This window comes from Pteronotus mesoamericanus, unplaced genomic scaffold, assembly GCF_021234165.1.
Source record: "Pteronotus mesoamericanus isolate MK-2021 breed Mesoamerican mustached bat unplaced genomic scaffold, CSHL_Meso_final contig_75, whole genome shotgun sequence".
Taxonomy (NCBI): domain Eukaryota; kingdom Metazoa; phylum Chordata; class Mammalia; order Chiroptera; family Mormoopidae; genus Pteronotus; species Pteronotus mesoamericanus.
In genome coordinates, this window is record NW_026555249.1 from 3,480,188 (window position 1) to 3,552,276 (window position 72,089).

Here is a 72,089-nt window from a genome sequence, read left to right on the forward strand (position 1 = left end):
TACTTTTTGCTGGTATATTTTTAAGATTTAATTTTATGCAGAACCACACGGTCGTCTAAGTAACTAATGGGATTCATGGCAAGAGCCAAAAAAAAAAAAAAAAATCAAGTCAATTACATAAGATATGTTTCTGTTTTCACCAAAATTAACCATTTATTGCCCCAAAATATACTATTAAGGATTAGTCAATATCTTCAGTCTATGTTTTACTTTCTAAAATATTTTATTGCATATATTAATAGGGCATAATAAACACCAATGGCAAAGGTTTTTTAGCTACAAGGAGAAAGAAATCAAATCTCCTACAGTGGGTTGAATGGCAGCCTCCCATTTCCCCCTTAAAATGATATGTTCAGGTGCTAGTTCCAGAATTTATTAATGCTAACAATTTTGGGAAACAGGTTTTTTCAGATGTAATTGAATTAAGAATCTTGAGACGAGGAGATCTTTCTGGATTATCCAGGTAAGCCTTAAACACAAGGACATGTGTCCTTATGAGAAACACACAGACATGAAGGAGAAGACATGGGCACACAGAGGAAAGGCGATGTGAAGACAGAGGCGAAGGTGCTGGAGGGATGTGGTCCCGGGCCAGGGAAGCCAAGAAATATCTAAAGTCGTGAATGAGCCATGACAAGCTGAAGAGGCAAGAAAGTCTTCTCCCATAGAGTCCCAGAGAAAGTGGGGTCCCACTGATACCTTGGTTTCGGATTTATGTCCTCCAGAATTGTGAGAGAATAAATTGTGTTGTTTTAAGCCACCCAGTTGTGGTACTTTGTCAAGGCAGTCATAACATAATAATACATCTTCTTTATTTATATATATATATATGTGTGTGTGTGTGTGTGTGTGTGTGTGTTTAGAAATATATATCTATTTCTCTCCAAATATAAATACATATGTATCTCAAAACCCTCTGAATGAATATTTAAGAGGTACTTATATAGGGTGATCCTTTTATATATGGAAGTAAGCATTTCCATTTTGTAGTTATTTATAGCTTTTTCTTGAAGCACATTTGCATTCACATCATTTCCTTTGATTCCATACCCAAATCTTCTTCAAGTTCTATTTGTGATTGTCTAGCTTTATAGCAATGGGTAAAATAGGGAAGCAAGTCTCTGTGTGAGCGAGAAATTTCCCAGAGAAAATTGTTAACAATTCTCTCTCTTTGGAATATTGGAATGAAATGGTACTGAAAATACTTGAGTTCATTTTGAGTTTAAAATTTTTAGATGTCAGAAAAGAATTAAACTTTGATTTTGAGGTAATATATGATTCTGAATCACTAGTTATTTTTTTAATTGACTCAAGAAGGAAAATAACACATTGCAACTTTGTCCTTGAGGCCTAAGCCAACCCCAGCCTTCCTGACTTTCCTTACTGTTTACATTTTCTGACCCATCTATAATCTATTATTACTAATAGGTTTCTGTTAATGTTGCTAATTGTTATTTCCTTTGTTACCTGTCTGCCAGCCCTGCTAGAACACACGCTCCACATGGGTAAATAGAGATCTTGGTATGTTCTGTTCCCTCCCATGTCACCTGGCACAACTCACGGTCAGTGTTCAACATGTTCTGAATAAACCAATACGCAATTAGCCCTCTTCTCTCAAGGTTTAGGGAGAAATAAGCTCCAACAAACATGCTTGGAGAGATTGAAAAATGTGAACAACTGCTTCTGAAGATGAAGAACATGTGACAGGGCAGAAGGAAGGGAAATTAAATTTTGAGATTGGTCACAGCCAGCAACAACTGTGATATCTACTTTGATGGCAATGATTCTATTCTTATGATAGCCCCTTAAAGATCAGAGGATTACAATATTAGGGGCTAGAGTAAATCATGAACCAAAAATAGTGACTAACTCTGTATTCAAAATCATCCACACCATCCTGGAAGATTCTAGAAAACCAAGAGTGGAAAAGGTGACTGTGTACCGGCTGCTTTGCCTTTTGCTACTGTTCTTCACCACCGCACACCCTCTCCCTGCAAGGCTTTCTCTATTTTTCCGAGTGCCTGCTTGAGTTCAATGATGAGCAAAATATAAAGCAGATAGAGTTGGTCCTTATTCTTTCATTCCATTCTTAAAGCCATTCTGAAGTTTGTTCTTATAAAACTTCAACAGAGGGGACAGATATGATTCCTATGATACACAAATAATGAAGTTAGGTGAGTGAGATACGTTAAGGGACTTCTGCAAGTCTATAGTTAGGCAGTTGGGCGGTGGGTGTACAAATATTGAATCCTGACTTTTTAACTCTTTCCTGTATTCATTTCTCAGGTCTCTCTTTTAACTTAATAATTCCTTGAAATTAATTCTACCCATTCAGTCTTTATTATTTCACTGAGAAAAGCAGTTGAACAAGGATCCAATCAGTATTGCTGGGTTCCAAATTTAGGTCTGCCACTTCATAGATATAGGGTATTGACAAAAACGACTCAAGTTTTTTGTCAGTCCCTCCCACATTGTCAAATTATGGAAAATAATAGACCACTGACATTATTATTGTTTCCCAAGTCATGTGTTGTTTTCAAATGTAGTAATGTACTAATCATTTTCTGTCCTTTTTATTTCTTCTTGAATATCAAATCTTCCATCTGAGATCACTTTCCTTCTGTCTGAAAGGAAAACTTAAAATTTATTTTGTAATGGATGTGCTGATGGCAAACTCTTACTTTTTGTCTGCTCTTATTCATGAAAGAAATTCTCACTGCTCATAGATTACTGGTTTGAGAAATGTCTCCTTTCAGCACATTGAAGATATGTCAGCATCTTCCGGTTCCCACTATCACATATGTGAAGACAGCTGTCGTCCATCCACGGCGCCATTGGAGCCAGTCCGCTTCACTCTGGCTACTCCTCAGATCTCTCTTTCTTGGGCAGCCTGTAGTTTCATTATTTGTACGCAGGGGTGGATATATTTTGTATGCTTATTTTGCTTGAGCTTTGTTGGGCTTCTTGAATTAGTTTTGTAGTTTCATCAGTTCCAGATCTCTTTTTTACATTATATCTTCAAATAATTTATCTGTCATACTCTTTTCTGTACACCTAGAACTGAAATTACACATTTGTTAAACCTTTTTAAGGCACTACCCCAGACAGAAAGATACCATGTTACTGATGCACAAGATTATATGTTATTGATGTTTTTCTGTGTTCATAACTTTAGCCTTTTAACTAAGTAACTTCCTCTTTCTGTCTTTGTAAAATGTTCTTGAAATGTATCCATTTTCCCTGTGTATTATTCTGCTTAGGCTACCATAACAAGGTGCCATAGAGGGTGACTTAAACAATATAAATTTATTTTCTCACAGTTCCGGAGGCTGGAAACCCAAGATCAGGGTGCCAGCATGCACAGTTTACGGTGTGAGACCTCTCCCTGGTTTGTAGATAGTCATACTCTCATTATGTCCTAACACGACAATGAGTAGTGAGACAGAAAGACCTTCTCATTATAAGATGGTCCAATCAAATTAGGGCCCTACTTTATGACCTCATTTAACTTTAATTACCTCCCAGTGATTATATCCAGGGTCAGTCACCATAGGGGATAGGGTTTAAACACATGATTTTGGGGGAAACAATTCAGTCCAAAGCATTGTGCTCCTTTCTACCAAGTATAAAGATTCTTGGAAATGTATAAGATATTAGTAAGCATCATTGGATTTTACTAATTTGGTATATTCATCTATTTGACACAATATGCTATTACAAATGTTTGCCTTTAACCCACTAAGTTAATTATTCCATAATTCTTAGTTTACTATTCCCCAACTCCTTTTCTGGAACTGTGTATCAGTGATAACTGTCACATGAGTTCCTAAATGAAGCTATAGGTGAAATAACTCATAATAAAAAATGTCGGTATAAAAAGTAAGCCCTTCTTGAGAGAAATGGAAAGTTAGTGATATCGGATAGAAATAAGTTCTTCAAAAAGATTAAAATTAAGCTACTTACATGTGTGGAATATGTGATAATAGAGGATACTCATAGAAGTATGACCAATGCATATTCAGAGGAATGGGGTGCCTATTCCAGGAAGATTTCTTAAGTGAAGACATGTATAACAGAGTAATCTATTTTAAAGGAAGATGTTATAAAGGACTGAACATAAATTTTAGATTTGAACCACCTGAATTTGTATCCTGGACCAACTATAAAATCTGGCTATGAATCATTGGATAACTTAACCATTCATGATTTTTTGTCTGAAATATTGCAACTAACTGCTAGGGATAACAACATCTAAGTCTGAGATTCTTGAATGAATTGAATTAAGAAAACACAAAAGCAGGTATATAAAAAATGCTGTTAAAATATATTTAAGTCATATTCAGTGGTAGTTTTTTTATCTGTAAAGTGTGGACAATATACCTGGTTTTGTTTTTTCTGAATAAATAAAATTATTTATGTAAAGTATTTAGAGCAATGTCTAGCAGATAGTAAGTATACAAGTGGAATATTTTTCCTTTCTTATTTTTCCTTCAATTGAAGTAGTTAACTAAAATTGGTCACTAATAAAGAGATTACAGAAGGAAAAGAAAGCAAAAGACAAAGCATTTTGGAAGGTTTTACACTAAAATATGAAAATTAAAGAGAAATCAGCAAGAGCATTGGATTCACAAAGTAAAGAGGAGAAAATGTATGGGAAGTTGAATGCACAGAGTGTATATAAATGAGAGGCATTAGACAACGTTAAAGCCAAGAGAGAAATACAAGTTTTAAGTGCTAATAAAAGAGTATTGACTTTGCTATTTAAAATTTGTTGGTTTCTTTGAAGAGCAGTTTTCACAAAATGGCAGTAGAGGAAAATATATTGTGTTAAATTGATGAAAAAATAGGAAGTAAAGATATAGTGATTTAAAAAATCACTATATAAAAGGAGTATATGATTGTCGGAGGGCTACAGAAATCAAAATAAAGTGAATTTTTTTCTGTTTAATCTGAAAACATGTTTTACATGTTTATGGAAGATAGCTACTGAAAGTGATTAATTTGAGTGAAAGAAGACAATAAGAAAGAGAGGGCTCAAGAACATAGGTGAAGGCGTTTAGAAAAAGAAAAAAAAAAAAACAACGGTGCGTACTTTCCTTTAAAATAGCCAGAAATGAAGAGAGAAAAAAATGGCAGAAGGATATGGTGAAGTTTTAAAGAGTCAAGGATGTGGTCGCAAGAAGAAACTTTCTAAGAAAGAGGCAGGCTGTGGAAGTGCCTCCCCTGCGAGGAGCAGTTTCGGTAAGGTAGGAGGTGAGCTCGCCGCCAGCGACAGCCAAGTGATGCTGGCACCGCGGAGCCTAGGACGGGTTGCGGGCCTGCATCCCAAAATGATGGCTGAGCTGAAATGTGCGTTTCTGCCTCGACGAGAATGGAACTGGTTTGAAAGAGTCAAAATGGGAAAGCAATAAACTACAAAAAGAAAAATGAATTAAAGACCTATACACACAACTGAAAAGTTTCAGTGACAGCTCAATTGAAGTTAGAGAACATAAATTTGGAGTGAACCCAGTCCTGGAAGATAAGTCCTATTTTAAATCCTAAGGGAAGCTTGGTAATGAAATACATTAAGAATACACTGCCCAATTGAAAGTTGAAAAGGAGATTAGGGAAGACAAATGTAATTACCCATATTGTAATTTGGTCAAGACACCAAGGTTAATAACATTCCTCCTTTTTTTAAAAGTTGCCATGAATTTTTTAATACCTTATAATGGCCAGTGTCACAGTTTTTACTCTTTATACAAGAGATGAACTTTTCGATATGCAATTTTAAATGTTAAGCATGTGTATTAAGGATATGTATTCACCATTACACATGCACATACATTTGCACCTATAGAAATATTAGAGAATCAACATTTTTTAATTACATAAAGTGCTTGGATGGAAAATCGATTCCTCTTTCTCTTCCAAATTTGACAAGAAGATGTGATTGAAACTGGGATCTGTCATGATAATTAAAGGCAGAGATAATGTTGGCGTACAATATTGTTTAGGCGTTGAGTAGGGTCATTAGAGGGAGTTTGGTGCAAGCCAGACTGACCCTGTCAAGTTACATGTCCTCTATATACTCATCTTCGAACTGGGAAGCAGAGGTATATTATATCACAAGGGTTTTGAAGAATAAATGAGATAAAGCACATAGAATGCTTAACACAGTAAATTCTCGAAGAATTCAATTATTATATTACCCATTAAGAGTTTTAACTTGATACTTCCTTGATCCCGAGTATTGATATGAGAATCAGCAATTATGGACAGCAAGGTTTAGCATATACCCTCAGTCTTTGGTAGTATCAGAATATGAAAGAACCATCTACTTTATACTTACTATGCTAAACTTTTGTGGTATATATGTATCTTTGTTGATATAAATTTTGACCTATGTGCATTTGTACAGTGACTCATTTTATACAGGAATTCTATCATTTGTTTAATTTGAAGACACTGTTGAAGTGGTAATAAACATTAAATCTAAATAATAATACAGTGACTCTTCAATATCTCCAGAGATTGTCTCTTTTGAGTAGAGTATACTTGTGTATGGCAATACACAGTCATTAAATATGATAAAGCTTAAAAAGCTAAACAAAATTACATTTCTAAAATATATATATCATAATATTTGAATTGAAATTGCACTTATATATACTAACTATTCTTTACTATAATAATATAATAGTTTGCTTCTATAATCATATGTTACACTTTGATTTAACAGTGAATAAAATAACAAAAACTCACTTTGTGGCATTATTTTTGAAAACTTACTAGGTGAAATAGGTATAAACTATATTACACAATAAACTTAATAATGCCATTATACTTTCCTCCTAAAGTACCTTTAAAAGAAAAGTGTTAGGAAGTGTTTAAGAAACAAGCAAAGTGCATTATTTGTCATTATCAAATTAAAGCTCATATCCAAATACCCTAGTCACAACTCTTTTATTCAAATTACTTTAAACAAAATGCATTTCATTACCCCAGTAAATGGGAAATTCAGCGCATGGAGTTATCTTAGAGATTATTGAATCTGTGTATGTGTGTTTCTTTTATCTTTTAGCCTCTCCTTCTTTTCAGCACTGTTTATCTCTGTGTGCTAATCTTATTCCCTTCTCTTGAAGAGTTGAAGAAAATTACTGAAAACAGCTTCAAACTTACACCAAATCAGTTTGAAAACTACTGAATACAGGGAGAAACTATAGTTCATGGTACTCTTATATAAAACCTTTGGAATTTATTGTCTTGGGTTTTTTGACCGTTTCTGAGCTAATAACTATGGCTAGAATAGTGGAGTTTTGACTGGCCATGTATGGTATATGTTTACCTGTATATTGGCACTGAACAACTATGGTTAGTAACCATAGTTCAGAATCCCACTGACAGACAAGACATGGTCTCCACAGTAGAAGGAAGGCTGTGTGCAGAAAAACAGAAAGAGAAACACTGTGCATATAAAATTAGCAGCTCAATCAACTTTGTAATAATATTCCATTACATGACCAAAGAGAATGGAATTACAGAAAATGTTACACAAAATAAATGTTTTGCCAATATGTTTTACACTGGAGTATAAGCCTTTCATTGTGTAGGACTTTGTTCCAGTCATTGACATTCTCTATCACTTAGTTCAGTATCCTCAAGTAGAGAACCAGGAGTCTAAGCTTACCTTTATGGTGCCCACTAGATGCAAAATACTTCAGTTTTTAATAAGTTAAGAGGGATAGCTCTTAGATACTATTACTTTAAAGGGAAGCTGTATAAGAAAGTGGATAGATAACTGGTTTGGGGTCACATGGATCTTTCTTAGGTCTGCCACTTAGCAGCTGTATAAACTTGCACAAAGAAGTGGTTTTCTCTTCTGTACAGTGGTGTTGGGGAGATAGAAACATTATCTACCTCATAAGAGTTTTTGTGATGGGCATAAAAGATAACTACACTGTTGTGGATGAGTCAAAAGTGGTGTAATTTTAAATAATCTCCAGCATCATTTGGAATTTATAAAAAGTCAACGTTCAGTTTTATCTAGAACCTTTGGTATTAAATGTGTTCCATTCACACTATTTACGGGGTCATAGAAATCAAGTGTGCAGTTGTTTATTTGTCTCTGTTCCCCTGACCCAATAGATGGGGACATAGGAAATGTGGAGCAATCATTATAAACACTTCTAATGATGTCACTACCTTTTTTTAAATCAGAAAATGATACTAAACTGACATGAAAAGTTAAATATTGCTTTATGTTAAGTGGTCATCACCAGCATCTTGAAGAGCTAATTAAAGACATTCTTTTTTAAAAAGCACTTGTTAAACACAATAAATTCAAAATGATCTTTATGTAACTGCACAAAGAGGAATGGAGAATTGTCCACAATTTCTATGATATCTCCTGAAGCAAGGTTCTCTTTTGTTTGTTATCAGATAAGATATGATTGTCATTGAATTCAAAAGAGAGACCAAGGGGAAAAATTGAATAAATGAATGAATGAATGAATGAATAAATACCAGATCACGATTGCCTATTTTTCTCAATTATCAGTGAGTAGTATTGAGAGTTACCTTCAAAGCGTCACTTTTTACTTATTTTTAATGCACATATTTATATGTAAAAATATTAATTTAAGCCAATACACAGCAGATACACCATAGAAATGTTTTGATTGAATTCCTAAAGGCTAAATTTTGATTATCAACATTTATCCACAACCAAGACCAAAGCCAAGTATCTCCATCCTAAAACAAACTGTATGAATTCTGTGATATGAGTAAATCTAAATGAAAATCAAGAAAACAAGGAAATGGGGACAATTCAGAAAGTCTGCAATATATCAAGTGTTAGTGAAGTGAGCACAAGAAAACGGGGACACTTTTTCTGCTTGTGAAATTATAAATTGTTAAATCCACTTTGGAGGGCAACCTGGTACATCTGTGGAATGCCCTATCATCCAGGAATCTCATGCTTGTGCATGGACTCTAAAGAAATGCCTGTGTACTAGATAGTGTGTGCTAAGATGTTTACTACAACAATGTTTACAGTAAACAATTGGAAAAATATAATTATCCATATAATGGATTAATCTACAACAATATAGCCCACTGGAAAATCTCAGAAATATTAATATTGTGTGGAAAATAGAATGTTAATATTATATAATCATATTTACAAGTATTTTATGGAACACATGCAAGGCATAGTTCACAAAAACATATGCAGTCAGATTAAATTGAAATATTGTTACCTCAGGAAAGTAAGAGAGGTTCACGGGACTGGAAAAAGGATAAAAAATTCAACTTTACTTTCAATAATTATAAAAATTTGAAACAAAGAAAGCAGGGTGATGAGTAAACAGGTAAACAATATACTGTCTTAGTTGTTTTGTATATGTTTAAAATATTCAACTAAAAAGCAAGTAATTTCATATTAAGTTTACCTCTCCAATTTTGAATAAAAACAATGTGATATTACTGTTCAAAGGTTCTCTACTAATCCCTATTTCCACTATTTTCAAACTTTGGAGCTTCCAAAGTGATGAGTAACAAATATCAATTATAAGACAAATGATGCTGCTGTTTCTTTCTCTGAGGTTTGAGGAAAATTCTTAATTTAAAAATAAACCTAGACCTCTTATGACTCAAAAGATTCATATCTTTTGATACTAGACTATATCTGAGTGTGTGTGATGAAGGGAAAAATAGGAGCCAAAGATGTAAGTGTAGCAAAGAAATGACTTTATAATTTTTGAATTCTGAAGTCACTAATCATTAAAGATGAAAATACTTGTAGATAACATGACTACATTGTATCTTTTCTTGTTTTTCTGAAAAACAATGAGCATATTGATGATTTGTGAACATTTTATTTAACAATACTGACTGATGTGGTACAGCAATTCTATGTATTGAGATTTACTCTGCCATTAAGGTGCACACATGTTGTTTGATGATTCTTCAACTCCATGCATTACACAGTTAGTGAACTGGACAAACACAAAGGCCAGAGTACCTTGGGATTCCTACAAGTTCTTAGAGAGAATCTGTCTTTTTTTATACTTTATTCATGTGTATTCAAAACAAAACCGACAAGTTTATAAGAAACTGTCAATTTTTTCTTAAATGTGTTATGTTATAAAAAATTTTATGCTCTGTAACTATTTTGAAAAGTAGTATTTAGAAAGCATGAAGTGTGTTCTGGACCATCCTGTTATCTCTCAACTAATGAAGAGATAAACAAAGAAATACTCCACATATGTGTAGCTATCCTTAACAATAACAACTCTTTCCCGCCCTCATATTCATATCCCCAAATACATCACATATTTGTAAATGCTCTTTAGTCTATTATTGTTGACTCCCCACTTTTACTATAAGGACAAGTACCTTTATCTTGATTTTGAGTCTTAAGATCTTGGAAATTCCAGATGTGATATTCTGAGGGGAAAAAAAGCAACAGATTTTATCACTGTAAACTAACTTAATATTTTCATGGTTATAAAAACACATGTTAAGCTGGATTGGGTACATATTACTGCCTAATCAATGACTCCCAAGCTTGCTTGTAATGCTTTGGATTTTTTATTAAACAATAACCCTTCTCCATTGTTGTACACTTTAGTAAAAACTGCAGCCCATTAGTGTCAGTTCTACGGAATGATTGGATGGTATGCAGCAAGGTGATCCACTGTGGAAACAGAATAGAATGTGTATTCCGTGACTAACATTCGGGAGGTCAGTTTAGTGGGAAGTGGTATTGGAGCCAGAGAAGTCTAGGGTATATTTAAGCACCTACCAAAAAAAAGTCCCTGGATATGCGAGAAGGTAAGCTGAGCTTCTATGTTGGGGGATGCAGCATTTAAGACAATTCTGAGTATAGTTTGTAGGTTCTATCTACTCAAGCAAGTTAAGGATTTGGAGAGCATCCAGTGGCTGTCTCAGCTGTAACATTTTATACATGTAAAATGTCTTTGTCTTAAAATTATAAGTATTTTTACATACTTTACTATACAGGGAAAATTTTGCCCCAATATTCACTATTTTCCAATTAAACAGCAACTCTTCAGAGAGATATAACCAGTTTAAAAACATAGGTGCTTTCTCCCTATGCTGCCATATTGCCTTTTGCTACAAAAACTATTAGGAATAATGTCATACATGGACTATATATATATATATATATATATATACACATTTTCCCAATGTGTTACTTGGAATCCTCCAAAAAAAAAGTCCCACTGGGGAAATGCAATTCTTTCCATCTAAGTGGCAAAGTGCTTAAGAATAAAGACCTATTTATTTGAGGTCATCATAGTCCTCTATAGGGAACCCAAGTTAAACTGCAAAAATCATAGGAAGAAAAAAGAAAAGAAAAGGCACAAGTATGAAATAGTCAAGTAGTCATAGCCCTACACTATAAACACCTAGGCCATCCAGTAGATGAAGGTTGGTCACGTTCAGGAGTTCACATGATGAGGAAATCTAGATAGGGATGATGTGTTCTAATGGTTTAAGTTCCCCTTGTCCCATTGCAAATCTGAAGAAGATAAAATGAAAACACAGAATAGAATCGATAGTTAAATATAAGGATTAAGGCAACTCAAATAATTGCAAGAATGGGTTACTGTGGACTTTGATTTGAAGGCAAATAACTGGATTCTTAAAAGTGAAGAAGGACCATATTAAACACTATGTAAATTTTTGTATTACTGTTTAAGGGAATTCTATTTTCCTTCATCAAATACCAAAACAGAAGTAGAAGGCAGAGTTCCCTAGAATTAGAATCAGGGAGAATTAAGATAAAAAGAAAAAGATTTATTACCATAAGAAAGAGGTGTAGTCAGAAATACAAATGAATACCAAATAAATAAGGCAAATTGACAAAAGTTTGAATGATAAATTGTGGTAAATATACTGACCCTTTGAGACACTACAGGTTCCTCTGGAAAGGCCAGGGTTTGGGGGTAATTTAGAAATCATTTTGACAAGAAATCTATGGAGAAGGTTAATATTAACACATATATCAATTCCCATGCCTCTCTAGTCAACAAACTTAAAATTCCTCCTTTTATGAAAAACTTAGCTCATTTAGAAAAGGGAAATCAAAATCTTGTTGAAAGTTCTCATAGAGTATACTCTATAGCCTCAGTGATACCAATACTGCTAAAGCATTCAATATTTTCCAACACTCTAAATATTTACTGAGCATATGAAATGTATTAATTCTGTATCAAGTACAGTGAGCAAGACACAATTGATTTTTGTAGTCACTGAGTTTATGGTGTGTGAGAAAGATAATCAAGAAGAAATTGCAATACCCATGTTTATTATATTGCTTTAGTAGCAATTCTGCTTTAAAAGAACAACACATCATGCCATAGGACTGAAGATCAGGAACCAAAGCACCAGGGAGGTGGGAATGGTGCAGCATGGATCTGGGTTGGCTTCCTGGTTCAAAAAATTTCACTGAAATATAAACAATAGTAAATAATAATCTGACAGATAAAAATAATGTGTTTATGTTCCAAATTAAATATGAGGTTTAAAAAGTAGACAAAGTTTACTATAACTGGGGTTTATTATTGTAATGAGGACTTAGTAAAAATTAAGGTAAGAGAGGTATGGTATAAATTGGGACCTTTTAAATCATGCTAATGAATGCCTTTTTTTAAAACCCTCCAGGGGCAGTTAAAAAAAAGGGGAAGATATTTCACTAGTGGTGTTAGTTTAGATTTTTTAAAACAAATTCACTCAGCAGAAAAAATAGAGAGAATTAAAACTGGAGATTGGGAAAGCAGTTGGCATGCATTAGTAGAGTCCAAGTCTAAAACAGTAATTGTTCCCTGATGCTTGGTGGTGGTGAAGCAGGGAAGGATTAGAAAAATAGGACCTTGTAGCCTGACTTGTGTGGCTCAATTGGTTGAGTGTCGTCCCACAAAGCAAAAGGTCGCTGGTTCTACTCCCTGTTCAGGGCCCATTCCTGGGTTACGACCCATCCCAGGTCAAGAGGCAACCTACCCATACGTCTCTCTTTCTCTCTCTTTTCCCTAGGAATTAAGAAATAAAATAGAAAGATAGGACAGTGTGGCTCATTAAGAAATAAATGGGGAGAGAAAGGAATTAAGAAGGACTCCCAGAGCATTCATTTGGGCAACCAGGTGACTGGGGCGCCATGATGGCGATTAGAAGGCACGCTGACGAAGCAGGTTCCGCCTCTCACCCCCTGGAAGGAGGAGAAGGGGTGGGAGATGAGAGTAGTTTGAGAAGGTGATACATTTAGTTTAGGAAATTATGAGTTCCACGTAACAGAGAAACCTCCAATTAAAAATGTTCTCTAGAGCGATTTGGTACAAGGGCTTAATGAACAGAATGAAGACTGAAGATGTGTCAGCTGGTCAGGAAATAGATTTTTACTGACAGCCTACTATGTGTAGTGTTGTGCAGAAACAGCCAAGAATCTTGTTCCCATGAGTTTACAGTCTGGCTCAAGGGACATATTTTGGGGCCATTAACTGAAGCTAGAGAGGGAATAAACTTCATAAACATGAAGTTTCAGATTCAGAAAGAATCTAGGAGAACCTACACACTTATGAGAAATATGAAAAAATAATGAAAAAAAGAAAGGCTTTTTTCTTTACAAAATACTAGCACCTGGTAAAAGAGAGCTATATTAGATATTGACTGTATGTTTACATTTGACTTAGTTCATGGAAGTCGCTAGTGACTTTGGTGTGAGCCGAGCAGGGAAAGGCCGTGAAGAAGGCAGATTGCAGTGAACTGAAGAGAAGGTTAGAGGTAAGAAGGTGCAGCTAGGCTTTCCTGTTTGCTGGAGGATGATACAGAGAGCAACAGCCACTATGGTGGAGCCTGCAAGAGGGGCATTCGATGGAGGGGTTCTTTTCTTTTTTTTATTTTTCCTTCTTTCTTCTTCTTTTTATTATGATATAAGCTGTTTAAATGTTACTAGGAAGGAGCCAATTCAGAGAAAATCTATTAAAAACTGGCATTTTTCTACTGTCTGAAATAAGACAGAAAGCACACTATTCCCTGAAACAAGATGCTGAGGGTCAGCTCTTCTTAGCTGAAATATATATATATATATATATATATATATATATGAAAAGGAGAATGTTCTCATAAACCCCAGTCAATGCATAGCCTCTGAGATACCAAATGTAATTTATTGAAGGCCATTAAAGGCTAATAAAGTTCAGCCACTGTCAAATGCAAACGGAACCTGTGAAAGGTCTTAACAATTACTTAAATCACCCAGCATAACTTGTGTATTAGCACTGTCATTTTTTTGTCCTCTAAACGTCAGGCCTTTCTTGTTTATACTTTATCACAATTCCTATCCCTCTAAAAATTATTTTCTCCAGTTATATTAATTACTTGAATTTCAAATGAAGTCCAAAAAGCCTCATACTGGCACTTAATGACACTAAAGTTAGGAGAAAAATGGGGAAGATAAACTGTTTTGGCATTCCGTCTTTCTTTAAAGTCTGGCTTTGGGCCTCATTTTAAAACACGTCACCGAAGGTCTCCTCGTATTTCTTCCTGTATTCAATAAACTGTCATGCATTCATTATGTCGTAAGCTGCGCACAGATGCAAATGGATACCATTTATAATATTTTACAGTGTTTTGAAGTCCCAAGCCCATCTAGAATGATAAAGACCTGGAAATTGTTAACCCACCTCAAAGTCTTTTTTTATTGCATTCTTTAATAGATTGGTGCAATTTCTTTGCATGCTATAAAAGTCAAGAAAGTATTTCCATGGTACTAAATGGAAACACATGGAGACCATTTCGTTTTTAAGAAGAATGTTCTCTACTTTGTGATTTGTGTTTTTTAATGCCATTTCCCTTCCTCTTGTTCTTTCAGGGACAGTTTGGTTCAGAGTAATGGAGCGGTGGAAATTAAATGAGTGCGCATAAGTCCAATGAACTCAGTATACTGCTTATCTTGTAACTATACTTAATCTAAATAACCTTTTTTATGCTCTGCTGGAATGGCATTTTCAAAAGGCTATATAGTGGCAAATGAGAGTATATGTCAGTAAGGATTTGCTAGACAAATCAGATCTCACAGGGAAGTATATCTATCCATTACTATTTAATACGCACTTCAGTTTGAAGGACAATTTTTGTGTGTGTGATCAGACCATTAACATTTACTGTCATTTGGACTATGTCTTCTAACTTTTCTACTCTCCCTTTTTATTTTAATTTTATTTATTTATTTTTTCCAATACTGTCCCTCTGACCGAAATTGCCTATAACAGAAAGAGGTGATTTATAAATGCACAAGACATTGACTCTATTTTTCTTACCAGATGTATATTTTCAGAAAGGAAAGATTTCTAAGGGACAATTCAACACAAGGTAGTATGCTAGAAAGAGTTTAATCCACATACATAAAACATACAGCAAGCAAGTCCTTTGATAAGGACTACTTTTACTTTCTTTTCATCAATATCGCTTTCTTTTTCACTATGTTTGAAGAAATGATTTACTAAGCAGGGTTTAGAAAACAGCTTTTCTATCTCAGCTACTGCCCCTCCTTTTGGTCGCTCATGGAAAGTGGGTAAGTTTGTGCTCAAGGCAGCATGCACACATAAGCTGTCTTGTACTGCTTTGTTTCTTCCAAAACGCTAAAGCAAGCTTTATGGTGCATTTGGGCATTAAGGCTTTTCTCTTAGGTCTGGTTACAAACCTCCCTGCCAGATTCCTTACTACCAACCAGCATTTGGTCTGAGACATGCTTGTGGATGAGGGCCTCCCAGAGGCTGCATGGATTTTGTGAAGCCAACTTCCTCCCTCCAGCCTCTGAGCATGCCCACCTGCCCTGGCTGTCCACACTCTGCTTCCACTGAGATCTCTCTAAAAATAAATAAATAAAGTTTAAATAATTAAAAACAAAAAACAAAAACAAAAAACCTCACCTCCAGGTGATTCTGCTGTTCAATACAGGTTGAGAACCACGGGCTACATTTCTCATTCACTTGCTTCTTAGAGAATATCCACACGAATAAGTGTATTTTTCCCCAAGTGGAAACTTCTAATTAAACAAACTAAATCCTGTGCTCACAATTAGATGGTATCAAAAAGTAACAAATTACAGAATTTAAATATTGAGTAACTTGATAACTCAAGAGTACTGTGTACATTTTAAAAAGGAAATCAAAGTTATAATTATAGGCTCTTTAAAACTTATAAACTATTTGTTAAATTTGTGGAATGCAGATAAAACTATACTTAAATGAATAATTATAACTATCAACTTTGTAGTTATTAGACTAGAAAGAAAATAATAATTAAACTATACTTTTAACTCATTCATTTAGAATAAGAGCAACAAAATAATTCCAAGAATATGCTGAATTAAAAGTAAAATTATTGATTTAGAAAACAATTAATAATACAATTATAGAAGAGACCAATGAAATAAAGCACTGCTTGGAAAAATCTAATAAAAAAGGCAATATAAACACAATAAGAAATTATGCTAAACTAAATTTTCTATCTACAGCTGGAAATAAGAGTATACCACATGAATATATTTAAAAATTAACATGCAATGGCTATTTCCTGAGAAAATATAAATAACTATATAGAACTTAATAACAAGATGCAAATCTAAAAGCCATTAAGAAATTTTTAACCAATGAATTTGTTTCAAAATGTTGCTAGACACAAACAATTTTATTAATGACTTCTTTCAAATTCTTAAAATAACTGTATTTCAAAGATTCTAGAATGCATAAGAGTGTAAAGTTGGTAATTCATTTCCCTAGTGTGAATTTTGATAATATTGTCTGACAAGAGTTCAATGAGAGGAAACTCCCGGCCAATCTACCCAGCGAATACATTAAAATAATAAAACATCATGACTAAATATCCTTTATTTCCAGGTCGTCTGTAATGTAATGTACTTACTATTACTAACCACCTCAGTAGGTAAGAAAAGAAAATTATAATCATCTTGTTAATTATCAAAAGTCATGTAATAAAAGTAAATATCCCTTTTAAATTAGAAAAACATTCTAACATCTCAGATTTTATTAAAGTATAGAGACTAATATGCATAGGTCAGATCCAAAACCAACAGCAAGCATGGTTAATTTTGAAATATAAATATTCTCATAAAAAGAATGTATACTAATACTATTACTATTCAGTACAGTTTTAGAAATTCTAGCCACATTAGTGTGACAAAAATGAATACAATAGTTTAAATTTTGCAAAGGAGGAGATTAATTTACTGTTGGTTAAAGAGGACATAATTTGTTTTCTTTAAATGTCAAGAAAATCAACTAGAAATTGTCATAACAACTAAGAGAGTTTCATAAGCTGACTAAAGACAACATAATACCTCAAAAAGCCAATAGAGTTTTTTATTTACGACTTAGAAATTATAATAATTTTAAAAAGTAAGTGAATATGCAAATAGGACAAAAAGATAAATCAGAAGAATGAGGTGAAAAGCCCATAAACTAACCTTGGAATGGAACATTCACTAGGATATATTAGGAACAATATTTTAAGTCAATGGCTATGGATAAAATATTGAGACAATTTACTAACAACTTAAACAAAATATAAAGAGTAGGTAGTATCTTTCTAAAATTGAGAGAAATATCCATGTTTGATTGATATTGCAGCACCATAACACCACTCCCAGTTTTAGGTGAGTATCTATCCCGCTGTAATTACTACTTAGGCAATTCCTAGATACTCATAATTCCTAAGACTCTGTTTGCTATCAGAAATATTTGTTTTCCAAATATTGAGGAAAAGTCAACTCTTTCCTCCTGTTATTCATCATTGTTTCTATCTCCAATGACCCCAATCAAAAAGCAATTCATCTGAGTTCCATCAGATTCCATACTTCTCCATCACCCCACCACGGGCAACCCCAGTAAAAACCTTTCTTCTGTCAGGACAACAAATTTAAACCAGGATCCCAGCTGGCATTCTTAAGTCCACTCTTACCTTTTAAACTCCAATTTATTTGAAAACTATTTCAGCCTTCTTTAATTTCCTTTTACTGTTATTTATTGTTACTGCCTGTTGCTTCAAGCTGAAACTCTGCAGCCTGAAATTAACTGTAAACTCAACTGAGCACATGTAAAATAATAGTGTTTCTCATCATTCACCTGAAAGATTTCGCTTTTCTACTCAAAACGAGTCTCATCAAGCCCTTCAACATGCCTTGCTTTTTTATGTCAGTACCTTTGACTGCTTTCCTGCCATCACCCCCTTTCCCTTCTGCCAACTTAGAATGGCTGATTCCATTGGGCCACTACAGATATATTTCACTCCTTCAGTTCCTGTACTCAAGCCTTACCCGTTCAGAACTTCCCAGACAGCTCCATACCATAAGGTCTCCTTTTTGTCTGAAATTTTACCCTTACACTATAGCAAAATCTCTCTATAAGTATAATTTTGTTTGCTCGACCAGATTGTAAATGTCGAAGGCAATGATGTGCAACTAATACTCAATAAATAGTTGCTCAATACTTAAGTAATGGAAAGGACAAATCCAATTCTATGCCTGGGAATGTATAATGTTTTTATTTTGGGGGAGGGTGAGGAGGGAAAGAAGTGTGAATATCTCACCATGAAAATGCTAACGGAAAGAATTTATTTCCTTTTCAAAGCATTGAATTCTGGAAGGCCACTTTTAATATTTTATGATGAAAAAAGCAGGAAGCATAACTGAAATATCCTTATTCCAAACACAAAAACTTTTTTAATGGCACAATACCCAGAAATTATTTTAAATATAACATGTAACCAGAAACTCATTCATGAAATGGCCTATGCAAAAATACATTTTTAGAATACTTAAATATATGAGTATTCATAGGCATTTGAAATCTAAATTCTGCAAACATTCATTTCTACTTCTCTTCCCTGTTATTATCATTTCTTTTTTAGAAGATCTCTGGTTGAATTAATTTATTCTTGACAATGGCGTTGAATGAATTAGCTCCCAAAACAACAACAGAGAAATCTAAGCCAAGGTACACCAGCTTTAAAAAGCAGAGAAAATTCCTGAATGATGCAGCTCTATGAAGAGAAAAACACAAAAGAAGACACCCTGGAATGCTCATCTATTTCATTGACTTGGGTAAATGTTCTCCCCTCTGACAACTTTTTAATTGGATTATGCATTACTTGTATAAAAATTTAAGTTAAAGGAAATACATTTTGAACAAGTACCATATCTAATTTATAGATTATTATATAATGTAATTTAAAGTTGGCAGCCTGATTCTGCTTGATTGGTTGACTGATTGATTAAATATACGGTCTTTACATATTAATGTCACAATATGGTAAAAATAACTTTAAATCTTTTCTCTTTTGTCCTTCCCTGGGACACATGCTCCTTTAGGGAACTACTTATGTGGAGAATTCAAAAAGTAATAGTAAGTCTCTTTTTAAAAACCTATGTTTTATTACATTCAAGTCAAGATTTAAATTGTTTAAAAAGGTACTAGCTATTTCATAAGCAAGCCCATATTTTTAGGTGAAGATGGAAAAGTGAATTTGAAACAAATAATTCCCCTTCCCCAATTGTTATAAAATGAATAAGAACAACAGGAGCATCAGAGTAAAAGGAACCAATAATACAATATTAACAACCATACAACCATTCAACTTTATGCCATAAACCTTAGAAACTAGTAGCCAAAAAAAGAAAGTTATAGCATAATGCAGTTTATATATTAACTCAAGTTCCATACCCAACAAGCAGAACTGGGATTGAATGGGAAGTGAAAATAACCTGAGAATTTCTATTAATATCCTACCACCTCTGCCACCGCATAAATACACGCACATACAAACACACACAGCAAGCACAGGAGCAGCGGTCTAGTAGAGGCAGGGAAGGGGGCTATGCAAGCTACTCTTCTATTTTGAACGTAATAATAAATAGTATGAACCAAAAAAAATGATATAGACTTAAGAATAATAGAAACCAACTGTTATATGTTTAAAGATATATTAACTAATTTCAAATATATATAAAGATCTATTTGAAATTAGGATTATCAATTTTTACTTATTTATATATGGAATCCACATTTTTTATATTTACAGTGCCATAAAATAAAACACTTGCTTTTTTTAGAGTGAAATAGCTTACATTTTTGTTCTTGAATTCCTGGCAATAATTTGTTTTTATGTTTTTATTCCTAGCAGCTGTCAAAGTGTTTGACATACATGTAAGAGGACTCATGGGCATGGACAACAGTGTGGTGATTGCTGGGGTCAAGCAGGTATAAGAGGACTCGATGGTAATGGAAAAAATACAATAAAGATTTTAAAAACAAACCAAAAACAATAGACTTAAACATCTGAATGATCATTTCATTAAAATAGAATATGATTACAAATAAGCATATGGAAAGATGACCAACATCATAAGTCAAATGCAAATTAAAACCACAATGAAATTACACGAGAGATCCGCTAGAATGTCTAAAGTTAAAAAGCCAGACCAGACCAAGTATTGGTAAAGATGTGGAGGAAGAACACTCAGAAAGTGCAAATGATAATGCAAAAAGATAAAACCACTTTGGAAAACAGTTCACAGTTTCTCAACAAAATCAAACATACCTCTACCATATTATCCTCCCATTGCACTTCTAAGTTTACCAAAGACAAAAAAAGTCTATTCCCAAAAATACTTTGTACATGAATCTTTATCACAGTTTTGTTTGCAAAAGCCCAAAACTTGAAACAACCTAAATGTCCATTAATAGGGGAATGGATAAGCAAACTGAAAAGCTTACAATGGACTACTACTCAGCAATAGAAAGTAACGGACTATTACTACATATAACTGTATGAATGAATTTCAAAATAATTATGCTGAATTAAAGAAACTAGATAAAGAAAGGACACGTATTGTACAATTCTATTTATATAAGATTCTAGAACATGCAATTTAATCTACAGAGACAGCCAATCAGTGGTTGACCCAGTACTTGGAGGACAGGGAGGAAACTCTTTGGAGTGATGGATATATTCATTATTTTTATTATGATGATTTTGTGGATATATGCACATGTAAAAACTTATCAAATTGTACACTTTAGTATGTTTGATTTATTATGTGTTATAATGTCTGCAAAGCTGTTTTAAAAGTTACTAATTGGTCATGTAATAACAGCATGTCAATGAGTGTTCACATCTGACAAAACATTTACACTAACACCTGTTTTCTTTCTTTGCAAATGATGTTTGCTCTGTACACAAAATTCACTCACCAGAATTAACTTACTGATAATTTATTTATCATGACATGGTTAACCTAAGTATGATTTTAGAATTCATATCAAAATTCCAATTTCTTATAAAAAAGAAATTATAAACTGAATTGGGTGAAATAACCCATGCCAGTAGAGTCATACGTATTTAATATCTTTTCACAATTGTTAGCGTTAGCTCCTTAATCTCAATGAACACACTCTGTCTTGACTAAACTCTGCTGAGTTTCAAAACTGTGTTCAGATGAACTTTTCTTCATCAGTTTCACTAACTCAGTCATCTACTTACCCTGAGATGCATTTGCTCTTTGATAATTCTTTAACACTGTGGTTTTCTAGGCCAAGTTCTTCTTCTCTAAAGTCCAGCATTATGCCTACTGTTAAGTGATTCCCAGTTGTTAAGTGAGAAGGCATTGATAACAAATAGAACTGTATGAATCTTAGTTTTGTCTCTGTTAAACAATAAGCTTCAATTTCAGCATTTTTAAACCTAGTATGAGAGCTGAACTCATGGAGTTTTTCTGGCTAGTGATTGTGATGACATATAGAAACCATGTCTCAAACATGATGTTTCTCCATGTGAATGTTAGTAAAAGTCATTATTGTTATACTTGACCAATAATTAAAGACAAATATTAGAAGTTTTGGCATCGTAATATAGAACCTCAGAACAAAAAAAAAAGTAATATCTGTTATGCCATGATTTTTACTGTTATGTTTTTTGTTTTATTTTTAATCAAATAAGTATGAAATTAAAACATACACTGGTGAAAAGGTTATACTTTATAACCTTAAAAAAGAAAGCAAAAATTACAAACTTTACAAACCATGAACTCAGCATTCCCCAAAGTGTACTTGGTGAAAATATAATCCTGTAAAATACTCTGTGAAAAAAAAAGGAGTCTATGGTCAAATAAATTTGGAGAATATTGTACGCTATATGTTCCTTTGGGGGATTCACAGTACAAATGGTACAGTAAAGAGTCTAGAAAGTCATGCAGTTAAAAAAAATGTGTTTCACTTTGTTGACCCAATGTTTTCAAACTTTCCTGTACACAGAACCTTTTTTTAAAGTATATAATCTATGAATATGCCTCTTGGGGAAACTTGCCTTAACTATTTTAACTGTTAATTCTTCTTTTCTATTAAGACCATAAAGACTAAAAAACGCTACTCTCAACTGGCAACCATCTCTGGTCTTTTCATCAGACTTTCGGGGTCTGGTATCAAGTCCCTATGGCCTCCATCACAGTGGCAGCTGTCTGATACCTCAGTGTCTTTCTTGCTTGGCTACCGAAGTAATTCCCCAGAGGTGTCCACTTCACTCTCCAGCAACTTGACAGAATTCAGAATACAAAAATGGATCCAGGGGCACCTGCATCTATACAATGAAAATGGGAATCCCAATAACCATCTTTTTCTAATCAAAAGAGATTAATTCTCTCTTTTTAAAAACTAATTACTCTAATGTTCAGCCCCTCCATTAATGATCAATGACTTGACATTTTCAATACTTGTTTTAAGTTCATTCACTAGCAATTACTTTAGAAGATTGTGTATCAAGTCACCCCAACTCAGAGCCTTAAAACAGTAAGTATATACTGCTACTTACAGATCCAGGGATCAGCTGGACAGTGGTGATCTCTTCTAGACTCACTTGTAGACCTACTATCAACTGTACTTTGGGTAAGTCATTTTTCTAATATTCACTGATCAAATGTTCTGTTGTACCTGGGTATTGGCTGATCTAAATCTTTGGGATATATTTGATGCATCCATCCAACAAACTAGCCCAAGATGCTCTCATGGTGAGAGAGGGGACTGAGAGAGCGAGAAAGTAGACATGTGCAAGGCTTCATGATGGCTAGCCTAAGAACTGTCTCAATTATTTATGCTGTACTTCATTTGCACAGCAAAGTTACAAGTCCTAGCAACTTTCAAGTAATGGTGAAATTGATTCTATCTCTTGATGAGAAAAGCTCAAAGTTACATTCACACACAAATTACACCACCCCCCTCTCACAGTGCCCAAATTCTGTTCCCACCATTGTATCACCCCCCAAGTCCAATATCTTGTGATCTACATGAGGCCTAGATAAGGCTCTATAGAGGTTGTGCATTCTGGTTCAGAAACTTATGAACCAAAAAGACAAGTTACCTGTACTTCACCATTACCACCCAGCACGCAATAGAAAGGAAGGAAAATTGCATTAAACAGAACTCTCATTTTAAAAGGCAAGGATGGGACCTTAAAAATTTGGAAATCCAACTGGGCAAATGTTGCTAGGTGCCCTGACATTGGGGGAAGAAAGTGTTCCCAGATTTGGCCTCTACTCTGCTTCCTAGGACAGGCCCCCTCGTCCATTGTCACAGCTCCAACTTTTGGGACCATCTTTTTCCATCCTTTACCCTTTCAGAAGAGGTCAGGGGAAGTTATAATGAGCTCACTTTCAATTCCTACAAGATGGAGCAAAATCCAGTTTGAATTTTGAACAACTTTTGTACCTTTGAGGCCAGATGATGAAGCCCCTTTTACCTATACAACTCTCTAAAACATTTCTGTGGGATTTTAAGGAATTTGATTTGCATTTATTTCACTCAACAAATTACTTTTAATCACACTACTTAGGACTACTTAGGACATGTCGTACAATTGTGGGAGACACCTTTCATCCCTAGCAGCTGTTTTGTCTACCTTAGAGAACCAGCTAATTACTTTCTTAATTCTTTCAGAAGTCTTAACAAAGTGTCTTAAACAATACCAATGATTTGAGCTGTACACCCATGCTATATTTTACTTTGATAATCTTTGCCTGACTGGAGTGGCTACAGATAAGTTGTTTTATTTTGTAGCCCATAATTCTGGCCCTCTTTTTCTCCTTCTCCTGCTGAAGAGCTGGCTAGCTTTTTCTTCAGTTTATCACTTTCTTGCTGTACCATACACAATTAAGAAACTCCAGCTGACACTCTCTACATTCTGCCTGGAGAACTCCTTAGGCAAATTCTAAAGTCCATTGATACATTTTCCATCTTCCAAGTTAACTGCGGGCAACAGTTTTGTCAACTATTTAATGATGGCCTTACATGGACCATCATTTCAACAGACCCCATTACAATGTCCTTAACACATTCCCTGTCCTTGTTAACCACTTGCTTACCCTTTTCCAACACCCACCTGCAACCAGTCACAAAGCTAAAGCCACATATTTCAAGTTTCTCTTACGATAGCACCCTCTGTCAAGCATCAATTCTAGCTATCTATTGTCATAATTAAATTCCATACAAAACTACTTTTAAGCTCAATGTCTTAAAACCATAGGATTTATTATTGCTCACCAGAGCTATGGATATATTGACAGGTTCTTCTGGTCTTGACTGTGCCTACTAATAAGTCAGCAGTGAGCTAGGGGTCAGGTCAGAGGCTCTGCTGATCTTGACTGAGCTCTCTGAAATCTACAGAGTTGGCTGATCACTGGCTACTCTTCTCCATGTGTCCCTTGCATCCCTCCAATGTGCCAGCCAATTCATGTTCTCATGGCAAAGTCAAGATCCAAGAAAGAAAAAAAAAAAAAAAAAGGAGGGCCTTCAAAGTTCCTTTTTTGTTGTTTTTGTTTTTTGTTTGTTTTTTGAGTCCCAGGTTTGGGATCACTTCTATGTGCCAAAATTAGTCAAAATCCAGTCCAGATTCAAGGTGAGGAGATACCATATCTTGATGAGAAGAATTCCAAGATAGATTGTAAAGAATATTGATAAAGTGTGAAGAAGTGGGTCCATTTTCACCATTAATCTACTAAACAGGTAAACACGACTTCAGTATTTTTTCTGATGTCCATGTTTGATTAAAAGAATTAATGGCTGTAATTTCCCTATTAAAAAAAAAAGAACATAGCACTTAATCCAATCATGAATGTCATATATCACAGTAAATAGAAAAAAAGAGCAGAAAATTATGAATCACCCAAACTTCAACCAAAGAAAATAGCTGTAGTAATCTGATGCTGTTTTCTTCTAAATGTTTTATAATCATTTCATACAAATATAGATCCATATGCATTTGTATAGTTAAGTTGATACTTACATATAGTTCTATATCCTCCCTTTTTCACTTAATTCATGAACAATAAATTATAATAAAAAAATATTAAAACATGCAGCACAGGCCGGGTAGCTCAGTTGGTTGGAGCATTGTCCTGATAGGCCAGGGTTCTGGGTTCAGTCTCTAGTCAAGACACACACTGGAGTCAGCCACTGAATGCATAAATACGTGGAGCAACAAATCTGTGCTTGTCTCTCTCTCTCTCTCTCAATCAATAAATAAAAATATTCAATGACTTGTGCATAGCTTACATTTATTTTAGATCTCATTGCCATTCCCCTAGTATTCTATGTCTATATGTTTTTGTCAACTGATTTTTTAAGGCCTAAGAGGTAATTTCAAGTCTTTCAATGTTTCAGATTATTTTATTATAATTCCTACAATTAAAATAACTTTTTCACTCTCATTTTTTTAAATTTCAATTCAACCATGTCTCATATTGGGACCAATTTGTTGTTGTTGTTTTAAAGCATGCTTCATCCCATCAGTCTGATCTTTATTCTAAGTTATCCCACAGTTAGCCTCTCTCTTGGCACTCCATTCTTTGCCTTTATAAGCCCATCACCATTTTAACCATGTTTTCTTTTGGTAAACTGCCTCAGATATAATATATTGTTGTATCTGAAAGTAACCAATGATAAACCACCTCTCTACCCCCGACCCATTCCAGACATAAGGTAATTAATATCTCCCTTTAGGGCAGAATACAGGCTGCCGATAAAAAGAAGTGGGTTAGGACCTGAGCATTAGAAACACAGGCACCATCAGTCTCAGGTGACAGTGGGAGAAGCACTGAAAGCTGCGGAGCCTGAAGCCGCTGGGACGACAGCGTCAGGCTGGCATGGAGTGAATTAGTAGTGTATGAAATCTGTGCAGCAGCCAGGGGCCAGGCCACGCTGTTGTGTGGTTCATAGGGAATATTGCAAACTCCTTTGTTACATTTTCTTTTCATCTCTTAGATGGAGTCTAAAATTATCCTTGTTCTTTTTGAGTCACTATATTTTTGTTTTGCAATGAAATGCAATGAGCTCTATGAACTTTGGCAACAATAAGCTCTTAAAAACTGAAAGTACAAGTTAATAAAGAATTAAGTACTAAATTTCCATTTCTTGTGAAATATTATAAATAAGTAACATGCACAAAATGCTTCTTGACATTTACCTCCTTTTATGGCATGTTAATTGATACAATGATACAAAAATCAAAAAGCAAAAATATGCTAAAAAAGTGTCTACTTTTAAAAATATTTAAAAAACTGTCAACAAATAGTAACTTATTTAAGAAGACTGAAATGAAAAATAATAATTTCACATGTTTAGTTTCAAAAGCATTTACTTACTACTCTGCAAATCATAATATTTTATTTAGATCAGATTATTTTTCTAAATTATTTGTAAATTTTCTGTAAGAAACTGTCTTGTGCATATACTAAAAGTAAAGCTATACCTATGAAAGGATTGGTGTCATCAGCATAACAATTCTACAGAGTTGAAGCATATCAAAGTTTTATCAAACACTTAGATGTTTCAAATATAAAATCAGTTAATCTTCATGGTGGTTTGATATCTATAGTTTTATGATCATTATATATTTATAATAATTATATATATAAAGATTTGGAAGTGCATTCGATCAAAGGAAAAACATTCGACATTGTTAATAATGCTACTGAAAATTTGATTCAGAAGTTCAACATTAATGTTAAAATTATATTTTGCTGAAACACTAAGAATACAAATTTTGATAAAACATATTGTCAAGACACAGTTGTGTTCTTTCTAAATTAATAAGCTCCTGTAGTAGGGATGTTCTTGGAATTCATTTTGGTAGATAAGTTGTAATCCATAATTGTTCCCCAAAAGATACAATATGCTACCAATACAAATGGGACCTTTAGTTGTCAAATTCTCTCCCTCTCCCTCTCTTTCTCTGTTCCCTTGCTTTCTCTTGCTCACTCACTATTTTTAATTGGCTAATTTGAAAATCTACATAAGAATTCAATAAAATGAGAAAGCCCTATGATTTTACAGCTATTAGATTTAACAATAAATAGTTAAGAATCAGAAGAAAACTTATTTAAAGAAATAATTTGTCTTATTTGTCAAAGAAATTTCCTCTGAATAAAGAAAAAAAGACAATACATGTAAACTTCAGATGAAGTATTTATATATTTAAATTAAAATGTAATATATATAATAACTTTTATTTAACAGCATATATTCTGAGGTCACCAGGTACCGTAGCAAATGTAATGTACTTTTTCAATTAAAATATTATAATCTACATAGATAAGCGAATTGACTGCATTAACAATTTTAAATGTACTACTCAAAAATCTTAATTTAGAAGATTCTTGATTTTATAAAAAATAAGACATTTGCAGATTATATTCTTTGTCAAAAAGGATGGCATCTTAGAAACAGATATATTTTATTTTCTTTTAAGATTTATTTATTTATTTATTTATTTATTTTTAGAGAGGAGAAGGGAGAAAGAGAGGGAGAAAAACATCAATGTGTGGTTGCATGTCGCATGTCCCCTGCTGGAGACCTGACCTGCAACCCAGGCATGTGCCCTGACTGGGAACCAAACCCACAACCTTTTGCCAGGCATGTGCCCTGACTGGGAACCAAACCTGCAACCTTTTGCTTTGTAGGCAGGCACTCAATCTGCTGAGCGACACCAGTTAGGGTGAACAGGTGTACTTTAAAAACTGAGGAAAAGGTGTGACTATGTACCAGGTAAAATTATTTTGCCTATGTTAATTTTTAACACTTAGATATTCAATCTAAATATGCTTTTTAATATACAAAGATATTTTACCTTTAATTTTTTAAAGAACTTTAAAAAATGACTTGCATAAATTATTTTCTTTTGTTTTGCCAATATAATAAAACCAATTCATTGATTAAGAAACACTTCCAGAACTATATAATTTTAGCATCCCTTTTACTCTCACTAGTGTCCTGGTTTAAGTGATGAATTAAATGGTCTTCTAACCTATGAGTCACTAAAATAGGTCCTTCACCTTCCACTTATTTATTCCAATTAGGTTTAATCTACAAGACAAACTTGATTTTTGTGGCCAACTCCTGAAGAGAATTGTTAAGGCAAAAAAAGCAATGCAAGGAATCCGGTCACTGATGTCTCTACCTTTAATTGCTCTGGACTTTTTAAGAGTGTTGCTTTGGAATCACCCTCACAGGGGTGTCCAACCTTTCTGGCGTCTCTGGACCACACTGGAAGAAGAACTGTCTTGGACCACACATTAAATATATCATGACATGTGATCACAAAAAAAAAAATCTCGTAACGTTTAAAGTAAATTTACAATTTTGTGTTTGGCCTGCATTCATAGTTATCCTGGGCCGCATATGGCCCACGGGCCACAGGTTGGACACCCTAAAGGATCTCCTTCAAGTAAAGGAAAGTCACCTTTATTCTTCAAAAATTCGAGACAAAATAGTCTTTAGTTTATTAGACTTTAAATTGGAAGATTTATTTCATAATACATCAGCCCTCACTTTGCACAGCAGTGTGAGGCCATAAAAATGAACATACAGACTAAAGCCATGCAAAGCAACCTTAAAAATTAATGGGAAGAATTTCAATATTTCTGTGACCTATAAAACTTTTTTCAAAACCTTAAAAACTCTCTTAGTATAAGTTATAATTATACAAGGTAAGGTAAAAATATTTATTTTGTGCACTATAATTTACAACACAGAGATTTAAAGTGTTTTAAAGAGAGAGAGAGAGAGAGAGAGTAGTTCAGAGTGCTTGCCCCTTTTTTTTTTTTTCCATCTTCTAACTTACCATGCAGAGCGAGCATCTTTTCCATGCCTTGGTGAATTTTCATAATCATTTCTCTACTTGGATCAGCTCCCAACATTTTACTTTTTGCACCTTCAATACTGTGAAATATCTAAGAAGTTTCCTTTAATGTGAAGATATTGTCAATGTCAGCTTCCTCTAGGATATCTTCTCCCTTTTTGTGACATTTTCCTCATTGTGTCAGTAAGTTCGCCTTCACTGAGTTCTTCCAGATTCATGTCTAGAATTTCTGGGACAGTGGAAGCGTCAACATTCTCATAGACAGCTATTTCTTCTATAACTCAATTTACATTCAATGCACATTTCACCCAGAGAAAGAAGATGCCTACTAAAAAGGGCTTCCTGCAGCTAATGGGGTTCAAGTTAAAAAACAACAACAACAAACAGAGCCTGAAAACTATTTCTACAGAGGGCTTTCTCATGCAAATTGCAACTCAAGAAGAAGCCTGCACTGATCTACCTGCCTCTGCACTGAACTGCCTGCCTGCAAAATGTTCCTGCCATCTGAGCTAGCCCTCTCAAAGGAGTTCTTGGAATCCTATTTCAACCTAAAGGCCTGGGCTTTTTTCCATTCAATCAGAGCCGCACAGCTGTATCCCCATCAGCCTCTTCAACAACCAATCAGAGCAACTTCATTCTAACCAATCAAGACAGTGCCTAGGATTTGGAGCCTTCATTTGCATGAGGACAGACCAATCGGGGACCAGGGGCAGAGACTACTGTCTGTAAGTCAGCTTTTTTCTGACAGTGAGAGCACACTTTCCCTTTCCAACTGAAGAGTGCGTTTCTCCTGCTGAACTTAAATACCAAACATGTCTTGCCAGAGCAGAGCGGAGCAGACCAGTACAGGCCAGAACAGACTAGCACAGGATGGAGCAGACCAGACAGGAGTGGAAAAGATCAGCGCAGAAGAGAGCAGACGGCAAGGTGCACAGTAGAGCTCTGTAGCCAGAAAGAGGCCTGGCCCCCAGGCTGCCTCACAGCCGTGCTGTTTTCCCAGCTGTGTTGTTTTCATAGCCTTGTGGTGCTGTATGGAGCGGTTCTGCACTGAATGAAGTTTCCTTCTTTATCACACCCTAAGGTGGTGATTCCTGTTGGCATTGAATTGGTGCCAATGGCCGTTCGTTGAGATATCAAAACTTTTCCTCTTCACTCCCCCTGGCTGGTGTAGCTCAGGAGATTGAGTGCCGGGCTATGAACCAAAGAGCCACTGGTTCGATTCCCCAGTCAGAGCACCACGTGCCTGGATTACAAGCTAAGTCCCCTGGCTGGGCGGATTGCAAGAGGAAATAACACATTGATGTTTCTCTCCCTCTCTCTCTCTCTTCCCCTCTCTAAAAATAAATAAATAAAATCTTTTAAAAAAAAACAAACATAACTTTTCCCCTTTTTGCTGCACTTTCGTCTTCATTGTCCATCCATGAAAGTCTTAAAGGAAAGAGTCAACTGCTCTGGCCAGTATGGCTCTGTTGGCTGGAGCGTCATCTCTTGAACGAAAGGTTGTAGGTTTGATTCCGGGTCAGAGCACATACTTGTGTTGTGGGTTCAATCCCCAGTCTGGGAGCATATGGGAGGCAAGCAACAGATGCTTCTCTCTCTCCCTTACTCTCTCTCTAAACACAGTGAAAAAATGTCCTTGGGTGAGGATTTTTAAAAAATGAAGAAAAGGCTCAACTATAGATTGGGAATAATTTTTAACATTGCCTGGAGGAATGCAAGAGGCAGATTTTATCAATCCCCTAATCTTTTTTCCTACTGCAAAGAAGAAAGATTCAGAGATTTTTATGAAAAATGAGAATTTCTACATCAGAGTAAAACAAGACAATGTAAAAATATTTGGCAGGAGGAGAACACAGCAATGTAATGTTTCAGTCATTTGAACCAGGCATGCAATCACGTGGTAAATTCTGGAATGTGTGCCACCTCTGTATGAGTTTTCACAAATCAAAAGTAAGACAGAAATGCTAGAGGCAACTCAGCTATTGTTTAATTAGAATGACTGATTAGTTTCTCTCCTGGTGATTTCAGGAGGCAAATTTGTATTCCAGGGCAGTCTGTCAATCAACTGGAGTTTTCTTGTTTTCTTTCTCTTTCTTCTTCTTTTCCCCCAAAGAAGTAATGTAGTAACAGCTGAAGCAGCCGAACTCAGCAGTTAACATTTTAAAGAACATCCAGGGCTAGATTTTCTGTATTTCTAGGCTTTATAACCAGTCCCTAAAATGGGGGGATGGGGGGAGAGGCAGGAAAGACGAGGAAAACACAAAAAGAGCAAAAATAGTAACATCTTCCAAGAAAAGTGCCAAAGTAGCATATCAAATTCATCTCCTTGGGCATTGTCTTCATTCTCTTTTTTTTCCACATGGGCAGCTCCTCCCCACCTTGATTTCATAGGGAAACAAACACAGCCATAAGAGATAAGATGATTGTGACTTTATTGAAAGTCATTGTTCGGTGAATAAAAGTATTTTGTATTTGAAAAGAGAACTTGAAATATATTTCCCTAATCTGCAAGGTTTAAACTATAGCTAATGCTTTCCCCTCCTTAGCCACATCTGATTTGTCTATTTTTTTTCCCCAGAAATAATCTTCAGCACCACACCTTTTGAAAATCTATAGTTCATTATTAATCTATAGTTAGATTTTTTATATTGAGCTCCAATGAAATGTTTCACAATCCTTGCTGGAATATTCTCTTTTACCACAGTCATCCTCTGACAATATTTATCAAGTGAACCTAAATTTATAGTGAAAGATAGTCTTGTTGTAAATTCCTGGCGTCTAGAAAAATGTTAAAAAATTTTAATGTTTCTCCCTCATTCAGAAACTTCTGATTGCCCACATTTTGGGTATGCTGCACAGCTACTTCAAGTGGTGTTCCAATTATGATCATGTGACAGCAATTTGTATCTTCTACAAACTGAATTGCTTGCTATAAAGTAATTGCTGTTAAAAATAGATGAGGTGTGTCCATTTCTATTAAGATTCTCAACTTCCTCTTATGCTGCAAATACATTTTGTCTCCTGTCTTCTGAAAGACTTCAAATCAGCAGCTGGCTCATTCTTATCCTTTTTGAGAATATAGACACATCTATGCATACATATATACCACATGCACATATGTACAAACACACAGTTTATAAATACTTTATGTCTTATTGTTCTGCTAGTTTCTAATATAGATGTTATATCTTTTTATAAGATTGTGCATTTCTGCTTGCTTTCTATGAATTTTTGTTTTATGTATTCTGTAACTATGTACATATAAAAGTTTATGACTGTCATATCATCTTGGTGTAGTGTTATTTTTTGCTAGTATGAAATATTTCCCTTTGCCCCATATAATTCATTCATTTTGAATTCTATTTTGTCTGAAAATAACATTCCTTCAACTCTTTTCTTTTGATTAATATTGTTGGTACTACATCATTCTACCCTTTTGCATTCAATCTTATTTTATGTACTTTAATTTTAACTATGGCTTTTGTATAGCAAGTGAATTTTGTTTGGGAATTTTTAACACATTCTAAGGAAATCTGTATATTAATAGTATAATTTAACTCATTAATATTTTTATAACTAATGAAAGCTTATAGGTATTGCTGTCATTTTACCTTTATTTTGCTTTAAAAATTTTCCTTTCTCATTTTTTATTTGACTAGTGTAATAATTTCTTATTGTTATGCTTTTATATTTTTCTATCAGAAGTTGTATATCCTTTTTCTTTTCTATTATGGGTAAACATTAATATTTAGTACATATAATTAAATATATTTAATACATCAGAAACTACATAGCACAATGGAAAATCTGATATTTTTATGATTTTACATTGTAATACAAATTATCTAAGTCTCAATTATAAGTGTATTTGTTTCTTCACATTGTTTTGTTATACCAAAATCTGTCCATTTTGGATTTTTTTAATTAAAATTTATGTAAACATCTTCAAGTAAAAAGTGTTACAAAGGTCTATGTATATTAAACTTTCTGAGGCCCTTTTTTGCTCCAAAATACACTTATTATTCTCTCATGCTTAAAAATTAATGAAGAATTCTAAATTCAAAGTTGCGTGTCCTAAGATCATTGAAGATTTACAGTTCGCTGATGCCAATTTCATTTCCTCCTTGATAACTATTTTTAGAACAAATTTAATTGTTTAAAACAGTTTTGGATTAACAAGAAAACGGTGAAGATAGCAGAGAGTCCCGAATATCCTGCCCCGGTTCTCCTTATATCAAGAGCTTCGTTACTAAGTTCCACCGTGACCCTGCTACCTGGGCATCTGTTTTGCTTGCCAAGTGATGTGCAGTGGCCTTCAACTGAAACTAGCCTCAAGGGTGGACCCCCAAAAAATGGAATTATCTTCTGGAGAGTGGACCCCTTGTAGTACAGACTTCCCCCTCTAGTTGAGGGTTCTAGGAACCCATCTATATCAGTGTTCCTGCTGACGTTGTTGTGAGAGGCTGCATTCAGCCTCACAGAAATTTTTTTGAAGAATTAATACACTCGTCCATTTCATGATGGGTGATTTATGAGCATACCTGCCCACACTGGGTTGATTGAGTGTTAAGCAGTTTTTGACCAAAAATGGCATGATCTGCAGTCCCCACCCTCCCTATTCACCTGATCTCTCCCTGACAGGCTTTTTTGTTTTGTTTTGTTTCCCCAGATAAAGAACGAACTCAAATGGAAATGTTTTGCAGATGTGGAAGAGGTGAAACAGAAAATGGCAGGAGCACTATAAGGCATCAAAATCAACAAGTACAAAAATTGTTTTGAGCAGTGAAAAAAAATCTCATAGGTGTATTGCATCAGATGGATAATACTTTGAAAATGACTGAAGTTTAAACATGTAAGAATCAATACACAATTTTTTATAAATAAATCCCGGTTTTGTTGTTTCCCCCATGTATATAAGCTACCAGTATGACTTACCAAGGCTGATATTAACCTCAATACCTGGCTGAGTTAGTGTTTGTGAGATTTCCCTACTGTCAATTACCACCATACTTTCCCATCCTTCCTGTATTTTCTGGAAAGGAAGCACTATCTTTAGCCCCCATTTAGAGAATGGGAAGCTATGCTCTGCATCCTGGAGGGTGGAGCATCGACAGCCATTATTTGGAATTCATCTGGGCAAAGGAGTTGTCGCTTCTTTCCCATTTTTTTATTCAAGTATTTATATCAATATGGACTTAGGAATATTTATTTTTGTGCTTTTCATTATAACCTGAAACATATTTATTTATTTTTTACTTGAATGTTCCCAGCTTAGGCTATTGGGAGCTTTTTCGATTAGTACCTGTGTCCCTTTGACATGTTTTCATCAGTTTTTAAAAATTTTTACTCTCCCTTATCTTTTTATACTACAAGATGGTTTATGCTCATCTTATATGTTTTCTCTCTTAGTTCTACAATCAACCATTTCTCCAAAAGGACTCAATTGCTTTTCATTGGGGACTGGATTAGAAACCAAGATCTGTATGCTACATATACTTATAATTCCTTAAATGTGGTTTCTTCTAGATATTTTCAGCTGACAGAGAAAAAGAATGTATAGGTGTATATTACACCATGTGTATATACACATATCTATTCTTATTTCCACATATAATTATTCATACCTATATTAAGTTAAACGTTGGTTCATATTGATGTATTCAACACTAATTCATGCCACATGCATCATTCAAGTTTCTTCGTCTTATCTGTAAACTTCTGCAACAATAAGGAACCACTTCCACCATCTACCATCCATTTACATAATTGTTTAATTCAAATAAATGTTCACATATAGCAATATCAAAATTGCTAACTCAGACTCTGATGGTAAACTACTTTAGCAACCAGAGTACAATCTATTATACATTTTTTTTACTTTAATCTTACAAACACCACTCATTTTTAAAGTGCATTAGGAGGAAACGTTTTCTCCCATCACCTTCAGCGAGGTCGTTTCATACATATCAGAAGTAGATTATTTTGTCACATTCCACATAATATACTAGAAATCCCCAACATCTGATTTGTTTTTAATTTGCAAACATTAAAGTTCACTTTTAGTGCTAAAAAGTTCTATAGATTTTTGACAAATGCATAGTGTAATATATTTACCATGGAAGTGTCATACACAATAGTTTTCCTTCTCTACAATTCCCTTGTGCTTCACTTATCCAACCAACCACCAAGCCCAGGCAAACCACTAGTCTATATACAATTGCTATAATTTTGCTCTTCCCAAAATTCATGTAGTAAGGTCATAAATTTTGTAGGATTCCCTGAATGTCTTTTCTTCACTTGGCAATAGTGCTTTTAAGGATTATCCACTTATTTTAGTGACCTGAGAATTCATTTCTTTTCATCACTGAATAATATTCCATTATATGTTTATACCACAGCTTGCTCATCCATTCACATATGGAAGGACATCTTGATTGATTCCAAGTTTTAGTGATTATGAACAAAGCTGCTATAAACATTCATATGTAGGTTTTTGTGTGGACATGTTTTCAAATCAGTTGGGTAAATAGTAGTAAAAATGCCAGATTGAATGTTAAGACTGTGTTTAGATTTATAAGCTGCCAGAGTATCTTCTAATGAGTCTGTTTGGTTTTGCAAGAAAGGGTGAAATTATTTTCAAAAGAGGTTTTCCAATTTTGTATTCTGAAAAGCAAGGAATGAGAGGTTTTTTGCTCTGCATCATTGCCAGTAATTGTATTGTCAGATTTTGCACATTAGCCATTCTAATAAGTGTATAGTGGTATGCAATTATTGATTTAATTTACAATTACCTAAAGATAAATGAAGTTGAGGATCTTTTTATATGTTTGTGATCTATATAACATCTTTGGTATAATGTCTGTTCAGATATTTTGCTCAATTTTTTAATTTGATTTGTTTGCATCATATGTGCTTTTGTGCATTGCGCCTGTGGAGCAGAAATGTTGATGGTATAAATTTCAGTCTGAGTCTAAGTCTTAAGGCAGAAGACCTAAGCCCCAGATCAAAACCCATCAAGCGAACAGAGTGAATTCTCCCTTACTCCCTCTTTTGTTCTGTTCAGGCCTTCAGTGGAATAGGTGATGCCCATCCACATTGGAAGTGGGGGGAAACAATTTACTTTATTCAGTCTCCCATTTCAAGTGTTAACTTCATCCAGAAACACCCTCACTGTCACCCAGAATAATGGTGAACCAAATATATGGGTACCCTTAGGCTCAGTCAAGTTGACACATGATATTAACATCACAGCCAGGTTACGTTGAGCTTTCAATATTTTCAGCAATAAAGCATTTTAACCAATATATCAGATTTGTTGTTTCTTAAGGATGTATCATTTCTTAACCAGTTGATGTCTTAAACCCAGCAATTTGTAGTGATTTTAGTTAGCTATAATTTACTGTATCGTTTCTAATCTATTACTTTTATCTTATATGTGATAATCATAAAAATTCCTTCTTTAATAGCCAATAATTACTAAAGAAGTTTAATAAGAATTAAAATGTTTTCTGTAAAAATATTTAAGAAAGAAACAAGAAGAGTGAACCAAACTTTTCTGATAATCCTAGGAAAATATGAAAATTTAGGTACAATGGAAAAACTCAAGATCAAGTTACTACTCCCTTTTTTCCATTCCTCTGTGTGTGTGGTGGTGGTGGTAGTAGCATGTGTAAATGCATGCATGTGCATTTTTGTGTATTCATGTGCATGCACATACAGACACTTTTGTGTCAGTCAATCATTCCAAAATGCCAATTTAAATCATTGCTAAAAGTCACATCAATTAGTGTTTTGCACAGCCAGAATTCTATATACATTTTCTAACGTAATGGATAAGTATAATGTTTACATACAGGACTTCAGAGCATTAATATGATGTTATAGTCACAGTTAATTGCAAGCTTATCATATGTTGTTCTCCCAGTCCTTTGTTACTTGATGAAAGACTAAGCCATGTTCTATCGGGGCCTCACATAGAGAAACAAGTGGATTCAAAGGGTAGTTACCAACTTACTAAAATGAAACTATTTCTGTTAATTCGATGTTGATAAGAATTTGTGTAGAGAGCAACATATTTTATTATATTTTCTTACATTAGGTTACAGCCACTGTATAAGCCAAGTCCTCCCTACAAGTGGATGGAGTACAAGTGTAGTTAAAGGTATGATTTCAGCAGTTTTGAAAAGTAACTCACCCAGAAATAACTTATTAGCTCATTAACACTTCAAGGTGGAATAGTTTTCAGATTAACTAGCTTCAGCCAGCACAGAATGGTGAAAGCATAAAGGCATCTGTTCTAAAAAAAAGTTCCTTTTTAGTGCAAAGCTGATACATGTTCATTTGAGAATATTTGGAGAATATATAAAAATTAAAGAAAGAAATAGAAGTCACCCACAAACTCACTACCGAAGATTATTACTCTTAACATTTGGGTGGATATACTCACTTTCTGTTTATATCTATGTAAAAATATATGTAGTTTAAAATTTAATGTTACTACTTGAAGGTGGAGACATCTGACCTTATTTCTGTATAACTTAACTCCTTCACAAGTCTCCCTTTTCACATTTGTAGTAGAAAATAAACTTGAGCTTTCCATTTTAAGACAATCAAAACACTTCTCATATAAATCAATCACTTCAGGATTAGCTCACTATCATTATTTCAAATTTTCAACCTCTTCCTCTTTTTCTCTTCTTTTCTGCCCATGATACGATGATGCTAAGGTTTGAAAATGTCACCCCACCAAATTCATAGAAATCAATACCCAAGGTGATGGTATTAGAAGGTGGGGCCTCGGGAGGCAATTAGGTAATGAGGGTGAAACCCTTGGAAAAGGTATCCCATATAATTCCCTGGCCCCTGTCGGAGGTGAGGATACAACCAGAAGTCTGCCCCTTGAAAGATGGCCCTTGCCTCACCATGCCAGCACCTGATCTGAGATTTCCAGACACCAGAACTATGAGAAAGAAGTTTCTGTTGTTTCTAAGCCACTCAATCTGTACAGCACTTTGTTAGAGCATCGCAAAAGGACTAGGACAGACAGAGTGGTGGGAAAGCCCCAGCTTGTACACAGACTTGGCCCGTAATCAAGATGTCTCAACAGACATGGCATTTGGGTGTGAGTGTCTGTTCCTGATCTCTGCTGCTGATGTTCTCTTGGCACAGACAATGCATGGTGGCTTCTCCTGCTGCCGCTATGTCTACATCCTACTCTGCTCGTGATGGAGGAGGGTGGTCTGTGGATCAACCTCTTACTGAAGTTCCATGTAGTAACTGATGTGTGAATAGGGAAACCATGTCATTTATTCTCTAAACTGGGATGCTTTTGTGAATGGAAAGGGGTGCTGTTGATATTTACTGTAATACAATAACAGGTGAAAACCAGAACTGTCCAGGGAAATGGAGATCTATGGTCATTTAGGTATAAGTAATTTTATCCCTTGGATTTCTTTCTAGAATTTCACCACTAGAAAAAGATTTATATGCCCCACTACACCCTTCGGGTTTGTCCTATTCATTTTGGGCTGGTAAAGCAAATCACCATAGACTGGATGGCTTAAACAACATAAATTTAGTTCTCAGAGTTCTGGGGTCTGAGAACTGCAATGTCAGCATGTTCAGGTTCTGGTTTGCAGTCGCCATGATCTTGTTGTGTCTTCAAGTGGCAGAAAACAGAAAAAGAAGAAGCCAACTTTCTCTGGTCTCTTCTTTTAAAATCATTAATCACATCATAAAGCCTTTATCCTCATGATCTAATTACCTCCCAAAGGTCTCATATCCAACACCATGTTTTGTGTTAGAGTTTAACGTATGGATTTTGGTAAGACACAGATATTTATTCGATAGCATTTTTCAAACCCAGGAGGAGACAGAATCAGAATTCAATAACTTCTATGCACTTACATTGTCTCTTTAATTTCCTTTCCAATTCTAATTTCCTTCTTCCTCCTAGTCTTCAACTGGCTAAATAATTTTAATTGATTTTTTTAAGAGAGAAGGGAACAGGGAGAGAACGAGAGAGATTGATTTGTTATTCCACTTATGCATTCAAAGGTTGCTTCTTGCATGTGCCCTGACCAGAGATTGACCCTGCAACCTTGGCATATTGGGACAATGCCCTAACCAATGGAGTATCCGGCCAAGGTGCTAAATCACTTTTACTGGGGGAGAAATATGATTGTGTCTTGGAGAAGCCATATCACATAGAAGTGAAAGCATCTTCTCTTTAGCCAAATTACATGAATTAAACTATCATCTCTATGACTTACCAGTTTTGAATAACCTTGTTCAAATTACCTAACCTCCAGTGTCTCATGTTCTTAATCTATAAAATAGTAATAATAACACAGCACCTACTTGCAACAGTTAATTTCATCCACTGTGAAGCATTATCATTTTAGTTATATGCTACTTTGCATCCACCCCTGGTCTGTGATTTTCTCAGGTTTGAGTCCTCAAGGCTCTGGCTCACAATCTTCCAATCCAAAGACTCATGGGATACCTCATAGGAAAATGCTCTACCTTAATCCTCTAGTTTTTACATACAAATTGTCCTTTGGTTTGTAGACTGTTGCTTTGTCAATTAAATTTTAAAACTCTATCTTGAAAGTTAAAGGAAAAATTGATCGCTTTTGTACGATGCTTCCATAGTTCTTCCCTCATAGCACCAAGTATCCACCATGTAGATTGGTCTTAAAGGTGGAAGGCATGTAGTAATTAAAATATAGTTATCAAGAATGGAAAAAGATAAATTATATTTATATATCAAAATATTCTATTATATACAAATACAGTTTTGAAAAAAGTGATTATCCTTTACATTCTACATACTGATGGTAAACTATTCTACCATTTAACTCTCTCTCTCTCTATGTATATATTTATACTAATTACAACAGAATGGCAGTAGAATTTATTTACCAGTCTTGGAACACTTAGAATAATTTTTATTTATTTGGTATAAATTTTATATGCATACTTTGTAGAAAAATTGTACATAAATGCCTTAAGTATAAATTTGTAGAGATGAATTTGCTATAATAAAAGGTATTTTACATATTTTGCCATCATATACCTATATTAGATATTTGGTTGGTCTTTAGTTAAGATGATCTTATATGAACAATTATTAAGTTAGAGTCAGAGGGTTCATTATGCAAAAATCAGTTTTCTCCATGTCTGGAAATCTGGAACACTTGGTCCATCCTCAACAGGAATTGGGCTTTGTTAACACTGTCAGGCCTGAAAACCAAAAGAGCTTTGAATACCTATGAATACTTTTTGTAAGGGTGTATATTATTTGTGACTATAAAGTCTTCATCAATTTTAATGCAAGCCAATAATATAAAACAGAACTGAAATTATTTTTTCTTTTGAGAGCCATATAATAAATATTGTAGACAGGCCATATGGGCTCTGCTGCAGTTTCTCAACTTTGGAAAGCAGCCATAGGCAATATATAAATGAATGAGAGTGGAAGTATTCTAATAAAACTTTATTTATAATCAGACAGTGCTCCAGATTTAGCCTCTGCAGCTGCAGTTTGCCTACACCTTTCATGAAAGAACTATACATTAAAAAAATGGGCTATCCCGACCAGGAAGGGCCCAACTCTTTATGTATTGCACTATGAGTGGGTGCGTACTCTTGTTAGGAACCTGAGAAACACGAACAGCTAAGTTACATTACACTACATTTTCCCCATATCATGTGGCTGCTCTCTTATGACAGAGATAAGACTTAATCTAACCCACAATAGTTGTTTTTCTGTGTACATGACTGTGTGTTTGTTTAAGTTTAAGAGAGAGGATTCCTGTCATTTGTAGCAATGAGTAATCTTAAACAAGAGAGTATGTTTTTATAACAATCATTAGCATTACAGGAAAATTCACCCTTCCTATATAACAAAAACAAAGTATAATTTTTGATCTGTTTTATTTTAAACAATTTTATAGATTTTTTAGAAGACAACTTTATCTTTTTGCTTTAATTTGTATTTTATAGATTTTTCAATATGGTTGAAGCTTTTCTTCCTTATAATTTAATAGTTTTCAATAAGAACTAGGGCCCAGACAAGTTTATTATCCTCCTGGATTGACTGGGCCATAGTTCTGACTGGATGTTACTGACAGCACCTCCCCTTATTCCCAATTAAGATAAGCTGACATCTGTCACATTTTTATAGGCCATGGAGGAGACAGTTAAGATTTTAGTGAAGGGAAGTTTATTGGGTTCCATCAACATCCTGGGCACACATGTTTATCTTATGTTCCATCTGCGTAGTAGGCCAAATATAAGACAGTAGGTGATCCTAATTCCTCATCAGACTCCTCCTCATTTCCTAGTGTTACTGTAGGTAGTTAGTTAACCATTAATATGAAAGGAAGGCAAAGGAAATTAGACATTGATATGGCATTTAATAAACAGGGTAGCATGAGCCTGTTTGCTTCTACAGGAAGTTACATCTTCCCTCCCAGGAGACTATAGCATTCCTTCACCAAGGTCATTAACACTTCTCTTTCCCGCCCTCTGGTACCAGATTGTTGGGGGGCATAGAGGCAGGTGCTTGACCAAAGTCGCCTATTAATCTATCTAGGAGGTAGACTCATCAAAAAGCCCACAACAGCTGGGAAGCTGATTGATTCTTTTGAATGAGCACCTAGTCCATCCCAAACCCAAGCTGATATAATCCACGGGGAACAAAGAAGCATTCTCCCTCTCTCTCTCTGTCTCCCTGTATTTGCCCCATGTGTTTACATATTCTCTCTTGCCCAAGAATACACATGACCACATGGGTCTAGCAGCTACCAGGGCCTGCAGCAGCGGGTGTGGGCTCCAAGGGACTAAGCTTTAACATGAAGCAAAATTCTGGACACTGGCTTTTGCTTTGGCCTTGCTAAGGACAAGGTTGGGCTTATTCCAAGGCAAGATGGAGGGAAATGGGACATTGGAAGCCCAGGGGGCAGCTTCTATTTCCACCCAAATAAATCATCTAGCCAAACCACAGTCTCCTGTACATGGGTCCTTGGAATGCTTTTCTTACCATCCCATGGAAGAGCCTAATTTCCACCAACAGCATTCTCACACCACTCTAGCCTCCTACCTCAGGCTTTGCCTCTTGCCACAGAAAGATGAGAGCCATTGGATCTACACACACACAGACAAGTTGACTGGATTACCTGGTGGTCTGTTTCGTAATGCACTCCTTACTTCCCTGATAATATTACAAGCCCACCCCCCATCCCAGAATTAGGGATCTCATTCCCTGATGAAATGTTAGCACGTAAGCTTTTGCTTCTAGATCTGTTTTCTCGGTCATCTGTGCTAAGAAAGGATACATTAATTTGTGTGTGAGTATGTGGAGACAGGCTAATCCAACATTATTTTTTTTTGAGTTTCAAGAAAATGTTTTATTTTTCACATATTCTAAACACAATTTGTTTTCATTTATTTAAGAGAGGCATACTGGAAATTTATTTTTCTCTTCCAATATTATTGTTTAACTTTGAAGAGCACAATGTTACTTTGGATAGATTTATCTTTCTACAATAATTTGCATATGTTGTCAGATTAATTTTATTACATTGCACTCACATGACCTTATACAAAATAAATACTTCATATTTCATGTATTAATAACTTTTGTTTGCATGTCGAAGAAATGGATATAGAGTAAATTAGCTTTAATTTTTTCATTACAAATATAAAAGCGTGGGGTGAGAAAAAGATTTTGCGTACCAAACTACTGATTTTTCTATGAAATAATGGTAAGTGATATACATGGCTTCGATTGAGTAATGGAATATCATTCATTCAAGAATGGATGTTTTTTAAACCAGTATTTCAATGCACAATTTGGGCCTCACTCACTGCTTTGGCATCATCTCCTTCAAGTTTTTCTACAGGTAGCTCATACTTAAAGCATCTTATTTGTCTTATTTTACTTTATAGAACTTATCAGCAACTTATTTTATAATTTTTTCTATTATTGTTATTTGACTAATTCATTGAATTCACTAATGCTTGAGATCTATAGAGGCAAGAACAACCATCTGTTTTGTTTACTCCTTTATTCTTAGTACCTGGAACAGTATGTACTTGAAATATAGTAGACACCTATTATTTTTTTAATTAAATTTTTTTATTTTATTTATTTTTTCAAATACATTTGTCTCTGCTTACCCTCCACCACTTTCCCTTGCCCCCTCCCTCCTTCCCTCCCTCAGCTCTTCCCCTTTGATTTTGTCCATGAGTCCTTGCTATATGTTCCTTTGCTGATGTAGGAAAGAATCCAGGGTTAATATTTAGATTATTACTAATAAAGCCTTGCATTTATAAAACATCTAAGACTTTCAATGGGATTTTAATTATATCAATTTAATTACCCCGGTAAGAATCTTTCTGGGGGAAAAAAAAAAGAACAGCTATTTTTGCATACATTTTACTTATTAAGTATGTGTAACTTTTAGAGTTCATGTGGCTTCTCCAAGTTCACCATCTTGGAGCAACCATGACCTTTCCTCCGTTTTTTCAGACTTGAAAACTGGTTTTGGCATTATTATCTTTTTAAGAATAAGTTATTTCTGGTTATAATATTATAGTAACTAGTCCATTATATCATGACTACATAATTCTCGCACCTTGAGATCATTAATACCATAAACAGATGAATTTCCTTTGATACTGAAACAGAGGCTGGCACCTAGAGAAGTAAGGGAAGAATGAAATGAGTCAAGTGCTGAATGTGCCCGTTGAATACAACGCACACACATGCACACCCTACATGTGCACAAGCAAGAGCCTGCATCATTAGAATTTTAAAGGGAGCGCATCACTAGATAATAATTCATTACCAGCTATTCTGCCATCAATTCTGGTGACAGCCCACTGATAACCCTGGCATTTTCATCATCCTAAAGTCTAATTTCTTCTTTTTACCTAAATTTATCACTTCTTATCTAACACTGAAGAAGCTTTTTTTATTTGTGCAATTCAAAAACTAATCCTCTGACCCCCATTCTTGCCAATCAAATTTATCTGAACTCATTAGCATGAAAACAAATGTGATCATCTAAGGAGATTTTTATGTCCTGCCTTTACTGGAAAACAAAGACTGGCGGTTGGATTACTTCGTAAGTAGCGAAATAGGTAACTTCCCTTCCTAAAGCTGCTTAAAAGTCCAAGGTGGTTTCAATTACTCACCCAACAGGTATATCTCACGTGTTAACCAGTAACAGCACAACACAAAACATCGAAAGAATGGAATTTCTCATTCAACTCAGCTCTATTATGTACACTGCAGAGATGTGCTCTTCACACTAAAACAGACAATGAACACACATTGTGTAACACTCAGTCTTAAAAATAGAGATGTGTGGGTAGCCAAGTATCTGCTGTGACAAAGATCTGATCTACTAATTATCTGCAACACATTTGGGTCTGCTGACTGCTACCCCAATCTTTTTACAATTCACCAGAGGGTGATTTTGGCAGGTTGTCAGCAGGCAAACAGGGAAATGAGTTAGAAAACATTAATAAAGGTTGAAAACAACAGCTTCTATGCTTTGATCGCATCATTCAAGTATAACAAAAACTGTTAAGATGAGGAACAGGGACAATAGGCAGAGAAGGCAAGAAAGGAAGAAGCAAATGCTTAAAATGACTGTGAAGTTATATTTGTGAACCCCTTGTCAAATATACCTGTTATATAGTTTTTTCTTGAAGTTGTCTTATATTTTTTCCTCTTTTGGAAAGTGAACCAGTGGAATTGCACACTCCTTAATAGCGTAACATTTCTGTTTCCATTCTAAATACAGCAAAATCTTTGTGTATTTTAACATAAAAAATAACAACATACTATTAAGAGGAACACAATTGTAATAGCTATAATGCTCTCCAGAAAAACAAAAACAGACCATAACATAGAAAATAGCGTTTCTATTATTAACAAGAGTAATTCCATTATCAAGATGGAATTCCTAAAGTTACTTACTTTCCTTCATTAACTAATGTGTATTTCCAGAATTTTTACAATATTTATATGAAAAATATGTGAATGTTATGTTCAGTATATTCACACAACATACCAACTCAGTGAAACACCAACTTTAAGGAATTATGAAAGTTCTGCAGTCTTTTCAGCATAAAAACATATCTCAGTCTTGGTGTAATGGAAAGAACAGGACAGGGTAAAAAAGTGGAGTTTCAACTTGTCTCTCTTCTATTTACCAGCTATGTGACTTTGGGCGCTTAAAATTCTAAGAACATCAAATTATTTTTTGTAAGATAAGACTTAGAGTGTCTCCTTTAGAAAGTTCTTATCTGAAGCAGTATAAATGGGACAGTGCCTAACGCAATGGAAGCACTCATTTCATAGTTTCTTAAGTAAAATTTAAGTGTAAATTTAAAATGAAAAAATATGTTATAAGGGATACAATGATTTGTCTACTCTTAAGAAATTAACAATGTGGTATTAAAATATGCAGTTTATGGAAATGAAACTTTTATTCTCTATGATAAAATGAAAATAATTCATTTGAACATACTTATCAAGTCATAAAGTTAATTTAATATCGATGTAAAAATAATATAACAAACTTCTTTTAACCCTTTTACATGTATATTTTATATGATTTTATGTAAAACATTAAACTTCAGCTTTCTATATAGCTCATCACTAGTTTTGTTTTCTTCCCCATTCCAATTATTAATGGCATCCTTCCTATCTATGTTTAACATTTTTACATACGTGTGCTTCTACAAAAGGTAAATTATTTCAAGTATAATTCTAAGACCTACTTTTTTGGCATTCAACATGCTATACTGGTGATCTTTACATAAACACATAGATCTAGTTCATTTAAAAAAAAAGCTAAATAGCATTCTGTCATATAAATATAGTTTGTTTGTTTGTTTATTTATTTATTTATTTATTTAGGTGGCTGCTTAAGCTCCTTTAAATTTGCTGTTGTAAATAATGTTTTTAGTGAGGGTCCTTATACATACCTCCTTGTACACATGTGCAAGAATATTATGAGGCTATGTACCCACAAAGTGCAATTTCTAAGGAGCTGTCAACTTTTTAAACTAATAGGTATCAGAGAGGTCTTCTGACACTATGAAATCATTTTTCTGAGGCACAAGTAAGCCAATAAGCAGCAAGGCTGTAAGTAAATTTCCTGCCTTCTGGATCTTATTTCTGTGTTCTTGGCAGGGTGTGTCTCTAATCTCCATCTGTTTATATCTCTTTATTTGCTACAAGGGTGCTTTTACATTTATTCTCAATATAACCCCTGAAAGCACCCCCCTTACACCTAACTGAATGACACCATAATGTCACTGACCAGGCATTTGCATGGGGTTGCGAGGACATGGGCCGGGGCATCAGGAGGCCAGCAGCACTGTTAGTGCTCAGGACTCCGGGATCACCGCACAATTCACGTAACTTCCGTTTCTCCGCCTCCCCCTTAGGCTTTCATTGGCCCAACAAATCTTCCCTTTGGCATTCCTAGTTGGCTATCTCACAGCCACACCAGGTACAGCATACTCAGCATTGAATTCTTGTTCTCTTCTACTCCTTTTGCCATCTCCCATCCTTTCTACCTCAGCAAACAACATCTCAAAAAGAAGCACCCAGTAGCTCAAGTCAAAAACCTGACAGATTCCCTCTAACTCCCAATATGAAGTGTTTTCTCAAATCATATGTATTTTGCTACCACAAGCTTATTCTAAGCCTGAATACCTGGCCCGATGCTGTCATTTTCTAATTACATTTTCCACTTCACTTTCCATACCATGGTCTGCATAGCAAGTAGAATTTATTTAAAAATATAAATTAGATTATATCACCACTCGAGTTAAGCCCATAAAATTCTCCCAATTGGTCTTAGAATAAAATTCAAATTCGTTACCAAAGTCTAACTAGTCTCATCTTGTGCTCCTCTCACCTCACTGGCTGTGCTCCTGATACACTGGTCTTTTTTCATTTCCTTGCTTATGCCAAGTTCTTCCCTATTTCAGGGCCTTTGCACATACCCTTTCTTCTGCCCAGATCCCTCTTCCTCCAGCACTGTCCACAACTGACTCTTCTCATCCCTCAGGCATCTGATGAAATGTAAGTTCCTCAAAGAGGCCTCCATCACCAATCCAATCTAGTGTCCACACACTTACCTTGTAGCATGCTATTATATTGAATAGGGCAGCCATAACAGAACACCACCAACGGGGTGATTAACACAATAAAAAATGATTGACCCATAGGACTGAAGGCTAGAAATCTGAGTGCAAGGTGTCAGCACAGTTGAATTCTTCTGAGATGTGTGAGGAAGAAGCTGTTTCGTGCCTTTCTTCTAGCTTCTGGTGGTTTGTTAGCAATCTCCGGTATTTCTGGCCTATTGAAATATCACCCTGAGGCCTGCCTTCATCCTTACATGTTGTTCTTCCTGTGCCCATGTTTATATCCAAATTTCCCCTTTACAAGGACAGCAGTTATATTGGATTAGGAGCTCACCCTACTCTATCGTGCCCTCATCTTAAATTAGCTAATTACATCTTCAACAAACTTATTTCCAAATGAGATCACATCATGAGGTACGGGGCGTTAGGACTTGAACATATGAATGTGGGGAAGATATAATTCAATTCATAACAATCATTTTTCAAAATGTATAAATACATATATTTGTTCACTTGTTTAATGACTATAAAAGACAGATTTTCTTTATTTATTTATTTTTGTTTATATATGTATACCCAATACCCTCAATAGTCTTAGTATTTGATAGTCAATAAATATTTATTTTTTTCTACACATGTAATAACATGACTTATAAAATCTGCTACTGCTCCGAATTTTGTAATTTTTCTTTTGCTATGCCCAATTTTATCATAATCCAATGCCATCCTAAGGCGAACTTTTCAAAACGTAACCATATGTAGAAATAAGGCAAACATAAATCCACTTTGGTTTTACAACTTTCTAAATAATTCAAACCAAAACATGTACATTTTTTAAAAGGAGATGAAAGAATCACCATAGTTCACTTAGTAATTTTTCAACCAACTTTCAATTTACTTTAGCTCTCAGGAATGAGATGTAAGAATAATATAAAATGTAATTCCACTATATTTTATGCTGGAAAAGAGAAACTTAAAAGAACTCACTTGTACAGTTCAAAATATTACTGCTTTATACCATCCTATTAGAGGAAGAATTGTCTTTTCTTCTTCTTCTGTCCATCCCACTCCACACCCAGAGCCCCCAAATCCTGTTAGGGCCTAGTTTCTGAACGAATTTAATGCTACATTTATTCTTTTTCCTCAGCCTGCTCTGACTTGCCCTTTTTCACCAGCTCCATCCCCTATGCTGTCAAAAAAGCATGAGTTTCCCATTTTACGAAAGTTTGTTTTAAATCTTCAGATCTATTATTGGATCTGGTCACCCAACCTAACCTCTTTGATATTTCCCTTCAGCTGCTTTACGTCACTCCTGTCACTTCTGCTAGATGAATCTTCCAAAAATGCCACTTTCATTATGCCACTTCCCCGATTTAAAAGTGTATTGGTACCGTATCACTTACTGGACCAAGCTTAAGATTCTAAGTCTCTATTAATTAGCCTTAGATTGCTCATCCTTTTTTTAACTGTGATTTCTCAAATGGAAGCCATCAGCTTTACTCTCCCAGCAACTATTGTCAATTTCAACTCTATTTGTTTCTGTTCATAATGAGAAAGACCTGCCTACTTCTCCCTCAGAAAATCCAGCTCTAACCAGTCATTAAGTTCCAGCTAAGGAAAGTTCTCATGGAGTTGACTACTCATGGAGTTGTACTCCATATAGTCTCCTGTATCTAAACTTCTATGAAAATTTTAGTTAGGTAGCAACATGAGAACAGATTTTTAGCTGGATGAGTGACCATTAAACTTCTAGGTTATCTGTGCTTTTTGTCATTCTTCAAAACTCAGTAAATATATAACTATCTTTGGTACCATTAATGGGTAAGCCTGAACTACATGAAATCAGTTAAGGTAAATCTATAAACAACAGAGTTTATGTCATGTATAAACTAGCCTCTTTATATTTTAATTGTTTTATACTATTAATATTTTAATGCTTAAGTACTTTATTAATACCAACTTTCATGTATAAGTTAGATATAATTGCAAGATTTCATAATAAATACACTACTTTCATAATAATCCTATAGATCTATAGTCCCTGGTAGAAAGCTTTTAAAAACACATGCCAGTAGAAATCACAGAAATTGTAAAGCTATAGAAAAAAATATTGTATTTTTTCTCATTTTAAATAAAGTTTTCTCTGGTAACTTTTTTTGATTCTGTACCTAGCTATTTCATTTCTTAACAATATATAAAGGCATTAAAGCATTATTATGCTCTTTCTGCATGAGTTTTTAACTTCAAACTTACAGTGTAATATTGATATGGGAAAATGGAAAACAAATATAAAAGAATATTAACTGACTACAAAGGAGTGTTAATTTTGAATGGATTTCCTTAAAAGAATGCCAAGAGTGATCTCACCCACACAGAGAACACATTCATCCATGGCATATGTAAAGTCGGAATACATTAAATGCCAGGCCTGTACTCAACAATGTTAATTTTACTGATGCTTTTTAACAATTGTAAGAAGTGTAAAATTTTAAAATTGCACTGATGGTTCAAGCCTGTGTTCGGTAATAGATTATAAAACCTCTGAAGTTAGTGGCTAGCCTGTGTTATTTACTATTGTGCCCCACCATCCAAACCAAGCTGCCAACGCTCTAGTCGCTAGCCACATGTGGCTATCATACACCTGAAACATGGCTAGTGCAAATTGATTTGCACCATAAGTGAAATGCACACTGAATTATGAAGGCTTAGGAAAAAAATTATACTCCCAATATGTATGTTAAAATAATTTTATACTATCTTGTGTTAAATGAAATTTATAGAAATGGAATTTCCCTGTGTCTTTTCCATTTTCCTTAGTGTGGAAACTACAAAATTTAAAATTACACAGGCAGGCATAATGGAATGGGCTTGATACTCTGCAGACTCCGAAAACCAGCGAATTTAAGAACGGCGGCACCGGCTTGGTGGCCACTGAGGTTGTGGACGTGTGTCAGTATTTCCACCAATGTTATGAAGTGCCTGGTGTGCAGGAAGCCGGCTGCGCGCTGGTGCAGGAGGAAACTCGCAGATACCGACCTGCTAAGAATTACCTGAGCTACAGCACAATCCTGGATTATTCTGCTTTTGAAACCGACATAATGAGTATTGAATTTGAAAGACTGGCTGCTGAACAACCAATTGAATTGCTCAGTATGAAATTATATGAACCTCAGCCCCTTCCTCGGGTCACAAAATTGACATCACTGCAGGGCAAGAATGTGTAAAATAATCCTGTGGCCCAGCTAGAGCATCAAGCAGTTCGAGTTGAGAATCTGGAACTAATGCCACAGCATGGATGCAAAGCCTTGGGAAGTATATAATGACGATCTAGTTCATATGATTGAACGTGAACAGAAAGAGCTCCAGAAGTTAAGGAAACGTAAGTCAAGGTTTAAACTGACAGCGAAAGAACATAAAACTCACAGCTGGATCGAAATGAAAGAAATGGAGTCAAATTGGGGATCCATGGTCAATAAGAATTCTGAGATTGAAAAAACTATTGTACAATTAACCGATGAATGAAGCAGCAAGTTTCAAATAAAGCAGCAAGACAAAGAAGCCAACACAGAAAATGTCAGACAAAATTTCTGAGAAGACAAACTACTTTGGTGGGTAGAAGTCAGGGAAATTGGGCTTTCACAGAAAATGGAGCACCAGAACCATGAAGGACAACAGGATCTTAGAGAAATCATCAGTGGCAAAGTGTTTAGAAACTATAGAAGTGGACTGTTATAGTCTATTTGTATATGAGCAATATGAAATATTTCAACCTGGTGGTAAAAAATATATAAAATTGTTCATGTGACTTGCATTACATTTCTAATGAACAGTGCTTCAGTAAAGTCCCTTATATCAATAAGTGGGCATATTCTAAAATATGTTAAAATAGCTGAGTTTTGACACAACTATTTATTGTCAGTTCATAATATTAGCTTTTTAAAAACCTTATTTTTTTAAATTCTAGAAAATTTCTTGGAGAAGTAAATTTTTCTCTATGCTCAACAAAGCTAACTTAAAAAAAATCCTACTACCATTCATATTATACAATAGGACACAAATATAGTTTAGTTTTTCATGGGATGTCTATATGACATACTAAAACTTGCCTTTAAAAAATCAAAATTTCCAATTTTCACATAAAACGAATGACATATTTCTTATTTTATTTAAAACCATGTTACCATTTCCTTTGAATTCACTAAATGTTTTGACATTGTTAATCTTTTTGGTGACATCTACTCTCAGATTTACAAAAACCATTTTACCAAAATGATCTGAAATAAAGATATATGCCAACACTTGGCATGTACCACCAGCAAAGACACCCTGCCTCCATTCTATTTTACAGACGCCTTGTTCACTGACACACAAGTTCCATTACCAAGAACCAGGCTATGCATTTAAGTTAGTACTTACAGACAAGACCAAAGCTCTCTTGAGTTAACTATAAAAATTTAATAAAGTTTGGGGACGTCCAGTGGAAATACAATTAAATTAAGAATTACAGTTAGAGCATGTTTTTGAGAGCACCATTTTACCATCTGCCTCTCCTCTACCTGCAGCATCTGTGGTCTATAAAATTGAGATATTAATCTTAATGACAAGGAATGATCATGAATCCTGACAGAATACACAAGCAGATGAGCTTTACAGCAGCAAAGGAAATATAGAACTGTTAAGCAGCATTTTTTTTTATTCCAGAAAATTTTAGAACTGGCCTATAAAATCCAGCCCAGCCCAACAGATGCCTCAAGAGGTTAAGTGACTGTTCCCCATTCAGAGTGAGATCGCTGTGATCCTCATCCAATTCTTTTCCCATTATAGCGCACAGTCCTTCTTTCACTCTGAATTAATTTCAGAAGACACAGCCATATTGACTGACTGAACTGGATTTCAAACAGCCATCAGAATTTCTTAAACTTGGCATATAAGAGAAATAACCAGTAGGACAGAGCAAAATAGCTTAAATTCAATGAGAACAGTGAAATAAATTATCGCAGCAAGAGCTATTAATGAATCATTTTTTTAGCACAGTAACTGCCAAGGATATCATTTTATTTCTTATACTTCTGTGTTTCCATTTCTCTTCTGTATCTGAGAATGCATTTGTCCTAATTATAGACTGAAATCGTATGAAAAGGAGTCGTCCCCAAATCCTCATACTTTTCCTCCTATAAATGCCTTAGAATCATTATTCTTATCAATGGTTTGACATATGGTTATTTTATATGATTTTCAGTAATTCAGACATTCACCTTTAACTAGAGCATGATGACAATGTTTTGAGAACAGCAATTATGCTTTATTAATCATTATGTACTAATAGATTTTCATCAGAGGTCTAATACTCAGTGCAATGCATAATACATATTAGACAATCAATAGATGCAAGTTGATTGGTTGTTATGGGTTGTCTCCCTTCACTGAGTTTTTGAGAGGGAGGTTAATATATTCATGATGTTGTAGGAAAGATGCGTATTGAGGGAATTAGCGATTGGCAATCCTTATTGTTAACTATGTGTTATAGGGACCCACAACCAAATATAGAAGTGAGGGGGCAGGCTATACAGGTCTCCACACCTGGATTCCATGAAGTTTATTTGTACAAACTCTGTGGCCTCACATCTCTGTACTATTTGAAAGGATTATAGGTCACAGCACTTTACAGACAATGTCATATTTCCCTTCATGGTATCTTCTCATTGTTGAGAAAGGGCTAATGCTTAGCCAATTTCTCTTTTTTGCCACAGAGAAAAATATAAGCAAAGGGAGTCTGAATCACTTATACAGAGCTGCACCATAAGGCAATGAAAGAGGCAGGTGCAGGTCTCAGATGGTTGTCTAAGTCCAAATTCCATGCTCTATCTGCTAGATAATCCTGCCTTCCCTCTCAATAGAATATTTCCCTAGATAGTTCCTGAAACATTTATAGCAGAAGCCTGCAGAGTGACTGTTATAGAAGTTGGTGGAAAACTTCCAGGCATCTAAAAATGTAAGAAACGGCCACATTTCACTTTGGGTATTCACATTTGAGAAGTGATGTGTGTTTTTTTTTCCTCCCCTCAAATATTCAAAAGTTTGATCTAAGGCAAAAGTTTTACTATTCCTCCCTAAACCAGAGGAATGAAAATATCCATGAATTTTCATCAGTTTGCTGTAGGCAGAAATTTGCCAGTTTGCAGGAAAATGGCTTAAAAATCAAGCTGAGATGAAATACTTGAACTTCTTGTGCAAACCCATGAAAGTAATATTTTTCTTTATCAGCTGATATGAAAGTTTGTACCACTCTACATTACTTTAGTACAAAAATTACTTTTTCTGTCTAAAACACCACAAAACTGTTTCTATTCTTTCATACACACACATAAAAGGATTTTTATCCCCTTAATTTTGGCATATGCCATCATTTCCTTTTTATTCTTTTTCCCATATTTAACAGAAATTCCCTGAAACTAACTTCCTTTAACTTCCACTGTGACGTACGCTACAGGAGGAGTGATAAATGGGCTAAAACTGGAGAACTTTCTTTCTCAAGGTATAAGAAAACCTACAAAGGCCAGAAGCTTGCCTCCTTACTGGCTGGAAACTGTGAACGCATTAGACTCAGTAGAGCCCTCTGACTGAGTTTCACCCTGAAACATACAGACAGTTTGCATTCCCCCAAATCATCATCATGTGACAACAACACAGTGTTCAGTGTTCACTTAGGTCACTTGGATGTCAGCTCTACTCTCCATAGGCAAAACTGCTTACACAGTGATGTCCAGTAAGGACACCAAAAGGATTCATGTGATGACACCTCACCCTACTTATTTCTTTGTTGCACCCAACTGGTGAGTCAGTTTTACCTTTATGACCAGCATCTAATCATACCCATTTTTCAAAGGCATTTTTCATTTCATATCAATAAATATTTCTGGAGGCATCAATTACCTGAAAGCTGCTATAATAGATGCTTTAAAATATTTATGCTGATAATTACATTAGTAATGTAAACGTGATTTTATAAATCCATCCAATCACAGACATCTATTTGTTCAATAAATTATTAAGCATTATAAGATATGTGCATCCTGTCTGACAGACTTTTAAGCATGAAATAATACTTTCACTAATATTCTCCTATAAATCTTTTTGTGCATTTCCTTAATTATTTGAGTCTGAAAAGACTAAAACAAAGTGTACATACCATAATGTTGAAGCAAGTGGAGGTCTTGAATTTCATTATTTTTGTCTCATATATATCTACTTCACTTTCTAATATAGATAGAGCTTTCTTCAGAAGTAGTCTGTTGTCAGAAGGCCCCATGTTTTGAGTTGCTTTTTTAGTAACTGTAGGGAAACATGTTACTAAAAACATGTAGGGAAACAACTGTAGGTTGTACATGTTTATATCCTCTTGTCTAATCCTCCCTGTTTATTTTAAGCAAAAAAGAATTAAAAGTTTTCTGGATAAAGAGTACAGGTTATTATTAGTGAACACAAGAAAGTCAATTGGTATGTAGTAGAAACAAGAAATATTCATGGCTTTAATAGTATTACAAGTCAGTTTAGATTTAGGATGCAGTTTACTTAAACTTCACAAATTGACTGGGCTTTCATGCAACACCAACGTGTACTGCAGGTTCTCTTAGAAATAGACGTCAGGACAGCATTAAATGGCCAAGAGCCTTATTAGGGCAAATGCCTATGAGGGAAAGTCAGGAGGAAACCAACTGATCTTAGAAAGCCTTCAGATCAAGGTGACTCCTGAAAAGGAGAAAATGGGTAAAGATTGATTGGGAGAAGGCAGGTCCAAGGCAGCTTGGCAAGGTCAATGGCCAATGGCAGGGACTGAGCAAAGGTGGACCCTGAGAGGAGTCCCCCATCTCCCAGGGATGATTGACCCTGCTGCTGCTCTCCACGCTGGCTGGGAAAAGCTCTGGGAAGGGCAGCCTCAGCGCGACAGTGGTGATGGACTGCAGAGCACAGTCCCCGGAGCCACTGCGCCCCTCAGCTGGAACTCTGAGTAACACAGTCTCATGATCTGGTGCTGCCACCGGCCACCTCCTGCATCACAGAAATCTCCTTTTCCTCACTGGTTGGGAAACCTCTTATCCATCGTTCCCATGGACCTCTCTTCCTAACAAAAAACTCAGAAGTAGTTGTGATGCAGTTGATCTAAAGACCACAAATGATATTCAAGTTATCCTTCCCCCATTACCCATTCAGAATCCCTTTCATCCCCAACAATTGCATCGGCACAGTGTTGGTGGCAGTGTTGTTGGTGCAACCCAAACCTTCCTTCCTGGGAGGTCTGTATCCTTGGAAATCATACCCTCCTCAGATGAAAGTGTTGTGGTACATATCCATTCACAGTTACAGTGGGACAAGGGGGTACTAGGAGGTGCCCACCTGAATCACCTGGGGTCCACACACAGTACTCCCTACTCCTGCTGTATGAAAAGTAGCACCATGTCCTCTTGTTATCAAGGTCAAGTGCCAGTGCCAATGTTATGACTTCGCTTCTACACCGATGGTCTCTCAGCACAAGGGATCCTAAGTACCAAGGCAGAAGCTATAACTTGCAGTTCAATGGAACTACTTATCTGTCCCTTCACCAGAGCATGTCCCCTTTGCTTACCAGGACCTTAAACTCTGCAAAATCTAGAACGTGGAGTATAGATGGAGAAAATCTTCCAGCTGGTCATTGAGTGACAGAGAGGTTATTCGCACTTTTACTCATGATTTCCAGATCCATCTCTTTGTCCCCTTGGAGACAGAGAATTATTTAGAGGTCTCTAATTTGTGTACACACTACATCCTAAGAATGACTGCCCATAATTTCAGAGTGTTGACCTCTGGACTGGCACTTTGACTGGATTTTTCGAGGCTATTCCAGGGTTCTGAGGCTGGCTGGTTCTGGATGGTGCACTACGTGACATAGCCAGTGGATCTTGTGGTTGTCTTCCCTTTATCTCTTTCATTGTGATATATACCACTGTTTGGATGTTACAGGTACCATATCTGAAAATTGCCTCAGGTGTGGAACTGAGCAACAGAGTGTTACTTTTAATTGGGGCAATCGTCCTCAGCTTTCTATTCCTCCATTCTTGACTGTTGCTGTTGTTGTTGTTGTTATAGTTATTAACAACACTCTTGCTCCCAGGGATACCGTGTTCCATGACCATCTTCACAACTTCCTGTGGATCTAATTCATTTGGCTGCCCCTTTGACCTTGCCAATCTTTAGAGTAATTGTGGCCCTCTGGCTTCTGAAAACTAAATCTGCCTCTCCTACCATCAGCCCTGGCCTACCGAAAAGGCCACCACTGAACTTCTGATACTGGTACCTTTCTCACCAATACGTAGGTGATGGCCTTGGGAAATAATGTGACCTCTGGGTCCTGTCATGAAACACAGTCATCTGCTGAATCTTCTGGTTTCACTTAGTATATCCTCTCCAGCCCACCCACTTCCCTGGGCCACTTTGTTCCTGCCTTTAACATTTGACAAGGCAACTTGGGCATTTCTACTTGATCCAGTGTTAACCATCAACTTTTCAAGGCCTCCAAGAGCCACTGTGGCAGCAAGTTTATTCCTTCTCCTAAGGTCCTTGCTAGGACATGTCTTGTCCCAAGAAAGTTAATTAACTGTTCCACAATAAGAATACTTGCTTACATAGTCTTACATCTGGCCTCTTGGCTGAAGTACTTTCAAATGCCATCACAAAATTTACTCTCCTGGCTTAAGCCAGCACAAGCTTGCTAATTCCTTCAACTCATTCAGTGTATATAGTCTCTTTCTTTCTCAGCAGCTAAAGTGAGCCTGAGGCAGCCAAAGCAATACCCACCGACAGCATGGCAGCCAGTAGCCAAACAGGGGCAGTGGCCAGCCCAGTCAGCATCAAGCCAGTGGCCAGCACCGTGAGGTCACAAGCAGCACCGTGAGGGTACTGGCACTTCCTCTACTGTCATCTGGGCCTTGTGATAGAGCTGGCATGCAGTTCATGTCCTGCTCAGCTGAGCTCATCCTCTGTTTCCCCAGAATCAGCAAGGCCAGCTGGCAGAGCACGGTGCCTGCTGACAGCCACCAGTTGCCCAAGCAGTTGCTAGCGGAGAAGAGCAGTGCTACTCTATCGCACAGAGCCCGCCAGTCACAAGGCCTGCAGTGAAAGCGATGTCCCTTTCCCAGGAGGCTGGTTCCCCTCTGAAGCCCAGAAGGTTCATGGGACAATGCAGAGCCAATATCCATGGGGGGCCTTTGTCAGAATATCCCCATCCCATGTTTCAGGGCCCCAGGTTTTCCCAACCAGCACTCTGGCCTTGACATAACAAAGCAGAACACTGGGTGAGCGTGGGAACGTCCTGCAGCTCTCTTCAGCCTATTGCACATCTCTGTTTTCACTGCGGGAGATAGGGGCCTCTTTGTAAGACACCAAAGCTTGTTAACAGCCATTATTCTCCTATTATCCCTCTGCAGGGCATCAGTGCCACTTACAAGGAACCAGCCAACTCCACTGTCCTCATAGGCATTGGTAACCTAAAATGTTCCAATGCCTGACTCTCTATCCCCTACCTCATTTTTCTGAACCCAGATATTTTTCTGGCACTGCCATAAAATCCCTAGGACCTGCCTTTTGACTCAGAGATCCCTCTTCTGGGAATATATCCAAAGGAACCCAAAAGACTAATGTGAGAGAACATATGCACCCCTATGTTCATCGCAGTGTTATTTACAATCGCCAAGATATGGAAACAGCCTAAGAGTCTTTCAGTAAATGAGTGGATAAAACAACTATGGGACATTTACACAATGGAATATTACTCAGCCATAAAAAGAAGAAAATTTCACCCTTTGCGACAGCATGGATGGACCTGGAGAACATTATGCTAAGTGAAATAAGTCAGTCAGAGAAATACAAATACTGTATGATTTCATTCATATGTGGGGTCTAATGAACTAACAAGCAAAACAGAGACAGATTCATGGATCTATAGCAGGATGACAGCTAAGATGCTAGGGAGGTTAGCGGGTGGAGGGATTGAACCGAAAAAAAAAAGGACCCATGGACATGGACAATAGTGTGTTGATTCCAGGGGGAGGGGGTATAAGGGGACTAAATGTTAATGGAAAAAAGTACAGTAAATAAAAATACTCCCTTTTACAAGGATGTATCACTGCCCCACCTATCAATAAGGACAATATCCTCCTCCCCCACCAGACAAGGTGTAAGCCACTCTTAAATCTTTACCTTATTGCTGATTTTCTTGGGTAAATCCTGATACAATGTGTGTGTTTTGAGTACTGTGAGGAGCAGAAAACACCAAGAAAGAATCAGATGTGCAAAAATTTATTAAGGAAAACATCTGTGGAGGAAACTGGGGAAGGAGCTGGAGGAAACTGAGAGAGCTGACATATCCCAATGTAGGTCTGACCCTTGTGAGGAAAAAAGAAAGAAAAAAAATTGAATGTGAAATGTACATGGCATGGCAGTTTTAAGAAAGTCTGTCAAGGTTGTTAGTGAATCCTCAAGCCAAAGCTGCCCATCAGAGGGGTCCTCCACCTTCCAATCTGGGGCCCGTTTTAGCATCCTTCAGTCCCTTATAGCACGTGTTCCTGGCTCATGGTATAAAAAATATGCTTTATTTATTGTTAATTAAGCTACCAGATTCAAGTGCTTAGCTTCACCAAAACTCAAAAGTAAACAAAAAAAAGCAGAGATCGCTGTGGACTGTCCCTTATATTTTAGTAGTCATTTTGATATGCCTGTGTCATTGCCACAATTGCTATACTCTCTTGTCCTAGAATTGGTATTTTTATTAGTTCTTTGAGGTACTTAAGAATTTCAAGGAGATTCTATAAATCACTTTATGATTAAAATTATTATCTCTAGGTTGTTATGTTGAGAATTCTAGATGAAGTGCTCTATAGGAGGGGGGGGGAAGACTTCAACAGATTTTTTCAAGAATATATGCTTTCAGTTATATATTAAGCACAATTAAACACTAACTTGTCATGGTAAAAATTAATCATTCTTCATATGGTATTACATCAATGCAGATAATCATTCCTGTTTCCTTCAGTGGTTCTGCACCAGCTCTTTCTTTTATTGTCATTGTCACCTGTGCATCAAAGCTTGACATCAGTGGTTTTACCTGCATCTCTACCTTTCATGGAATCTCATCAGGCCATTTTAATTTCTACTAAAGTGCAATGTCCACACAATTTAGCACTAAATGTCTAAAGAAAAGAGATGTTTAAATATTAAAAATTGTCTTTGTTATAATTTATTTGAGATTATCATTTCATATGTTTTCTTGTTTTACTCTGTTATTTCAAATCTTTTCACTTTTACCTGAGTTTCTCCAATAAATATAATACCTTAAAAACATTATAGATATAATATGTTCCTAATGATTCTGGAGGGAGGCTCACAGGGCATAAGGACTTTTATAACCAAAGTCAGTTTCCTCCTGAGTGAAATTCACATGTCTGTCTTTTTAAATGATTTCAGAGAAGCTAATAAACCTTGTTAATACAGTACAATTGATTCCATTTGCCTGTTATTATTTTATAAGAATGGCCCAACTCCCAAGAAATGAGAAAATTGATCATAAAGAAACCCACACTGAGATTAACACAGGGTGGGGCAAAAGTAGGTTTACAGTTATGAGTATGCAAAACAGTTTATTCTTGCATTATTACTTATGAATTATTATATTATTTTTATACAAACAACTTTTGCCCCACCCTCTATTACTATTAGTATACCAGAAAGCAATCTGTTATCTGATCTTTTTCAGGTGGATAGACACAACCTTAGACAAGGGACAAACATTTTCTATAAACTGTATGTTGAGTTCATTTCCTCTGAGTCCTGAAAGAGAAGGGATTTATCACAAATGGAATTTCCATTATCAGCTGTGTTCTTCACTGGTTCTCCATGCAATCTTTGCTAAATTTGAAGTGCATATATATGAGTCCAGTGCACCCCTTTGATTTGTTGTGGTGTGCCTACCTGCACTCTAGTCCAGGACCATGGATGGGGCCATGTACGGAACTGAAAAGCCCATTTTGGGACTGTTAGCTTAAGATCTTGAGTAGAAGCCACCCTGAGAAAAATACTCCCACTCTCGTTTTCATAAGGTCCTACCTAGTTCATTCTTAGCCTACAATAGTGAAGATGGTTGCCAATTTAAACACATACCTATGTCCATTAGAAAGATAGAAATAAAGGAAGAGAGAAGAGGCCCACCCAAAGAGCAGTATGAGCAGTAGAAGAAAGAACAAAACAATAGCTAAACAAAGTGACCGTGTCTCTATGCCTTTCTATTTACTTTCACTTTATTCTTTAGATTTAAAACCTATATGTCACAAAGGGTGCAACATTGTGTTTCTGAAGACTCCATTTTCCTGTCTAGATACAAGGCTCACTCAGAGTCTGAACAGTTTTAGGGAGGATGTCTTATATATAACCTAGAGTAATGATCCTTAACTCAGTGTAGGAGAAACATCTCACTAGCTAAAATTGTTAGCAAAATAGTACAAACATGCATTTATCATAGCAGAGGATTCATAGCTTTCATTAAGTCCTCATGGGGTCTATAAAAACAACTACAACATTAAATAATATTAAGTATTATTGTTGTACTTTGTTTTTTCCCCTGCTTCCTATGATAATTCCTTCATTGTTTTGAAATTTCTTTTGCACTGTGAAAGTACTTGCCTTTGACTTCTCAATCTGCAAGTCCAGTGTGATTTTAACTCTTCCTCAGATCCAAATCTTTGCTTTCAGAAGATTTTTCATCTGTTTCACTGAGATTTCACATCATGTGATCATTCTAATTTAAAAGTGTTTTTTTCCTAATAACAGTAATTTTCCTTTTCTCAGATGATAAGTTCCTTGTATGCTCCAATATTTATTTCATCAGGGCATCAATCACAGCTCTTCGAGTTCCGGAGGATCCCCGCTCTCACACTTCTTGCGTTCCCTCAAGCCTCATCAGTCCGATGTCTAAATGCAACTTGTTACTTTCTTATGAAATTCACCTTATCCTTTCTCCTTTATCAATACATACTTCATAATTTATACCAAACATAACGCCAAATAGAATGAGTCCAACTCTAGCAGTAGTGCATGAAAGAATAATTGTCTCATATTAGTATGGGAAGAGCAATTTCTGAACCCTAAAAAAAATCAGAAAAACAAGTAAGAACTCATTTTAATACTTTTTGAAACTTAAAAACTTAAAAGAGAGAAATTCAGTTAAATAATAAAATATAAACTAAGAAAAATATTGGCAACATATGGAGCAGATACAAGGTCTGTCCCGAAAAAGTCCAACTGGAAAAATTATACTACATTGTTAATACAACGAGAATGGTCTGCATGACATCCAGGTAACCTGGCAGCCAAGGAGAGTGGCGTGGAATGCGCGTGCAAGAACAATGACAAGTTCACTCTTCTAGTCAGTGGGAGCAGAAGACACTGATGAGTGAGCATGTGTGCTGTGTAGCTGTTGCATTCAAAATGACTGAGCGAGTAGAGCCACAAATCTGCATCAAATTTTGTGTTAAGCTTGAACATTCCTCTACAGAAACTATTTGGATGATTTAGAAGGTCGCAGCTATGGATGATTGGCAGCTTGATCATGACAATGTGCCCACTCATGCATCATGTCTTGTGTAGAGATTTTTAGAGAAATATTGAATCCCCCTGGTGACTCAGTCCCCCTCCAGCCCCATTTGGCACCCTGTGACTTCAGGCTTTCCCAAAATGAATATAGCCTTCGAAAGGGGAGAAATTTCAAACTGTCCATGAGATTCAGGAAAATATGAGGGGGCAACTGATAGCAATTGGGAGAACTATGTGAGGTCCCAAGGTGCCTACTTTAAAGGGTACTGAGGCATCATTGTCCTATGTACAATTTTTCTTGTCTCTTGTATCTTCTTCAATAAATGTCTATTTTTCATATTAGATTGCTGGACATGTTCTGGATAGACCAGGTATAGTGCAAATAGCCTCAATATAAAATTAGTTCTTATAAATCAATATCCCATGAAATATCCCAAAAAAGGGCATAAAAATATGAGCAGTTAATTCACATAAAAGTATAATTTTTTTTTTGCTTAAACAAAAATAGTTTAAAAGCCTATTTTATAAGCAAAATTAGTAGGTAATCTAAATTAAAAAGATGAGGGAGTTAATAAAATAACTTTGACACAGGCATACAAAAAAACACCATGCAATTTTAAAGTGATACTTTAAAATGCATTGAAAGATCTAAGAAGTACTTATAACATTTTTACTTGGAAAAAAAAGGGCTATAAAAAAAACTATTGTATAGCACTTGTATTTTAAAACTGTGTCTAAATATAAATCTAGAAATATATAAACCAAAAAATGTCATTTAAAAAATTTTGGATTCTAGAATTCTAAGTTCCTCTTACACTATATCATTCTATAATTTCTAAATTTTATAAGAAAAAAGTTAGACTTATATTAATCATTAAAAATTCAGAAGATTTGTGTTATTTTACACTATAGACCAATAGCATGATTGAAAAATCTATGATCAAAAGAGTTATTTCTAAATAAAAGATAATATTTTCCTGTAAATTCTACAGTTAGTGGTAAAAAAATGTGAAGATAAACTTTCTTGTTCAAAGCCAGTGCTCTTTACAGATTTATGTAAATCTAAAAAGCTTCTGCTCAAAGTAACTACTCACTTATGAACAGTCATTTAATTTTAAAACTTTTCTTCATTTATTATAAATACTAGAGTCTTAGAGAATAAAACAAAATGTAATTTTAAAAGTTCAATTATCTTTGGAAAAGATCATCAGTTTTCTCTAATAAAATAAAAAGCAATTGGCCAATTTTATAAATGTTTGTACAAAGATAAAATTACAAAATAAATGTGAAGGAACTTTGTAACCTGCAAAACTGGAGGACACTTATTTTATTAATTATATTAAAATATTTAAGTATAATATTCTCTCCTGTTGTTACCCAGGACCTCAAATGGTTAATAACTCTCAATGCAATGCCCTGAACTTTGTAGAGATGCTGCATACTTTCTGGTTGGAAAAATACTCTTTAAAATTAAGTGACTCTCCTTTAAAAGTAAATTGTCAACTTTAAAATTTAAAGGAATGTATCCCTGACCTTTAAAAAAATGCCATAACTGGCACTCTTGATAGATTATATGGATTAGATGATAGATAGATAGATAGATAGATAGATAGATAGATAGATAGAACGAACACATTCATTTATACATGCAGTGAATGTATATACATGCTTGTGCATATTCTCTGCCAAAATAAATAATTATAAAAGTGTGAAAAATAAGTTGAAGGTAATTGAAAAGAGGTTATATTATTTCTTACCAACAAAGTGATGGACCTAGCAACAAGATACAGATGTTCATTTGCTTGAACCTCTAAAAGTTTAAATACCAGAGCTTTGTTTTCCCCAAATATGTGACTTCTCATGACATTCCAGAAATGTGGTCATTTCCCACACTTCTCGAAAATCTATGTTTTTCACAGGCCTGCCGAAACTCCTCTAATGGTGTGAGCAAAATGACTGGCACGGTTTGGGAAAGAATGTTTGCGAATCCTGGCAGTAGGCTGGCATGCGCTCCTGCCGCAGCAATTAGAACGTGGTCGAGCTCTAATGCCAAGAAGGGAAATACAGAATGATCATTTGGGCAAAGAGCAAATGGTGGTAGCAATTAAACCCTCAGAGATGAAGGGACTTAAACAATCAGTCTCATTACTCAAAGATATCCATTGTAGTCATTAATGCTGAGAAATCCTAAGGAAATTTTAAGAAGCTAAATAGCTCCCGAAGAGGCACACAATTTTAGTGATAGAAAAACATTTATACTTCTTTACTCTTTTAAGGAATCCTGCTAGCAAAAGACATCAATATTTGTTTGAAAACAGGAAAAAGCTGTATTTGGCTGAAGCATATTTGAAATTTATACCAAATGTATTTTCTTTCATCTCAATGGAACCACAGAACTTGGCTTTTCTCCAATTTTAGAAAGGCATACACATATTCATATATGCACATGTTTGTGTCAAAGCAAATGAAAAGTGTAACTTTTACAATATTCCTTCCTCCTTTCTAACCCTTCGTTTCCTCCCTGACAGATAGGCATAAACACAATTAGCAAAGACTTAGTGGTTATGATAGACGTATTGATGCTCTGAAGTGCTTTTTAGAGAGTTAGTAAGGAAAAGCCTTTGTCAGGTGTCCTTTTAAAAATAGGCTTGTATATGTGATATTTAACTATGAACACATACAGTTTATAAATAGTATCATGTTGTGTCAACTGTCTGAAACTTGCTTGCTTATGCTCAGAAATATGCCTTTAGGAAATTTTTCATATAACTCTTAACTATGCAGAAGGTCTATTACAAATACTAGCTGACATTTATTGATCACTTACATGCAAGGCACTTTTGATGGTTTAGTTGTATTGTTACCTCTAATTCTCACAAAGAAATTAGACACTCTTATTATCTTCTCCATTTTTCAGGTGAGAAAATAAAGTCACAGAAACGTTTAGCTACTTCCCCAAGGTCACACTGTAGGGAAGGAGCAGAGCCGGGCTTTGAATCCAGATGATCTGATCGTTCTCTATAATATTTCTCAATATTCTTTGAAAACACCTAAGATTTTTTTTAAAAAAATATTCCTTCGTTAGTGGACAATTAGCTTATTACTTAGTAAACATTGTTTGCAGCAGTTTTGTCTCAATCTCTTTATGTACACAAATGAGCACCCCCTAGAGTATGCACTTAGAATTGCAGTTCCTAGTGGAAGATTAAACACAGGTCACCTTCATTCAGTACTTAGCATTAACTAGAGACTAGAGGTTCAAACTTCTCAGCTGTAGAATGAGACCTAGATTCAAATCGGTTTTCTTCTTAGGAGTTTGGGTGGAAATGGCTCTCTAAACCTGTTTACCTGTATGTGAGATGAAAATATTGACAGTTCCTCTCTCATAATTCTGTTAGAGATTAAATGAGTTAATGCTTACAAAGAGCTTAATTCAAGGTCTAGTACATAGTGAGTATCATGATCATTGTAATTATTAACTTCAGTGGGAAACTATCGCTGAATCCCAGGTCTATCCCTATTTCATCTGACAGTGCCTTACAACTTCTGCGTTACTTCTTCCCATTATATTGTAAGCGATCACTTATTTCTCCTCCTTCTCCCTCTCACTCCCTCTCTTTGTATTTTAAGCTTCTTGAAAGAAAAGGACTAGAATTTCTATAAGTATCTGCAAAAGTGCCTGGAAGCACCTATTGCTATTCAATGTTGCTATGAACGAACAAATCCTGGAGATTCAGAAAACAGGTTTGTAGGGTGCTCTTCCTAATTCTTTCCCATCTTAATCATGTTGATTTCTTTACATGCCTTCCATCCAAGTATACCCCATTTTCCTGTGTCACACTATTGTGTGTGGCAATGTGATTTAAGTAGAAAACTGAGGAAAGGATGACCAGTTGTAAAAGGTTGAAATCTTCCTAAAATATATAATTGGGTGAAATGAAAACAAACAAAAACTTTGACACTTTGTGTTCTGATCTGATGGAAAAGACAGCCATGCAGGCCCCTGCAGGCCACAGGGTACACGTGTGGTTCTGGCTTTCTCTCTGAGTACTGTACATTGATCAGAGTAAGTGGAGAGTGAGAAATTCCCTTGTCATTCTGTGTAGGATGGACGCAGCATGAAGTTGTTGCAGTTTGTTTTATTCTGTTTGCCTGGAGAAAGTCGTTAGGCTGTTTTAATAATACATGAAGATGATTTAATGATGGATGAAGTTTCTTGCCACAATGACTAGAATAAGCTGAATGTCTGCAACCATGACAGAGATAAGAAGAAATGCCACCTAACTTATAATGAACATGTTAACACCACTCTGCTATTATTTTATCATATGCTTTCAAATTCTGTTTCACGAATTCTGTAAGCTTTTTCTTCCATCCTCCTTTCCTGTTTCTCCACTTTTCTATTCTCATTTCATTCATTTCTTTATGCTTTTGTGTGTCCAAAACTGACTCCAACCTCTATATTTGGAAATTCTGCTTTCATTTGAACAGAAATTTTGGATTCATTCTTGTTAAGGTCAAAGAAAAAAGTGTCTGCAGCTAAATTTGTATGCTTGCCAAAGTACAAAAGTGAAATGAAATGTAGGGAAAGTATCCAAAATGAGAATGAAAAGAAATACATGAGTGCAGGGAATTGGAAGTGCTCTGGGTTTCGTCCGTCTGAACTGGGTGTCATTTTCCCCCTTCAGCACTGTTTTCATCATTCTGTACATGCACGTTGCATCATTTGTTATAATACAACTGCGAGATCATTTAAAGGATGCTGTAGAGGTTTAGGGATGGAGTTCAATTCTGACATTCATTTTCAGCACCGGACAGTAAAGGGCTGTGGTTGCAGAAGCTAGACAGAGCAGCAACTAGAGCAAGATATTAGGTCATGAAGAGAAAAGAATATAAAGGAATGGGAGACAGAGCCCTGTCCATGACCAGATGCAAACTTGGAAAATATTTGGCAGCGCTGGCAGCCTGCGCCAAATGAACAGTACTGTAAAGCAGAGGCAGATGTCCAAATGGCCCAAACAGTCAGGCCCAATATTACCGCCATGTACCCACAACAGCCATTAAGGGTGTGCGCACAGCCGCCTTGGTGCTGGGCCCACGGCGAGATGCTCCAACTCCACCCCCCCAAAGAGCACTCTGACAGTTCCTCACTCCTCCCCCACTGGCCACTATGCTAATCACCTGTTCCTGTAACTGTCATGGAAGATTTGTAAAGAAATAATTAGTATAGAAAAGAGAGATGTTGAAGTTGTATATTCAATATCATAGAAGAAATACTCCCGTGTCATGTATCAAAGTTCTAAAATAAAATTTAGTGGAAAACATGCGTGTTGTGAAGTTCTTACACTAAGGCAATGTCTTAGTCCTTCAGAATTAGTAATACCCTCAGCTGTAGGAGGTGCCACTCTCTGCATTCTATCCAGATGCCTTTCCCATGCAAGGTTTCTGGTTCTTCTGCATCACTATATTGTCATTATTTATGACCAACACCAATGCATAACATGCTGAGAATTTCCCTACGGTCATGCTGTTTATATATTTTTATAGATGTCTTAGTATGTCTGAGAGCCATTGTTCAGTTTTGCAGACCTCCTGTAAAATAAGCATTTATTATAAGCCTTGGCGGCTCTAAGCACGGTTACTCCTAATTTGACACTCTCAAAGCCAAACGCATGATGGTTCATTAATTTGTGACTGGTGGTGTGCAAACGTTGTTAGTGACTTCTTATTACTTTGACAGGGTTGCTTTCTGAGTGACATTCCAAATACCCAGAAGTTATTAATTATACTTAGTTCTTGAATAATCCTCTCAAATAGCTCCCCAAGTTGACACTAAGATGTAATGTACACATCTCTAGGTCAATGAGGTACTGTTTACTAAAGCATTTATTCATCCACATAGTCATAAAGAAGTCACTTATTGATCACACACTTGTGCTGAGGCACTAGGAAAGTCCTAGGGCTATGAAGATATGGCTTGTTTACATTACAATCTGATGGAAAGATGAACACATAAGGCAGTGTGTACAAAATGTGATACATACTGTAAAATGGATGCAGCAGAACAAAAGGGGATTGGCAACTCTACTTGGGTTGAGGGAATGGTCATTTCGACAGCTCAAGAATTCCTGGAGTACCATTAAAAGAATACCATATGCAGCCAAAATGTGTGCCATTAAACTAAAAGTCTGAATATACCGAACAATGGACAAAGTATGATATTCAGTGAGCTCTCTGGAATTTGCCCTTCTCCTACTCAAAAGTGAAAAGTAAATTCATGGTTTTCAAAATGTTGATCTCAGTTGAGAAAATAAAGAAAACTTTATTTTCCTAGTATTTCTTCTAGAAACTTCCAGTCTTTTTACAGTTATGTCTTTTCTCCCCCATCATAGTGTAGTTAAGTCAATCATTCCAGTGAATAGTTAATGGCTATGCTCACTTTAGAAGGAAATCAATGAAGGGTGTCAATTTTTGTACATTTTTACCTGCTAGAATTATATTTTGGAGGTTAATTTTTGTATATTTTCCTTAGTTATTCTTTTTAAAAAAACATTTTCAAATGATTTCATCAAAATAAAATGTAAAATATCATACATTAAATATTCTCTGTGAAGCACATCTTGGTGCTACAGCCTCTCATCTTTAATCCTTCAACAAAGTAGGAATAAAATTATAGCATGAGTATTAATTGCTAATGCTTTTAATAAAAAAGTTTTTGATCATTTTCGTGTTCTCAGAGGCAAATTCCATTTTGTGGTACCTTTTTTTGTTTTCAAAGTAAACATCAATAGAATTAAGTATTCTTAGTTGTCAGACGTGAAAAGACTAGTAACGGAACATTTGTTAGCTGAGTGACAGGATTCTTGATTTGAGACTGATGTATATAATCTCTATAAACTCTATAAAGTATGAAATTCTCTTTCATATTCACATCTTTAAAAAGTCTATGAAAATTGATCAGTTGAAATAGTTCACATTCTACTTCTTATAAGAAATGAAGTCAATAAATACATATTAGATAGACTTGTCTTCATTGAAGACAGTATAAAATCCAATCTTAATAAGAGTTTTAATCTATATATGATGATACCTACTGCTTGATCATTAATTTAATAACAAAAGGAACATAAGAATTACTTGACCTCTATGGTTAAATAAAGTTTTTGAATTCATTAAATAATGACTGCATGTTAATAGAAAACAGAGAAAGGTGTTTGGATGAATATAATCACTTACTATGTTTTCCCCTAGGACAACCACTATTTTCTTATTGAAAAAAAAATGCATGAACCAAAGCACTAATGAACTGCTACCATTCAAAGAAAGAAAATCACTTTTATAGACTATTATGAAGACTATTATGACATAATGATAAATGATAATAAACCACAATGCACAGGAATGCTCAAACTTTTACAAACTTCCTCTACTAAGTTAATAAATTTAATTTTTTCATAGTAATGAATAATAAGAGACATCGCATAAAACTAAAACAGCCATCAAAAATAAATGCTACCATGGACAATGTGCAGGTGCAGTGTGTTTTGTGTGTTCATCAGGGTGACATAATGCCATTGAGACTGGGGAGAACAGGGCTGATCCTGTGAGTGATCAAAAAAATCAAAACAAAAAACAAACAAACAGAAAAAGCCCAAAGAAGTAAACCTTGTTGGTCACAAAGGCAGCGCTGGTGGTGGAGGTGGGGGGAATGGGCTTTTTAATCTTATCTCCTACTGCCCCATGAGAAATATGTTGATTTTTGGTGCAATTAGTTCCCACAAGAACTCTAAAGAGCCCTGACTATTTCTTTACTTTCCAGGGACTATTATAATAATATTTTTAATTATTATAAAGCACCCACCAAAATGCTTATGGTGCTATATCAACAATTAAAACATCATCATCATAAACAATAATAATTAAAACCACAGCCAGGGCACAGCACAAAACAACAGCAAACACTGAACACAATGGCATGTTCAAGGAGAAGGATACTTTCTGCTGTGCTCCCAACAATGTGATGCTGCATGGCCATTTTTCTGAAGGTTCAGAAGGAGCTCAAGAAAACATCATCCATTTATTAATTGCAAAATGCCTACCTGCTGATCTACGGAACACTGCTCTCGGTTTTGTGAGAATTATCTAGTATCTGTTGTTTATTTAAAACAGGAACTTAAAATTAGTACAATGCTAATTAAGATGAGGAAGAAACTTGCCAAATAAGCTTCTGACTGAAGAGAAAAGGTTTGTCAGATTTTAATAATTGTGTTCCCTTTTTCCATATTCCTCTGACTGTGATGATTAGCAGGCTGCTTAACCCATTTATATTTTTATTTCAGCATCTGTGAATGAGGAGCGTGTAATTCACATAACACTCCCCATGAATCCAATGTTTAGCCAGGGATACCAATTTTCTGGTTTGAAATACATATTTTCTTTCATACATTTTAGGAAAAAAACATCCAGTGACATCTTCTTTATAGAAATATCAGATATGTTGTTTCTTGCTTAATAAAATAAACTGTCTTTTGCAGTTTTTTCTACACATTAGGTGAACATAGTATACACACACAGTTTGATGAATTATCACAAAGTGCTTCCATGTAATCACCACTCTGATGAACAAATTGAACAATTCTACTATCACAGAAACATTTCTCCCTGCCTGCTTAAGTTATACTTCACTACCAAAAAGGTAACCAGTAGGCTGCGTTTTAAGGCCATGCCTTTGTCCTGTATGGAAATAGATCTCTTTTGTGCCTAGTCATTTGCAATTCTTCTTTTGATCCACATTCTCTTTGTGTAAAATTCTCCCATGATGCTGTGCATAGCAGTAGTGCCTCCATCGAAATTACTGTATCGTATTGCTTTATGGGAATATGACACCCTTTAGCTGGCCATCCCAGATTTTAGACTGCTTTTATGAACATTCCTGACCATGTCATTTGGTGCACACAGGTTTTCATTTCTGGGAGGAACACACCTATGGTAGAATTGCCAGGTCACAGAATTTGTGCAAGTTCAGCTTCAGTAAGTATTTCTATACAGTCTTCCAAAGTCATTGGCACATTTTACATAACCACCATCTGAATGTGAGAGTTCCAGTAGCTCAATAGCCTTGCCAAGAATTTTCACCTTCTTAAACTTTTAACTTTCATTTTTAAGTTAATTCATTCTGTTTCATTTTTAATATTACCTCATTTAGGTTTCAATTTGAATTTCTCTGATGACTAATGATGTTGAGCAACTTTGTATATGCATATTGGACATTTGAATAACTTTCTTTGTGAAGTACTTCAATACTTTTGCTCATTATTTTTAAGTTAAGATGTCTGTATTCTTCTTAATGATTTAAAGAAGCTCCTTTCTTAGTCCCGATGTGAGTCCTTTTTCAGATATATGTACTGCCAAGATCTTCCACTCTGTGGTTTGTCTTTTCTCTTTCTTACTGTGACTTTTAATGAATGGAATCAATTTTAATAAAGTCTACTTTAGAAGTCTTCTACTTTTATAACAAGAAGTTTTGGTAGCCATCTTAAGAAATATTTCCAACTCCCAAATTGTAGAGACATTCTTCTTTATTAACTTTTAGAAGATGTATAGTTTTACATTTATATTTAGGCCTACTGTTCACTGAAACAGTTTGTTTGCTTGTTTGTTTGTTTGTTTTCCTTAATCAGTTAAGTTAGGGCTCATAAGGATCAAGATTAACCTTTTTTTTCTGACATGGATATTTAATTGACCTACAACCATTTATTGAAAAGAACATATTTCCCCTATGTACTGAAGGGGAACTTTATCATAATTCAAGTGACTATAGTGGGGCACTGTGTGTTGCTTTGTTTATCTGCACTTATTCCAGTAAGTACTGAATAATTACTGAATTACGAGACCTATATATGTCTAGATATTTGGCTATGTAAGAATCCCAACTTTGTCCTCAAGATTGTCATTTCTATTCTTGGTCTTTCTTTTCTGTCTATGTATAATTTAGATTCAGCTTGTCAATTTCCACCAAAAAATGATGAAATTTTTATCATAATGCCATTGACAGTATAGATCAGTTAGGGTATATGTGATATCATTAC

At 35.4% G+C, this 72,089-nt stretch overlaps 1 pseudogene; it reads left to right on the forward strand.

The window, feature by feature from the left end:
• The first annotated feature begins 5,129 nt into the window (after window positions 1-5,129).
• On the forward strand, window positions 5,130-50,976 carry LOC129079026 (pre-mRNA-splicing factor SPF27-like; annotated as a pseudogene).
• Window positions 50,977-72,089: the final 21,113 nt, after the last annotated feature.